The sequence below is a fragment of the Marmota marmota genome, unplaced genomic scaffold, assembly GCF_001458135.2.
Source record: "Marmota marmota marmota unplaced genomic scaffold, marMar, whole genome shotgun sequence".
Taxonomy (NCBI): domain Eukaryota; kingdom Metazoa; phylum Chordata; class Mammalia; order Rodentia; family Sciuridae; genus Marmota; species Marmota marmota.
The window spans coordinates 15,515,550-15,587,638 of record NW_026000196.1 but is presented as its reverse complement, the minus strand read 5'-3'; positions in this window follow the sequence as shown (position 1 = coordinate 15,587,638).

The following is a 72,089-nucleotide window of genomic DNA, read 5'->3' as shown; positions in this document are numbered from 1 at the left end:
AAAGCAGGAATCTGGACACAGATACATACAGAGGAAGACCATGTGAGGACCCATGTAAGGACACAGGGAGAAAAGAGTCATCTGTAAGCCTAGAAGAGAGGCCTTAGGAGTAACCAGCCCTTCTTGACACTTTTCAGCCTTCTGAAGTGTAAAATAGTAAGTTTCTCTGTATAAACCACCCTACTTGGGATACTTTGTATGGCAACCCTAGCAATTGAATACAGAATTTATCTTCAAATAAACTACTTGCCCTTGAACCTTTGTCTCAAGTTCTGCTAAAGTTGGGACCAAACCAGGGAGACAGGTTTTCTTTAATCCTCACTAAAAATTTGAAGGGTAGGTTTTCTAAAATTTTTATTAACAGGTAAGAAAAATGAAGCCCAGAAAGATAAAGCTGAGGAAGACTTTGAATTTTGTTCCATCTACATCAAGACCCATAATTTCCCCCCAACACTCCTCATGCCCCCTGTATGGTCTGAGGGCCATCTCTTGGGCTGTCTCATTCAACAGCACATTTTATTTCATCAGGATTCCTGAGCTAGAGCTGGCCCTGGCAGGACTTTAGCCTGGGGATGGATCTTCTGCCCACTTGAGTAGAACAAGAAGGCCTTGGTTTTGCCTCTCAGAGGGAGGATTTAGGAATGGCAATGCGCCAGCTCATACCAAGAGCTTCTCCGTCTGGGAATAAAGAGGAGTGGAAGACATTTTAAATTCTGCCATTTAGGTTTCTACTCACGAAGGGAGGTCAGAATCCTTTAAAAGGGAACAAAGTATATGAGCTTGGAAATCAACAAAATACTGGGAGAATAATGCTTGAGGAGAAGGAACTTGACCTTCCCAAATTGAAAAGGACTGTTACGTATGTTGATATCCTAAGGCAAGAGCATATGAGGGCAAATGATCCCTGGAGGATTCCGAGAAGAAAGGGACTGGGATGCTGGGGTCATGGGACACTGGGGACCTGCAGAGTGGCTGGGACCAAGAAGAGTGTCTCTGTGAGGAAAAGGAAGCCAGAAACAGACTATATGGGGAGAAAGCTCAGAATCCTGGCGTCCTAATGTTTCTGGGCCGGAAAGATTTATCATGGGCAAGTGGCTTGCGGTACTTGGAGACAGATGTGGTCCTCCTTCAGCAATGCAGCCAGATCATCTGTTTTGCTTTCTTCATAAATATGTCTCTCTGAATGTTGACAGGGAAAGATTTGGAAATAAAACAAAAAAACGTTTTCTGTGGGGCATGAAAGACGTAATTTACCACCAGACTTTTCACCAAATGAAAATAATTAGCTTTTTTTTTCAAAGACTGCTGAACAAATGTTTCAAAAAATGCAGTAGGTTATTGCAATGACTGTACCCACTTTTTAAAAATTCACCCACGGATGGACAGGTGTTTGGAAAATATTTTCCCACAATTGTCCCTGTGAAGATGGAACCTAAGGTGAGATGGCTGGGGAAGAGTTTTCACGAATGACGAGCCTGTTCAGGGAGGGGAATGGGCTCGTTCAACTTGCCTGGGTGCTGCCCTTCGGAGCTGTATCTGAGATGAGTTTTGTAGTGGGTGCTGTGAGGTTGCTGTGAAATGCTCACTGTGAGGCTGGTGTTCTTGTCCACTTCACCAAGACCATATTCTATTAGGATGCAGAGGAGAAACACTTCCCAGACCTCAGCATCAAGAACAGGCATGGTCTTGAGGGGTAGGATGTTGTGTTGTGGACAATGATTATATTTGCCTCTCATCACTGTGAATCTTAAGAGTCCAGTTTGTGACTCATGCTTAATACACATGTAACAATTTGGGGATAAGTTACAGTGTACTAAATGTGATTTTATTTTATTCCTCTTTTCTGACGTCGCTGCAGCTCTGACCTACTTCTGTAAGTATTTTCATCTTGTGGTATGGGATTTTGTAAGCTGCATCAAATTATTTTAGACTAAGATACTGCATGAGTGCCATGGTGTGTTGCCTGAATCTCCCTTTGAGACCTAGGAGCTCTTTGCCCATCTGCCAGGGGTGTTGTCTGCTGGTCATTCACAGCATGTCTCTTTCCACAGGTTGTCCTATAGGTTTTGGAACCTAACCACAGCCACCCCTCTTCCCCAGGGGCTGTTTGCATCTCAGGACTGGTTGATGGAGGGGTGCAAAGACCTGGTAACTTTGATTCTATTCAGGACAACTTAATGTCAGAGTTACCTCTGAGCTCCCTGTGAAATTCTTTGAGAACTCTTATAATAGCTCAATGTCCTCCTTTCCAAGACTTCTGTACCTGATGCTTCATTTCAAAGTCTGTTTCTTAAGAAATTTGACCAGTAGCAGTTGGTGCCTCCAGTGGACGAACAAAGCAAATTCTAAAATGGAATTTTAGAACTGGATCCCCACTAGCCAGCTGATACTGAAACCTCATCTCTAGTAGACGGAGTCCTGATTGCCCCAGAAATGGGGAAAATGTTATACAGTTAAAATTTTCACAGATGTGGGCTGGGCTGGAATGCTAGAGGAAGGAAATGATGATAGGCAAAATATCTAAGGCATTTAAAAGTTTGGTATAAGTTTAAAAGTTATTAATAATAAGGACTACGAAATTAGATGGCTATTAATAGGGATATCATGAAATGGGGAAAGATAATGAAAGGCTGAGTGTGATTAATTACCAATTCAAAGCTAAGTGTGAACACAAGAGGTCCTCTTCAGAAGCTTTTAGAAAGACCTATTTGCTCCAGCCAAGTGGCATAAAAAGCCCAGGATTATACCAGGAACTCACTCATAGGAGTAGGGGAGCCAATGGGAAGACAGGTCTGCAGTGCAAAGGCCAGGGTCCTGATTAGGTTAGGATGGGCCCTGAGACTTGGGATGAGGTCATCTGAACTGACGAACTCCAACTGAACAGGAACCTCTGGGCCTACAGTACAGACACATTCATCCTTGTTAAGGTCTAGCACTCCTTCTTACAAAGGATGCAGAAGTCCTTGTCCTGCAAGACAAAATGTTCCCCTACCCCCTGTCCCCAGGGTCTATCTCTACCTCCTGTCTTGGTCTCCAGACCAATGAGTAGGGTTCAGCAATAGTCTAAGGTGGTCCAGTGGGACAGGACCTGCAAGTGAGAAGGGAGCTATACCATAAGTGAGCTGTGGGATCTGGAAGATGTAAATGAGCAGGACTCAGGAAAGTACATAAGGGAGTGAGTCCTCAGATGTTGGATCAAGGGTGGTCATGGGAGAGCATAAAACTGGATAAGGGATGGCTTATTGACAGGGGAGCACTCTCTAATGATAGGGACTGGCATTCTGGCCAGGAATGTGTGAGATGCTAACATGCAGCTTGTTGAAAGCAAAGGCATAAACAAAGTAAAGTGGAGATGCTAGAATTATCATGTCAGGTCAAGACAAGCAGGGTCAAAAGGCTCAGAGCAGGTAAATTAGAGTAGGTATCCTACTATATAGTACATATGCCCCAAAGCATATGAGGCATTCAACTGTGTTCCATAGGAGGACCTGAAGGACATTCTGGCTACACTAAAGAGTGTCTTGGTAAGAGGGAGCAGCATTTTGGGGAAGCTTAATAGAAACTATTATCTATAGGCCATGCTGATGGTAGATTCTGTCTTAGAAGTGGGCTTCCAAATAGCAATGTTCCAGGTAATAGTGCTTAATAACCATCAGAATAAAAAGTGTACCCAATTCTTCTAATGACTAGCAGGGTCAGAGTAGAAATTGGGGATGGATGAACAAGGCAGGGACTGGAGAGGTGGTTAACAGAACATGGTATCTCATAGGCAAAGCTGGAGGGACAACCTATAAGGGCCTTGCTCCATCTGTATAATGGAGAGAAGTAATGCCAGGAGGCAAGAATGTTGCCCTCTAAAACTCAAGATGCCTTGCACATTTTAAAGACTTGAGCCAGTAATCTGACTAGAATCTTGGTGACTGCAGGAAGGGATGGGCCTCCAGGACAAATGTCTGTAACAATGGCACAGGGGGTGACAATTCCCACAGAGCTTCCCAAAGGCACATATAGCTGTTTTCTCAGGAACTAGACACCAAGGAAAGGAAAATAGTACCTTAATCTGTTGTGTGTTGCTGTAATAAAATACCTGAGCTGGGTAATACATTTTTAAAAAAAGATTTATTTAGCTCAAAAAATTGGAGACTGAAAGTCCAAGATTGGGCCGCTCCATCTGTTCAACATCTGATGAGAGCTGTGTCATCAAGTGGTAGAGGGTATCACGTGGGGAGACATGTGAGAGTGAGAAAGGAGTCACATGGTGAGTCAGGAAGCAAGAGAGGTTCAGGGGTCAGGCTTAATCCTTTTGTTCCAACTCACTCTCATGGGAACTAACCAGGGTCCTGTGAGAACTATAGTAATCCATTGTGAGGGCAGCACCTCCAAAGACCTACTTTTCACTAGGCCCCACCTGTAAACTGTTCTACTTTCTTAAGTGCCACATTAGAGACCAAGCCTCCAGCACATTTACTTTTGAGAGACCCTCAAACTATATCCAAACCATAGCACCTAGACATTCCAAGGGCTATTAGACAGTGGGTCTAATTGACTTTGACACCAAGAACCCCAACTCTCCCCAATCCCCCATGTATGAGCAGGGGCCAAGAAATAAATACCCTCTGTCCTTGATTTGGCTTACAGTGAGTTCACTGGACCCCTGGGCCCACAGATTGTTATCTTCTCCATTCTATTAATATATCATGGAAGTTAAGATACTTGGTAGTGGGAAGAGCCTCCACATACTTTGTCCTTGGTCTGTGGGGTAAGAGCATTCTTATGGAAGATGAATGGAAACCTTTGAGGTATCACCCCCAGCCAACATAGTGCACCAAAAACAATACTGCTGTGATTTGGATGTGGTTTGTCCCATATGTTCATGTGCTGGAGGCTTGGTCCTCATGGGGGTCTTGAGGTTGATGCAATCTTTAAAAGGTGGGACCTACTGCCAGGTAATTAGATCATTGGGATTTGAAAGGGTCCTTGGAAGGGATTAATATTATCTGTTGGAATAAGTTCTCTTTAGAGTGGATGAGGCCACCCCATATACTGGGCCCCTTCTGAAGGCAGCTGGCTCCCTTTCCATTCCTCTTCCATATTGTGATGCATTCAGGGAGGCCCTCATCTGAGGCCGAATGGATGGGGCTAAGTGATCTTGGACTTTCATCTTCCAAAAGTGTTAGATAAATAAACTGCTTGCTTAATACATTACCCAGCCTAAGATATTTTGTTATAACAACAGGAAACAAACTAATACAAACCCACATTTCATAGAGATGGAAGAAATTAGGGCTATGCAGGTTGGTAGTGATTTTTCCACTATATACTTACATAATCTACCCCTCTGTCCATATAATCCATAGATTATCAAACTCAATCAAATAGTCACCCACATTGTCCCTGCTGTGCCAACTATGGTATCTTTACTGAAGCAGAATTACAATGGTCTGAAGTACATGACATGAGGATATTGATTTGGCGAATGAAAACTTTCTCGTTTCTGTAAGGAATGAGGACATAAAGCAATCAAGAATGACAGTATTGCCTCAGAGCTGTGTTAACTCCCTCCCACTCTCTGTCTTGATGTATCTGAAGCATCTGAAACACAGAGAAGCACACTGATTTATAATACCAATAGCATCTTGTTAATTGAATAAAATGAGCAAAAAGGTGCATTGAAGTCCTGGTAAGGCAAGTGAACTCCAGAGGATAGAAGCAAATTGACCAAATTTAAGAACCTGCCAAACTGATAAAGTTTGAAAGGGTCTGGTGGTCCTATGCATTCTGTAATAGTCCCTTCAAAGTAAAGCACAAATTATTGCATCTTGTACTTCTTGCTACTAAGAAGAAAGAAGCAAAATACCTAGAGAAAGCATATCCTACACTTGGAAGTACTGACTAATTCACTTACTGAGTTACATTGGAGGTTGTCAGTTTTGACTGGAGCTCAGAGCATGTTGAGGCCATTATTCAAACCTCTTCATAGCCCTACTATTAACTGTAGTAGAGGAGATACTTCATAGTGTAGGCAACCTAGCAGGAGAATCATAATGTAGACGCCTAGGATTCCAGAGTAAGTTCAGCTCTTCCACATCAGAAGATTATAGATCATTTAAATATAACTCCTAACATATACCTGGCCCTTGTATGGATAGGGCAGCTATCATTGGAACCCAGGTCTCCAGGCTTCTAGAACTTCCCATATTGATCTGGATTCTCTCTGGCCCAGTGAGTCATACAGTAGAAGTGGTGCATCTGGTCAGTACATGTAAGCCCAGAGGGCATAGAAAGTTGCATAGGCAGGTGGCCTAGGTTCCTATGTAATCCACCATCATCACAACCCTGAATCTCCTTGAGCTCACACCCATGATTATGCATGGGTTCTCCAGGACCCATTGGAAGAGGCAGAATGCTAACTTGGTTCTCAGATGGGTTGGTTTACTATGTTTACTATGCAGATACAAGAGGAAAATGGATTGCTGAGGTAGTATTATGCTCCACATAGGACTAAACTTGAAAGACAGTTGGGTGGGAAACATCCATCCAGTGTGCCAGTCTTGAGCAGTATAGTGAAGCTGATCTCCAAATTGGAGGATTTTTATGTAAATCTCATGTAGAAATAGATTGCATGTAGCTTCTAATTACATGGCAGGTTGGGAGCTTGGCTGTCTGACAAAGGGCAAAGGCATTGACATCCTGGCTCATTCCGTGAGTAGTGTGCAATACAAAGCCAGAGTTCTCCTAGAAGCAGGAAGGGGGAATAACTGCTAGGTAGGCAAACACCAGCATCTGTTGCAGAGGCACTCATGGATTGCTGGAGGAATGGATGAGAATTATTTTGCAGGGAAGGTCTGCCCTTCTTTTCTGCTGCGTCCAAACTTCCTGATTTCACTGTCAGTCAATATAGCATTATTTACAATGCAGTATTAGTGTGTTACTAACACCGTTTGTTTTAGTCACTTTTGCATCACTGAGATCAAAAGATCTGACATTAACAACTTACAGGAGGAAACATTTATTATGGCTTATGGTTTCAGAGGCTCTGTCTATGGCTGGCTGACTCCATAGCCCTGGGTCTGAGTGAGACAGGACTTCATGGTGGAAGGGCATGGCAGAGGAAAGCAGGTCAGGTTATGGCAACCAGGAAGGAAAGAGAAGGTTCAGCTCACCAAAGACACAATATAAACGGCATGTCCCCCATTACCTACTTCTTCCTACCATGCTCTACCTATCTATAGTTACCTCCCAGTTAATTCATATCAGTGATTAATCCACTGATTAGGTTATACTGCTCATTATACAATCATTTTACCTCTGAATATTCTTGTGTTGTCTGACATATGAGCTTTGGGAGACCCTTAAATAGTCATTGCATTATTGGGTTCTTATCTTTGGTAGTGACAGCAAAGCCTAAGAGATTGCAGCTGTGTGTACGTATGTATTATCAGTTTCATGAAGCCTTCATCATGGCTAATTACTCAAAAGGCATATATTGATGCTCTTATTGATTAACCCTCATATGTGTGGAACAGAAGAGAAAAATGATCATGGATGAGATTATCCTGCCTACAGTTTTCTCCTGCTCAGTATAATTTTCATCAATGCCTCTGGATTTCCCTTTCCCCAGGGCTCCTTGCTTTCTCCAAGTAGAAGCAGTCCTCGCCTACTTTATGACCTACATTCCCATGACTGGCATCTTTAGTAGGTCCCTGCTATCTATAACCTGGTATGCTTACTACTACAGTGAGCCTTGAACTCAGAATTAAAAGACCACTTTTGGAGAACTTCATTGCTTTTCTGTAGGCCAAATCATTTCACCTCTCTGGAGCCTGATGGAACTCTGAAAAACAAAGCATAAGGATGAGGAGGATATGGAATCTCTGTGATGCCTCAGAACGTGTCTATTAATATCTCTGCCCATTTCTCTTCCAGAGGATCGTAATTGCTCAGAGTCACATTGCTTGTTACCTCAGGAGCATACCCACAGTCTCATGGGAGGTGATCCTCAGTAAGTGCTCACTTATTGATCACTATGACATTTGTTTCTCTTTATGTAGCTAAGAGGAGAAAATAATTTAAATGGATTATATGAGATATTTTAAGAACTGCTTTCTCAAAATTTTCCTGGCTATCTTGCTATGGCACGTGACTCTGGCGTTTCATTCCCTACTCACTGACTGTACATCGTGGTTGGGTAGGGAGCTTACCTTCGAAGAGCTCGTAGTGAGGGGTGGATACCTCATTGAACTGGATGAGTGCCTCGTTACCCAGAAGGCATTTGTGCTCCTCAGCCTTGCACTATTGGCACCATGCCTGGATTCCTACTCGACTCTTCCATGTTGTTGAGCTTACTTGGAATGACTTGAGGATAGGCACTGGAATAGTTTTCCATTACTGTAACCACTACCCAGCTTATAAAAAGGAAAGGTTTATTTTGGCTCACAGTTTTGGAGGTTTAAGTTGTAGGCAATTGACCCCACTTATCTGGGCCTGTATGAAGGCAGCATATCATGGTGGAAGTCAGTGGTGAAGCAAAACTGCTTACTTCATGGCCAGAAAGCCAAAAGCCAAAGGAGAGTAAGGAGAAGGCCAAGATCCCACTATTCCCTTTAAGGGCACACCCCCAAAGACATAATGACTTTCCACCAGGCCCCACCTCTTAAAGGTTCTATCGCCTCCCAGTAGCACCATCTTGGGGACCAAGGCTTTAACTTATGGGACATTCCATGACATTTCAGATCAAAACCATAGCAGGCACAGCTCATCCACTAAAGTTGACTCACAAAATCATCTGACTTCTTTCACCTTCTTCGCTTCTTTTTCTTGTGCCTTTCTGAAGGATGTTCTCTAAATTTTCTGGGAATTCTAATGTCTCCTTCATTCTCTTTTTATTTCAAAATTTAGACTTGGTGAGTCTCTGTGTTAATTTTAGGATAAAACCCCAAATTGCTGGGCAACACCTGGCAGAGATACCTTTCCAGAGGCAAATGTTTGTGTGCTTGATTTAAACTCAGGCTGGATTAACTCAACACAGCTGGATGAAATTAAAAAATAAACTTTAAAAGACATTGTTTCAGAATGCCTTTACTTTAGGTTTCATTGGCTGCAGCTAAGCAAGCTTTTTGGGTTCAGATGCTTCTGACCTTTTGTTCAGGCAAAGGTCATGGTTAGGTCACTTGTAGCCTTGTCTTCTCTAGTCTCTCATTCTCTACTCACCTTTTCTAAGACCTCTTTCCCTGCCCTTTTATCATTTTTATTGCTTTCCTCTGGACCGTCTCCAGGTCTTGACATCTCTCTTAAAATGTAGAGGCCACAAACTGGGTAAAGAACACTAATGAGGAAGGGAACAATATGGAGCCCATTAGGAGGATTAATTCCTAGCCCCTGCATATGCTGCTAATTCATCCCAGCTTTTAAAGTCGCATCCAGGAAGCTCCCTAGCGATGCGAGCATGGTCATCAAAGACCTGTGTGCTTTCACTGCTGCGCTGCTCACAGGCCTCTTGTTCCACAGATCAGCCCTCTTTGGGTTGATTTTGTTTCTGATCAGGCTTCCAGGTCATGTATTCGTCTGCTTCTGGTGAAACTTTTTTAGTTTTAAGATTTTCCTGGGATTTAGTCTTACTTTAACAATTTACAAACTTCAATGGCTTCATCAATGTCAGCAGTGAAAGTACTCTAGGAAACTCCACGCCTATTGCTGAGGGGGGAGCCAGCAAAGAGGGGGCCAGGAGTTGCTTGGTCTGTCCGGGATGTACAATCACTGGGCAGACCCAATACTGTGTTAGCCAACAGCTGCTGAAGGATGATGTTCACCAATACGGGCAGATCACACAGTAGTTTCCATGACCTTAGTGGCTGGTCAGTGGTCATTGTAAGAAACAAATGGAACAAAGACTGCACTTTGCACTTTCATAGTTTAACATTCAATGAAAGCAGAAAGCTTGGTTTAAACTATGGTTAGGGTAAGAGATTAGGGAGAGAAGTTAGGGAGGTTAGCTTCATTTACTCCTGTATAAACTTGTCTGCTAAGTAAACTAATGCTGCTTGGAAAATTCAGATGCTAGTTGAGTATGTTGCCTCAGGAGCTGGGGAACAGTGGGATCAAGGTTGAGCCTACCTCGCTTCTCTTGGATGTTGAGATTGAATGTGGGCTTCAGGCCAGAAGTCCTAGTTCTTACAAATCCCTTTGGCCTCATGCCAGTGTGGAACTTACAGCTATTTATTTGCTGCTGAAGAAAGGATTTTGCATGCATATCTCTCAAGTTTGTTGTGAGGATCAGATAAGACAGTAGGTGTTCTAGGGCTTTGTACATGATAAAAGATTCTATGAAAGGCAAGGCTCAAATACTAACTCAAATTAGGTTTGGTGGCACATAAGAGAACAAGACCCTAAACCAAAAAGTGTCAATCACAATATAAATGTTTCTGAATATGCAAAAAAAGAGCAGAGGCATGAGGTCCCAGACAGGTGTAGCTGGTCCATGAAGTCATCAGCTTGCCAGGTTGCTTCTAGCTTTGCAACTTGTAGTTTCATTTTCATGGCCCAAGATAGCTTCTAGGGTCCAGCCATCGCATCCCAGTACCAAACAACAGGATGACAGAAAGGGAGAAAGGAGAGTGTGTGCCTTTCTTGTGAGGCAATTTCCTGGAATTTGCACAAAATACCTCCACTTTGGGCTGGGGATGTGGCTCAAGCGGTAGCATGCTCGCCTGGCATGCGTGCGGCCTGGGTTCGATTCTCAGCACCACATACAAACAAAGATGTTGTGTCCGCCGAAAACTAAAAAATAAATATTAAAAAATTCTCTCTCTCTCTAAAAAAACAACAACAACAAAAAAATCCCTCCATTTTCATCTTGTCGACTAGGACTTAGACCCTCACCATACCCGTGCGGAGGGTGACTGGAAAGTGGAGTATTTGGTCTGGATAGCATTATGTTAACCAGTGACTGAGGTCAGCAGCTGTGGGAAAAGGGAGAGTAGGTACTATGGGGAAAGCTAACAGTGTCTCTCTTAGATTATATCCTATTAATCTAAGTAAAAATCTAACAGGTGCCATGCCTAGGCCTCACAGGGCCATTTTGCCTCCGTGGTGCAAAGCACTGAGCCCTACTCCGACTTGTTTGTTTCTTCTCTGTTTTACTTTGCTATAAGGTGGTTGCTCCTGTAAGGCCTCTGTGTGGCCGTGTGCACGGCCATGGTATAAAACTCCTCACCAATGCCAATGTCTCTATGCCCGTGTGTACTCAGCCCATTTTGTACCATTTGAGTTTCCCTTTAAGCTTTTGCTTATTTTAAAAGGAAACTTTATACCATGCTCATAATTGGAAAACTAGTTTTGCTTTCTATGAAGAGAAGGCAAGTACACACACACACACACACACACACATACTCACATGTGTAAAATAAAAACTAAAATTTCTTATTGAATTATTACATTTTGGACAGATACTAGACAGAGTTATTTGCAAGGCTCAGAGCCTCAGGCCCTCTCCCTAATTATTTAAGAGGAAGATTAGTGCATGGGTGTTAGAGAAACTGTATCACCAAACCAGAATTTTCTTCTTGTAAGATTGAACATTTTCTCACTGTGTAATTTAATTTCTTCTAAATTTAATTGACCTAATTTTGCATCACTGTCAGTTGAAATTGTCTCACAGACCACAGTGATATAAGCTTCACCTACTGTGATTTCTACATTTCCTTTTTCTGTTCTATGAGTTTTAAAGTCACAGATTTTCTCTAGGGATGTGTCTTTAAGTGATTTTGTTCCAAATACTGCTGTGCAGCGTCAGGCCCTTTTCCAAGGGAACTCAGCCTTTGGGGCCACGTATGGTACAAAGTCCTTGCAGTTCCTTCAGGTTGATGGAGCATTCAGTGCTGGAGAGCAGGTAAAAGAACTCAGATCAGCGAGAGGGGCAGCGAGGCATGGGGACGTCACACTGGCAGGATGACATGTTTCCATCAGAGTTGCTGGTAAGAAGGAAAACATCCCAGTGCCAGACGGCTTCTCCTAAAGGTTAAAGAAACCCCTGGACTTCGTTGGTGCGATAAGGTGCCCTCCAGCCCCTGTGCATCTGCCCCTCACCCAGCTGCTCCTGTGCATTGTCCCCTACAGATGTCTCTTGACTTTCAGAAAAATATCAGTAAAGATGGGAGATAACTAAAGGAAGATGACTCTGCATATTTCATGGAACATTCTAAAGAACCCAGGATCTGGAGACAGGGCTTATGAGGAGTCTGTCTGGATATTGCATCCTGATTTTTATCCTCTCTGGCTAATTCTTCTACACTACTCAAGGGGGTGGCATGGCCTGGTCTTTTCTAGTAGTTAAAAGTAGCAGTTGGTTTCCCTAGCAAATTCAGTAGGAAGCAGGGTTCCAGAACACTTGTGTCCTGCAGAGATACAATTTCTCCAACATGCCCCACACAAATCTTTCTCTTCAACAATTATGGCTGGTGCCTGTGGTTTTGAGCTATGAACAGGGATCTATATTTGGACATAATTCAATAATACTTTCTTGTTTTTATTTTCAATAAAAGAAAAAAAAAGTCCATTGTTCAGTTAAAACTTGAGCTACCAGTAAACTCAGATTCAGATCTGCAAATATTTTAGGTCTAGGAACTGGCTTAATTCCGCAGTTGGGGGAAAAATCTCACTGGGGGGCTGTGGCTCAGTGGTAGAGTGCTTTCCTAGCATGTGTGAAACACTGGATTTGATTCTTAGAACCATATATAAATAAATGAATAAAATAAAAGGTCCATAAATATCTAAAAAAAATTAAAAATAAATCTCACTGGGCCTCCAGGGGAGTGTGTGTGTATGTGTGTGTGTGTGTGTGTGTGTGTGTGTGTGTGGTGGAGGGCTATAGGAGAGGGCACTGGGGCAGGTTGTGTTACATGCTGAAAACATAGGGTGGAGTGTGCATATGGGAGCTGCTGGGATACATCAGAGGCAGGAGTGATGGGCCTTGTTTGATGACAGGAGGATGGATGGGCTGAGAGGTGGAAGTTCCCAGCCAAGGATAGTGGCATATGGTGCCTGAGAGATGATATTCAAATGCCATGAAGCAGGTCTGGGTTTGGGAATATGCATGTGATAGATGCTGCACCGTGGAAGGGAGGTCAGAAATATGAGAGAGAAGATGGAGGGTAGTGAGGAGGAGTCCAGGAATAATGTCTTGTCCATTTTGTCCAAGCACCTAACTTGTGCTTTTGAAGAGCACAGAGTTGAGTTTGATATGCCACCTGCTCTGTGTAGTCACATCCTCTGGAGCTGGGGTCAACACGCTGGGAAGGCTGGGTTTGACAACATTGTTTACTATGGCTCTTTGCAGGCCATGCCTACTTAAGAGCTTCCTAGTTCTCCAAGAAATGGCACATATAGCCTTAACCACAGAATTGGTGCTTCTCTTCTTCTGAGATACCTAACTATTAAAGACAATTGAGATAAAATATTTTCTGACCTGTAAAAAGACCCCATTTATCATAAATTTATTCAAATACTTGCTGAGTACCAACTTGGTGTCAGCAGTGGGGATAAGAAAAAAGTTGTTAAAAGATCTCATTTAAATGGAAGAAATAGACTCTTAAGCCTATGGCTTACACAAAGTGACCATGCATAACAGGAAAAACCACAAAAAATTCCAAGTGCATTCCAGGGCAGTTGAGAGGAAGCAGGTCAGCTCTGCTTGGGGCACTGGCTAGAAATTCAGCAGAGGTCCTCCAAGGAGTGGGTTTGGAGTTCATCTGGGAGGTAAGAGGGAATGTCAGGAGATGGGCATGGCCATGGCCATGGGAGCAGGAAGCCACGTGGAACCTTAAAGGAGCATCAGGTAACAAGAGTGTGGATGAGGCTCCTGGTGAGAAAGGGTGAGGGAGGCAATGCTGGGTAACTACACAGAGCACCTCCAGCAGATATCAAGTGCCATGCAAGGGGTCAGACATTGACAGTATGATTCAACCTGCACCCTGCAGTGCAATAAGATATTTGAGGGAACAAAGTCTCCTGTGGAGAGATGCACTTGAGGAAAGCAGAGGTCTGCAGATTCAGGCAGGTGTTTTTCCAGTGTACACTCACACTATCAGGATGCTGATGTATTGTTTGGGTCTCCAAGGAATGCAGTGCTATTAAGTTCATCGTTTGTAGAATGCCGGGTATTGGAACACTTCTTGGGGAATACTGCTGAGGGCCATGAAGAGCCATAGACAGTTGCCAGCAGCAGAATGGCTAGATCAGATTTGAGAAGGGTCACTTTGGTACGGATTGTGAAGGATGCCAGAGAGGGGGCTCAAATAGGAGAAAAGGACATCATCACACACTGAAGCTGCCCACCTTCCAGACCTGCCCTGTGTTCCCTTCTGTAGCCCCTTCCCAGTGCCTCCCTCAGGAGCCAGCATTTCCCCCGCATATGTACTGCTGGGGAATTTATTTAAATGACTTCATGGATAGCTGCATTATCTCCTGTGCTAGAGAGTAAAATAACCAAAGGTGAACCTTTCATCAGTTGATACATTTTGAGCTTCATGGATCCTGATATTCTTTGCATAGAGGATCTTCATTCATTCCTTTGAATAAATTGTGACTGAGAGAATGCAAGGTAAAGCTACATGTATGATCAGAGCTCAGAATGCCCAGCTATGAGTGGACTACTTCCCAAGAAATACTTTACAGAACTGGTTGCACTTGGACGGGACTTGAACAAAGTGTACATTTTAGATGGAAAGAAGGGAGAGAGACAAACATCATGATCAACTGCTGTTGGTACGATAGGCATATGCTTTTGGAACCAGCCAAACCAGAGCTGTTGTCAATGCGATAAGGGTTAGGAACATAGGGCTGTCTGAGCAGTTGAGCCCGGATTATAAAAGGTTTTAAAGGCAAGTCAGAGGAGGATGTTTTGTGTGATAGTTTTGTCCGCAGTTGTGTACCTGCTGAATGGGTAGTGACTCACATATTGATTCTTTGAGATGTTTTGCTTGCAAAATTCAATACAGAAATTTGTGACAGAAATGTCTGTTCACCAAAATCTACATCCTCTTGATTCTGGGCACTAAAGTAGACTATTTCTGAGCATCTCTTCAAAATAGTTGTGCCATGTAATAAAGGCCTCTGCAGGGGAAAACTGAGCAGAAGAATTCTTGGTACTTTTTGGCCTCAATCATGATTGAGTTTGGACAATGCAGACAGGGCAATGCCCTTGGGCTTGGTAGAAGAAAAGGGAAAGATTCTAGACTCCTGCACCCTGCATGACTATGAGGGTCATCATGTCCACCTTGTATGAAGGCCATGAATCTAATATCAGGTGAGAAACTGTATGGCATGAAATTTTGGAAGTTGTAGAACACTATATAAATGTAAAATATTTATTTGATTTTAGGAATACATTTTTAAAAATTGAGATATACTTCACACACCATCAAGTTGACCATTAGAAAGCAGAGGTTTTCAGTATAGTCATGACGCTGTGCAACCATGACCACAATCTAATTCCAGAATCTTTTCATTACCCCAAAAGAAACCCTGTACCCACATAAGCAGTTGCTCCCCATTTGTTCTCCCTGGAAAAAAACCAATAATCTACTTTATGTCTCTGGATTTGCCTAGTCTGGACTTCTCATATAAGTAGAATTATACAACATATGGCCATTTGCTTCTATTAGCATACATAGTATTTTATTCCTCTTTATGGATGAATAAAATTGATCATATGGATATATCACATTTTGTTTATTTATTATTTCATGGGTTTTGAGTGGTTTCTACTTTTTGACTATTATGACTACTATATTCTTATAACACATATTTTCACAGATTATGTCTTTGTTGAGTACATAGTTAGGAGAGGAATTACTGGGGCACATAGTAACTCTTGTTTTAACATTTTGTGCTACTACCAGAGAGGTGTTTTATGTTTTTGTTTGTGTGTTTGTTTTTTGTAATGGTGACAACTGAACCCAAAGCCATCAACCACGGAGCCACAGTCCCAGCCGACTACAAGAGTACTTGCTAAAGTGGCTGTGCCCTTTTTCATTCCCATAGAAATGAGTGAGAGTGAAAATTTCTCTATATCCTCACCAGCACTAGCTATTGTCAATTTTTATTTTAAAATCAAAATTATTCTATACATTCCAGCAAATATGAAGTGGTATTCTGTGGTGGTTTTAATTTGCAATACCCTAATTATTAATGACATGGAGCACCTTTTCATGACCTTGTTTTTCTTTAGAGAAATGTCTATTTGAATCTTTTGCCCATTTTTAATTGGATTCTTTGTCTTGATACTTATGGGGTCAGAGTTTAAAAGTGTTGTATACACACACACACACACACACACACACACATCTGATAGACACCAGAGCTTTATCAGATAGATGATTTGCAAATATTTTCTCCCATTCTGCAGCTTGTTTTGTCATTTTCTTGATAGTGTCCTTTGATTCAAGAAGTACTAAATTTTGAGGCAGTTCAATTTATCTATTGCTTATCTTGAGGTCACAAAGATTTTCATCTATGTTTTATCCTATGATGCTTATAGTTTTAGCTGTTATACTTACAATTTTGATTACTTTGAATTAGTTTTTGTATATGGTATGAGGTGGGGGTCCCAGTTGATTCTCCCTTAGATGGATATACAGTTGTCTAAAGACCTTTGTTGGAAAGACTGATTTTCCTCATTGAATGGTCTTGACATCCTTGTCAAAAATCATTTGACCAAGAAAGGATAGGTTTATATCTGGATTTTCAGTTCTATTCCATTGATCTGCATGTTTATCCTTAGACAATACCACACTGTCTTGATTTTTTTTGGCTTTATAGAATGTTTTGAAATTGGGAAGCATGATCTTCCAATTTTGTTGTTCTTTTGCAAGATTCTACTGGTTATTTGGGGTCCTTTTCATTTCCACACTCATTTTAGATCTTGTTGTCAGTTTATTGAAAAAAGGCAGCTGGAATTTTGATAGAGATTGCATTTTGTCTGTAAATCAATTTGGGGAGAAATTGTCACCCTAAAAATTATAACTCCTCCAATCAATCAATCAATCAATGAATCAATCAATGTGTGTGTGTGTGTGTGTGTATCTTCCCTACAGTCTCTTTGCCCCTCTCTCTCTATATATATATAATCTTTTCATTATTTAGTTTTTCACTTTAACAATGTTTTGTATTTTTCAGTACACAAATCTTTTACTTTCTTTTAGATTTGTTCCTAAATATTTCTGCTATTGTAAAATTGTTTTGTTAATTGTATTTAGGATTGTTTACTGTAGTATACAGAAATACAATTGATTTTTTGCACTTTAATATTATATCTTGCAACCTTATAGAATGTGTTGATTATCTAATATTTTTGTGGATTCCTTAAGATTTTTTTTTATATTCAAAATCATGTCATTTGTTAGTAGAAATAGCTGTGCACCTTTCTTTTCAATTAAAACTCCTTTTATTTCAGGTTATTTTCTAAATAGACCTAGCTAGAGCCTCCAGTTTTCTGTTGAACAAAAGTGATAAAACCAAAAGTCCTTGTATTGGTCCTAATCAAAATCTTTCAGTCTTTCACAATTGAATAATATTAGTAGGAGTTTTCATGTATCAATTTGAGGAAGTTCACTTCTAGTCCTAGTTTGTTCATTTTTTTCTTTCTCTCTCTCTCTCCTTCCTTTCCTCCTTTCCTTCTTCCTTCCTTCTTTCTTCCTTCTATGAAAGAATCTGTATTTTGTCAAATATTTTCCTCCCCATATCTATTCAGATGCTCAGGTGGTCTTTGTTTTTTATTCTAGTAATGCAGTTTATTACAGTGAATAATTTTTGCATATTGAACCACCTTGTATTCATGGGATAAAGCCTGCTTGTTCCTAGTATACAATCCTTTTTGTATGTTGCTGGATTTTGCTTGCTCATATTTTGTTAAGATTTTAGCATTCATTTTCTAAGAGATAATAGTCTGATGTTCATTACTCATGGTGACTTTGCATTTGGTATCAGGGTATTATTGAACTTGTAGAATAAGCTTGAGAATGTTCTCTTCTCTTTTCTCTTTTGAAAGAGTCTGTGGAGGATTTGTATTAATTCCTCCTTAAATATTTGGCAGATCTCACCTGTGAAACCATCTTGTCCTCTGCTTTTCTTCATGGGAAACTTTTTGGCCAGTCATTCAATCTCTTTCATTGCCATATGCCTATTCATATTTTTTAAAAATTCTTCTTGAGTTCGTTTTTGTAGTTTGACTTTTTGGGAATGTATCCATTTCATCTAGGTTGTCTAATTTGTTGACATACAACTTTTCAGAGTATTCGCTCTGATCCATTTTTTTTTTTTATTTCTGGGAGAATGGAAGCAATGTTTTCTTTTCTGTTTATATAACTTGATTCTTCTCTCATATTTCCCTTGGGCAGTGTAACTTAAATTTTGTCAAGTTTGTAGTGTTTTTAAAGAAACAACTTTTGGTTTTATTGATTTTCTATATTGTCTTTTCATTATCTATTCATTTCTGCTGTAATATTTATTTTGTTCCTTCTTCTTTCTTTGGGTTTACTTTGATCTTTGTTTTGTTGCTGTTAAAGTAGGTATTTAGATGGTTGATCACTTAGTTTTAAGTCCATTCTGCCGAGCTCTGCATTTTAATTGGTGTTTTAGTCGGCTTTTTCATCTCTGAGACGAAAACACCAAACAAAAATGACTGACAGGAAGAAAAGTTTATTTGTGTCTCATGGTTTCAAAGGTCTCAGTCTACGGTCAGCTAACTCCATTGCTCTGAGCCGAAGGTGAGGGAAGGGCCCAACAAAGGACAGCTGCTAATCTCATGGTGAGATAAGGAAGCAGAGAGAGGGAGAGGGGCAAAGGGACTGTAGGGAAGATGTATCTTTTAAGAGTGCACCTCAGTGACCCACCTCCTCTAGGCACACCCCACCCACCTACAGTACCACCCAGAGCATTCAAACTAGGATGGGCTAATTAGGTTACAGTGGCCATAACCTAATCATTTCACCTCTAAAAATTCCTGAATTAACTGTAACTTTTGGGGGACACCTTAAATCAAAACCAAAATGATTGGAAAGATTATTTATGTCTGATATATAAGATTAAATTAATCATTTTCTATTGTATTCTACATATACTATATATTTTTGTTGCCTTTAGTGCCTTCTTTTGTATTAAATATGTATTTTCTAGTGACTTATTTTAATTCCCTCAGTGTGTCTTTTATTTTATATGTTTTAGTTATTTTCTTAGTGATGCCTTTGGATCTGATTAACCTAATAACTTATTACAATTTAACTTATACTAATACCAACTTTGATTAAAATATACCAAAACTCTGCTAATATGTATCTCCATGCTCTCCTTCTTTCTTTTTGTTGTTATCCTGGAAATTATACATTTGCATATTGTACATCTATCAACACAGATTTATAATTATTGCTTGATGCCTACACTTTAAAATCATATAGGAAAAAAAGAATTATAAACAAAAGTACATTTATACTCTGCTTTTGTTTTCCCATATAGTTCATGTTTTGGTACTCTTTATTTCTTCATTTGAACTTGAATTATTGCCCTTTCATGTCAGTCTAAAAGACTTTTAGGGGAGATCTAACTAGATTCTTTCAGTTTTGGTCTCTAAGAAAGTTTTAATTTTCTTAGAAGGATATTTTGAAGGATAATATTGTTGGATACAGAACTTTTTGGTGACAGTTCTTTTTTCTTCTGTTCTGTTAGCACTTTATGTCACTCAGTATCTTATGTTCTTCATGGTTTCTGGGGCAAAATTGGTTGTTAATCTTATTGTGGAGTTTTTTTCTTTTTTTGTTGCTTGTTTGTTTGTCTTGTTTTTTTGTATACGGAATTGAACCTAAGGGCACTAAACCTCTCAGCCACATTCCCAGCCCTTTCTGTGTTTTATTTTGAGACAGAGTCTCACTAAGTTGCTTAGGGCCTCACTAAGATTCTGAAGTTGGCTTTCAACTTGTGATCCTCTTGCTTCAGTCTCCAGAGCTGCTGGGATTACAGACATGTGCCACCTGGCTTATTGAGAATTTTTATATGTGACTTGTTTGCTCTCATGATCTTAAAATTGTCTTTCAATAATTTGTTTATGGTATGCTTGGCTATACATCTCTTTGAGTTTACCCTACTTGGACTTTGTTGAGCTTCTCAAATGTGTTGATGGATGTCTTCCGTCAAATTTGAGAAATTTTTATTTATTATTTATTTGAATATTCCATCATTTTCTCTTCCCTTTCTGAGACTTTCCTTATGCATATGTTTTTTGCTTATGATAGCCTAAAGGCCCCTATAGCCATGTTTATTTTATTCATTCCTTTATGTTCTTTAGATTGCACATCACTTGAACTATCTCCAAGTTTGCTGGTACTTCCCTATGCTTATTTAAATTTGCAGCAGAACCTTGATAGCAAATTTTAAAATTTTTATTGTACTTTTAAATTTTTTTATTTATTTATTTTAATTTGTTATATTCTAATCATGATGGTTTCAAGTCTACTCCAGGAAATGGGTGGCTATTTTTAAAGAATATTTCAGAACTAATGAGTTAGTGATGGGGCTAAGGCAGTTAAAATATCATAAGGCTCTTACCAATATTTGGCTGTTTTCCTTAAATATATGCTGAATTATTGCAAGTTCCTGATTGACTCCTGGAGTTCTTGAAAAAGTTGATTCTGACAATTTTTTTCAAATTTTACATAGTTTTTGTGGAGGAGAAAAATTTTAACTGTCTTTACTATTAATGATATTTTTTTAAAAAAAAATTTAATTGTCAGTAAATAGTGAAATGATGATAGTGCCCTGGAACCTGATTCTGAGGCTCAGGTTCTGGCTCTGTCCCTTACTAGCTTTTAACTAGCTATAAAACTTCTCTGTTATCAGCTTTGTTTTATGAACTAGGAATATTAATAACATTCACCTTATAGTTTGGTTGTTGTGTTAGTTAGTCCACTTTTTGTCACTGTGACCAAAATATCTAACAAGAACAACTTTGAGGAGGAAAAGTTCATTTCAGTTTATGGTTTCAGAGGTTCAATCCATGGTGGGTCAACTTCATTGCTCTCGATGGGGTGGTGGAGGAAAGCTGCTGGCCTTAGGGCAGCCAGAAAGCAGAGAGAGGGAGAAACCAGGGGGACAAGATACAATTCCCTAGGGCATGCCCTCAGGGATCTACTTCTTTCAGTCATGCCCCACCTGCCTGTGGTTACTACTCCATCCAGTAGTGTCAGGCTAATCTTTGAAGGAGAATTTCCTTCTAGTCCCTGACCCCTTCATTCCTCCCCATCTAGGTTCGCTGCCCACGTTGATGTGTCCTGCCGGACGGGACACAGTAGTTTATTTATTTTTTTTCCTAATTATTAATCCACTGAATGTTTCAGTCCACTGATTAGGTCACAGTTTTCATAATCTAATCATTTAAGATTTGAACATTCCTGCATTGTCCATCACATGAGCTTATTTGGGAATACCTCATATCCAAATCATAACTGTTGTGATTCATAAGATGAAGTAATATGAGGATACTTAGTCCAGTATAAGCATTGGTGAATCTTACCCATTGCTATTGTTACTTTGAATTCTTACTACAATCCTGCATAGTTGACAGTTGCTAAACTGAGTTAATGAAATTATTTACTAAAGTCACAAAGGTAATGAGTGATTGATTCAACCAACTAGCAGAGTCATTATGAGGTATATGTAAATTGTTCAGCTCATGCCAAAAAGGTGTTCACTAAGCAGAAACTGCTCCTGAAAAATTATGGCTCTGGTATATTCCCCATAATGGGTAGACAGTACAAACTCTTGAATATTTTATTTAAACTTTATAGATGAGAATGTGTGATTGGATTGAAGTGTGTCTTGCAGTTGCAGAAGAGTTATGATAAAACTTTTCTCCTATCTGATAACTGGGTTTTGGCAGAGTTCAAAGTCTTCGAAGTAAGAACTGGCCATGATGGACTTCTGGGTGTAGTTATGGCTTCAAGAACAAGCAAGGTTGGCCCAGTGTTTGGGCTCAGCACATTCTGGAACCTATTGTCAGTCCTATGGACCTTTATAAGAGAAGGAGGCAAGCAAAAGATCTTGCAAACCACAGTGAATGTGGTAAAAGCAGTTGATCAGAAACAGCTAAAAATGGAGCAGGTGGCCTACATAAATACCAGCTGTGCATGATGGCCAGTTTTATTGCCATTTTATAATGTTGTCCATGGCGATTTTACAATAGTTTTCTTTATTTCTGACATCCTTGTAAATCTTGCTGTAAAATTGCTCTAATGCAGCAGAAAGGCTGTGAAATGAAACGGGAACTTCAAGGATCAGTCAATTATAGCAGGATGGAAAGGAAGTTGAGGATACCCACAGAAAAAATAAAGGAGCCATGGGGGAAAATTAGTGGGCTGAATGTCTCATTATGTATTACAATTTGTCCTCTCCAATCAATTTAATTGTGAGCAGGAGGAGAGAGCATTTTTAGGATGAATCCACTAGGTGGCACTATCAAAAATGTTTCTTATAAGACTCCCTAATTTCTTAAAAGCTATGTTAGTAAACCTGTTATTTTTAGGGGTGACAACAATACTTGTTCACTTTTGGAAGGAGAGTACATGCACACTTATCATATGATCTCTGTACTTTTTGTATTTGTGTGTGTGTGTGTGTGTGTGTGTTGTAGTTTTAACCCCTTTCTCAAGGAATACAGTTTCCACTTGTCTAGATTTTATCAGAGTGAAGTTTGAACTAAGAATCCTAGATGCCAATGCGCCTGGTTTATTTTGCTATTTTCTGATTAATATTAATATATTTTCTGTTCTATTCTATTTTCTTAGGCTGAGTCTATGTAAGCCTTTATATAAGCTTTCTAATTTTCTTTTCTTACCATACTTGCCAAGAGATAAGGGAGATTACCAAATAGCCCCTATTCACTTACTCCCAGAAGCTGACCAGTGCCTTCCAGGGTGTGATTCTGAAACCTAGAATCCCTTGTGGGCAGGTCCCCAGGATTCTTAAAATCATACACCAAGACTGAGCACAGAACTAGAATCTAAGGTAGCTGGGTTCCTGACCCATTCTGCTTCTTACTGACACTCAATATGATAAAGGGTTATCACAAAAGTTTTAAAAAAATATGTGCAATATGTGCTTAGCATATGACCTGGCACATGCTAGGTACTCAGTAAATGTAAAAAAAGAAAAACAACTTACCTTTAGTTAACCCTTATCTTTTTATCACAAGCCCCATAGAAACTTCTCATCTGTCAGCTTTATTTCTAACCCTTCTAGGAATAAAGAAAGATAAAAGAAACCAGAAACTAAGATTCAGTGTTAATCTTTGCTCCTAGTGCCAGAGGTGGGCCTTGACTATCAGCCATGACATAGAGTGGCATTTTTGAAATTGAATTTTTAAAAATAGTGCCCAGCATTCTCTGAGATGAGTCTAAAGGCTGGAATGTGGAAGTATTTGGCAACAGAGGCCGGCCAAGTTCCTGTTTCCCACCTGAAAAGGGCAGGACAATTTGTAGAACCAGCCCCGGGAGGACAGAGCTCACACCCACACATCCAGTTCAACTGCAAAGGTGAATTGGAGATGCCAGGGCAGCTTTAATTTTCACTGTCCATTTATCTATAATCATTTCTGTAAGGAAGATTGATGGATGCAGGGCAGGGTGGGAGAAGGTACCACTGAGTAGTGATGCATAGAAATTGACATTTTATCAAAAGAAAGCTCTTGATGGTTGTTTTCCTGGCAAGCTGGAGCTGATGGACAGTATTTACTGAGTTGTTTATCCATATTGTCAGGTATGTACTGCAAAAGAGAACTGCTTAATATACTGGAGGCCCCGTGTCCTAAGTGCCTCACCAGCTCCAGTGTGTGCATGACACCTTGGCGAATCATAGCAGGGCCTGATGGGTGCTGTTTGGAAATGTGCTAGTGAGGAGCTCCTTGTGTAGCCTGCCACTGGAGCTGCCTTCAGTTCAACTTCCACAGGGGCAGCAGGACAGCCCAGCTGGGTCATCTATAGGGCAAAGAGTCCTAGAAACCAAAGCAAATGGTCTGAAAGTCTGAAGGTGTGGTGAGGATATGGTGTTTGTGTTCTGTCTGGCCGCAGCACACCAAGTTCTTGAGACCTCAAGTGGCATATCTGCAATTTTGAGTACAGGACTGCATCACTTAATGACTGGGCTAAGCCCTGAGAAACGTGTTGTTAGGCAATCCCATTGTTGAAGGAACCCTTGGGGAGTGGATTTACAGAAACCTAGGTGGTGGAAGGCAAGCACTGCATGTGGTCTCTTCATGCAATCAAGGGAGAAAGTAAACACAAGATGTGTGAGGCTGCTTCTAGAGGAACATGGCAGACTGTTTCACAGGAAGCTTTTATTTTTTGTAAGTAGAAATATAATCTAAAATAACAATTAAAAAGTACAGTATTGTAAATACAGAAATCAGTAACATAGTTGTTCACTATGATTATCGAGTATTATGTCATGTACATAATTCTATATGCTAGACTTTTCTACAAGTGGTAGTGAAATAGGCTTGTTTACACCAGCATCCCCACAAACACATGGGTAGCGCATTGTGCTATGGTATTAGAACAGCTATAATGTCACTATGCATGGGAATGTCTGGATTGTTATAATCTTATGAGACACCATCATCTATTGTTGAAGTGTCTGTTATTGGTCTACTGTTGAAGTGTCTGTATGTGGTATCTGACTGTATTTTCTGAGCCCTGGCTGTTAACAGTAATACTCCAAGTGGCCCAAGATCCAGAGTACAGAGTGGTGACTACCTGGGAGCTTCTTTAAATGGAAAGACACAAACTGCTGTGAAACAAAACTCACCCTCCGGCCCCAGACTTTCCCTCTTATGTGTGGACTCCTTGTGCCCTATTCACAGCATCCAGAAGCCATGTTCCCATCTCTCCTAACTCACGGCATTCTACTAACTTGGGGGGATGGGGTGGGTACACTTCCTGTTTTATTTGAGAAATTCCTCTCTCATGGGAAACAGATGAAATTCCTAGACTCTCCTTGACTGTTTGTAAGTGCAGTGACCCAAAGTTCCTGGCCTCCTTCCTGAAGAAGGAGGAGGGTGGGGGAGGTGAACTATCAGATCTATTTCTTACCCCAAGTGGGGCAGTGCCTAGGTGTCTTCTGAGCCCACTTCTGGCTTCATGAAATCGGTGGAAGGGGTCAGATCAGGCCCACCCAACCCCATGCTTGATTTGCTTATGTCTCCTGAGAAGGACTGGGTGGTGGCCACCTTTGTGGTCTCTTCCACTGCTCTGTGAGAGATGTCCACTTGGAGGCCACAGGAGATTCAGAAAACTGAAGATTCTCACAGTTAGGTAACAGGCAGGGAGAAGATCCCAGTGCTGTGGGGCCTTGATTTAAGATTCTCAAATTGGAGGGTTCTTTTTAAGAATAGGAATATAAAATTATGAAATAATACAACTAAGTATGAAAGAGAATATGTGGAATAGAAAATAAATCACAAGTTAAACAATGCTATAAACATTACAAAAAAAACAGTATTTTAATCATCAGTTTGGATACGCTATGATACTATTTTCTAGATGTTTTGGTTGTATCCACTTTGATAGCAATTTGGTGATATTGCTTTTTTATAATTTAGTCTTCACTCTGCCATGGTTAATTAAACTTTTTTGATTTCTTGATATTGGCAGTTTGAGAAATTTCTTTTAGCTTCCCAACTTGTTACTTAAAGGACAAAGATAAAAATCCCTGGCAATATCAAGTAAAGGTTTATGATTATTGCCAAATATTGGAAAACCTGTGCCAAGTTTATTTCATGTGTTGTATATGAGCAATGAGATTTGAAAGAATATTCCAAACACCAGCTTCTGACTTGGTTACTTTTTCTTCTCCTGCACTAATCACAGGCTTCTGGTATCAAAGATAGTAGCATGGGACATTATTAGCATCTGGCTTCTGGCCCTGCATCTTGGTGTCACAATGTTGAGTGAGTCTATGTCATGCATGGTAGATGTATCCCTGGAAGCCATTCCTGTACTGGGACAGCCATCATTCCCTCAACTCTTCAAGGAGGTCACTGAGAACCATATGCACACCTTCTACTAAAGCCAAAGTGAATGTATTCTGAGCTCGACTTGCTGTTAGCTGGATCCCAGAAGTACTTATGTGACACCTGACATGATGGTAGACAAGATGGGGGGACATCAGTGGAAAGGGACTCAGCCTTAACTGATTGTATTGAAATATTAGTTCTGAAAATTTAACAAACATACTTGGCCACGTACTTGCCCTGCCAGAGCTTCTCCCCAGGCAATGGGAAGGGACTCCTGCAAGTGAGAGGCCCTGAAGCTTAAGTCTGATCAGCCTCTTGGTAGCTTTACCTCTGGGCTCAGAGAAGGGCCAGATATTGCTTGGCATCACATCAGAGAGAATAAAGAGACGTGGCCTTCAGGCTAGTCTCTTAGTGCTGAGTATTTTCCAATTTGTATGATATAAAAATATGTTGAAATCAGGTTATAGTACAGAAGTAAAAGCATTCCTATTTTTACCAGGCCCTGGAACATAATTCAATCAATATTTGTGAATTGATTGAACTGGATGAATAATTAAAATCTAATGGAAAGAGATATATCTGATAAACAAAGGAAGTTTCCATTATTCACTATACTATTCATTTGTGTATATATACATATATATATATATATAATATATATATATATTTGTATATATATTCATTTGTATATATATGCTTGTTCCACTATTGTAGGTGTGAAAAAGGATGCTTATTCCGTTCCATGCTCATTTTGCATAAAATAATTATTGAATGAATAGGAAAGTGAATTATAAGTTAACTGATCAGTTTTTTAGTTACTTAAGAGTTCTTTAGAAGACATTATATAAAAGGAAAGAAAGATACATTCAAAACTTTGAAATGTCATCATAACATGTACTCCTGAAAAAGGATTAGTATTCATTGTATATAGAGAACTATTTTAAATCCATAGAAACAACCAACCCAATAGAAAAAAATGGATAAAAGATACTATAGGCATTTCACATAGGTAGACACATGAATAGCCAATAAATCTTTGAGAATAGCTTAGCCTTTTCTTTCAAATTATAGACATTGAATAGGGAATGTATGCATTTATTTTGTTATACATTAAAATTATTATGAGATGTATGATTTTTTTTAAATTTTAATTTTGTTCCACATTTTTTATTGTGTACTACGATTGTACGTAATGATGGGATTTATTGTTATATATTCATACATGCCCACAGTATAACAATATAATTTTATCAATATTGCTGCTCAGCACTTTCCCCCCTCCCTCCTCACCTGTCACCCCTTGGTGCCTTTTCTTTATTGATCTCCTTTTGATTTTTATGAGATCCACTGTTACCTTTCTTTTCCTTTTTTGTCTCTAGCTTCTGCATCTGAAAGAAAACATATAACCCTTGACCTTCTGATTTTGACTTAATTCACTTACCATGATGATTTCTAGTTCCATCTATTTTCCTACAAACAACATAATTTCATTCCTATTTATGGCTGAATAAAATTACACTGTATATATATAAAGGTGTTGTCATATATTACATTTGCTTTATCCCTTTATCTACTGATGGACATCTAGGCTGGTTCCATAGTTTGGCTATTGTGAATTATGCTGCTATAAACATGAGAATGTACATATCACTGTAGTAAGATGACTTGAATTCTTTAGGATAAATATTGAGGGGTGGTAAAGTTGGGTCACATAGTGGTTTGATGCCTAGTCTTTTGAGGAACCTCCATACTGATTTCCATAGTGGTTGTACTAATTTACAGTCCCACCAATAGTATAAAACTGTGAGGATAGCTTAACCTATGGATAATCAAGAAAATAAAAATTAAGACTACTGTCAAATACTCATTGACTTAAAAACTTAGGAAATTTAACATAATCAATAGTCAAAACAGCAAACAACAGGAACACAAACACTGTTGGCATGAGTGTTAAGTTCCTACAAGCACTTCGAAAAACATCCTTTTATAGACTTGAACTTGAGTAAATACTTTGACCTATGATTACTCTATATACCCTACAGAAACTCTTGCCCATGGGACTAAAAACGCATGTACAAGAAAATGTTTTCATCAGTCTGCACGGAAGCCGTGAATAACTTAAATGTCCATCCATAGCAAAGTGGGTAAATAAAAGTTCAAGGATCCCACATTGAACTATTGTGGAAGTTAATGACCCCAGACTGCCCATCAATGTGATGGACAAAATGAGTCTCAGAACTTCAGTGGTTTGAGGCCACTTTACAAGCTAAAAAGGAAGCTGTTCAGAAATATGTACTTATCTTGTAAAATTATTTTTTTAAGGAAAGCAAGAGAAGAAGCAGCACAAATACTGTAATAGTGGTTCCCTCTGGAGCAGAGGCAGCAGAGGGGGATCAGAGCACTATAGGGAGTTCCACCAACGTTGGTCATGATCTCTTTCTAAAGCTTGGTGGTGGAATCAGGAGGACTCATTTTATGATTATACTCCATAATCCTGATACACATTGTATCCATACATGACAACACCTTTAACAAGTATTCACCAAAACAGAATAAAAGTCAAATACTGCAAAAAGCTTTCTGGGGGAGAGAATTCCATCTGTCAGTCTTTTCTGTTGCCTGACTGCCTTTGCATGATGGTGTACAAGTGGGGGACAGCAACCTGTAGGGGAAGGAATGGAGCCTTGCCACCATTCCCTGATTCCTTGTTCCGGCTCTTTGCCTTCCACTGTTGGAGCCATTTCCCTGAGCCATGGATCTCTTTGTTTCAGATTTTTTTCCAGAATGATCTCTCAGGTCCTATAGGAATTGGAGATTATCAGTCTTTGGGTGGTGTTGGATGGTGTACCTAGGTCAACAATTTCTCCATTTCAGGCTCAAACACACACCTCCTGTTTGTAGGCCCTCTTACCCTCATACCTTAGTAAGCCAGGTGTGTTTACTTCCTTAGACCTCAGGAAATGTCGGAGAGGATAACGCTGTACTTCTGCATCCCCACCAAACTGGGTACCTGGACTTCTGTCCAAGTTCCTAGGGCTCTGCTGGGCCAAGATTTCTCCTTCCATCTGCCTTCTAGATTTTACAATTTGATTGCCCTTTTTCCTCCCATTCTTTGTCCATGTCATTTTTTTTCCCCTTAAAAATTTCTTTTCTGTCATTTCAGTGCCTTTTGGGAAGAAAGTCCTCTCGGCTCATTCCACCAGTCTCATTGGTGAAGAGTAGCTTGTTTACTTGAAATTTGCCTTTAAAAAATAATAATAAATGAAAATAAAGGAAGGATGCTCTGGTTAGCTGGATCATTCAGGAGGCTGAGTTCCATTTGTGGAGGTTTAGGAGAGAATAAAGCGTTTCCTACTCTGGCAGGCACAGTCCCTGCCTTTGCTGTCTCTGTAAGATTGCTGGGTTCAGAGGAAGCATTTCTGAAATAGCCATGACATTGTGATTTTCACCGCCAACTTCTTCTATTTTTATTTTTACAATTCTTAACATTAAGTTGTTAATAATCAGTGTTAAATTGGCTCTCTGATTTCACAGTCATGGGGCAGATGAAATATGCTTAAGGGATTACTTTTGTACTTTATGTTCTAATTTATCTCTTTCCGGGTGGAATGTATTCATTTACCCTGTCTTAAAAGATTAAATTATTTTTTTTTCCTTTACATCACAAGGGGTGACACCTGCCTTCTCATGACAATGGCCCCTAATCAAGCAGACCTTGTGCTTACGCCCGCTACCTCCTCAGGTACCTTGCACATGGCTTGAACCTTATAGGCTGGGCTTGAATTAATTTAGAAAATACCATGCATAACCTGCCCATTCTTTTCCTAACCTCAAAAAGTCAAGAAGCAATCCAGAAACATGTTATTTCAGCTGACAGATTAATGAAGCCAACAGCTAAGAGGTGCCAGTAACTCAGCACGGTTGAAGAAAAAGCAGAGTGTTTGAATAGGTTTGAGTATGTTCCTATTTTTTAAATGAACATTCTTCAGATGGATTGTTTTTGTAATACACTACGAATCCACTGGAAAGTCAAAATACAAATGTCCTTAAAAGCATAATTGTCAATGCAATGAACAAAGGCATCAAAACCTCATTCTATATCTACACCAATGCTGTTTTTCAAGTGACTGACTTGAATCATATTCTCTTATCTCATTGGGAGGTTGGTGAAACCCTCTTCATAACTCAGTTGGAAGAGGACCTTCTAATTATGATCATGTTCATACTTGAAATCTCTCTGCCCAGGGGGAATAGATGGAATCATCACTCTGTTTGGGTAGATAATGATACTAAATGCTTTCCCCCATAGGCAATGTAGTGAACCAGGGCTCTGTCCTGAATTTGTAGAGACTTTAGCCTCTTTGTAGGGAGATGCCCAGGCATCTTCCCAGGAATAAATAGTAAAGTTAATCTAAATTTTTCATAAACCTTTGTCCTAGTCTCAGAAAACAGAGTTTACATAACCAGCCATGCTGCCTACTGTAAGTCTGAGACATCAGTTTTTTGAGGAATAACTTACATATGGTAAAATTTACTCCTTTTAGTGTTTGATTCTGTGCATTTTTATAAACATGCATAATTGTGTGACAAACCACCTTATCACACTAAAAAGTCCCCTTTTGATCTTTTGAAGTCAGTTCCCTTCTTTCTTTCCCTGTCTCTGGTAAACACTGTTTTGCTTTCTGTTCCTCCAAACTTTGCCTTTTCTGGAAGGCTGTCCAGTCACATGCCATATAGCCATGTTTTGATCAAAGAGGGGCCACATGTACCACAGCAGTCCCATAATAGTATACTACCTAGTGACATGGTAGCAAGTACACTTGTTTGTGCAAATATACTCTATGATGTGTGCACAGTAACAAGCTCAGCCTTTATCCCTGTCATTAAGCCACACAGACAGTACAAATGGCATCACACAGTATATAACCTTTTCTAACTGGTTGCCTCTACTTTGCTTAATGCTTTTAAGCTTCTTCCCTGTAGTTTCAGTATTATTATTTTTGTTTGAGTAGCATTTTATTGTTTGAGTATACTAAAGTTTGTTGGTATATTCACTAGTTGAAGGACATTGGGATTGGACATGCCTTTGTGTAGTTGTATGTTCTCACTTCTCTAGAGAGAATAAGTACCCAGGAGTGGGATTGGGGGTGGTCATAAAGTACATGGAGGTGTGTTTTATAAGAAAACACCAAACTGTTTTAGAAATGGCATCATTCTGCCTCCCCAGAAGAACTCAGTGCTTTCTAGGGGAAAAAGCACAGAGTTTTTGCTCCGTATCCTTACCCCTGCTCAAGTGCTCTTGTTTCAAAAATTTAGCTGTTCTACCTAGGGTAATGATGTCCATCTAATAAGTGTGTAGTGGGAGCTTATTGTGGTTTAAACTACCATTTTATAATAATTTGAACATCTTTTTTAGATGCTTATTTGCCAAATTTATTTCTTCTTCTTTGGAGGGTCTGTTCATATAATATATTTTTTTAGCCATGTAAAAAGTATACCTTGTTTTGTTTTCCTATTGCTGAATTTTGACATGGGTTTATATATTTTTGGACCTGAGTACTTTATCATTTTTGTGCTTTGCAAATATTTTCTCCCAGTCTATGCTTTTTTAATATATTTGAAGACTAATTTAATTTCTTTTCCTACAACTGATAATAAAAGGTCATAGATTGAAAGGCATAAGAAAAATAGAGTCAATAGTAAGTCTCTTTCCCATGAGTATTAGCATTCAAATTGCTCTTCCCAAAGCAAGCACTATTACTAGTTTGTGAGAAGGAGGGAAGCAAAAAGAATACTCTCTAAAAATACTTTATACAAGTATAAAAATGTTCTCTTTTTGCCTTAATACGTGATAGTATATTATGCACACTGTTATTTGTCTTGCTTTCTTCAACATAGTTCATTATAATATTCTTGCTATATCATTGTATAGAGAAGAATCTACTAATTGTTTTTAAATGCTGGATAGTGTTCCAATGTTTGTATTTGCCATTATTTATGTACTTTTTCTCCTACTCATTTTCAATATTTTCCTATTACAAACAATGCAACAAGAAATATGTTTGCATAGTAATAGCTACCATTGGATTTCCTGAATTTTAGAGAATATACACTTAATTTTGGAAGTTATTGCTTAATTTCTTTCATAGGGGTTGAGCCAATATAAACTTTCACCTGTGATACATGAAAATTTCTGTTTCTCCACACAATTTCCAACATGTTTAAATTAAAAAAAAATTGTCAATCTTACAGTGAAATGCCTTACAGCCTTAAGTTATACTATTTTTATTATAAATCAGTTACCTACAATATCTACTGTAGTTCTTGTTCGTAAGCTATCTATTGATATCCTTTATTCATTTTAGGTTGAAGTTTTATCATTTTCCTTATTGACTTAGAGTTCTATGTAGATAAGAAATTATCACTTGTGTCATGACTTGAAAAAAGGTATTCATAGCTTTTTTGTGATTTTATTTATAGTTATTTTTCCTTGAGAGAAATTTTCCTTTGTTTAACTTTTTAAAAATATTTTTTTAGTTGTAGATGGACATAATACCTTTATTTTGTTTATTTAGTTTGCCCATGTGATGCTGGGGATCAAACCCAGTGCCTCACGTGTGCTAAGCAAGCGCTCTACCACTGAGGCTCAACCCCAATACCTCATTTGTTTAATTGAGCTGATCCTAACTAAAATATGTGATAATGACAAAGTAAAGTGATCACTAAAAATCATTAAAGATAAGTAGAGGGCTCTTGCATGCTGGTGTGTCTCTAACTACTGAGCTGGTGCCACTTGTAAGTTATTATCAATAAGTGAGAGGAGAAGCTCGCTATAAGTGTAAATGATTTGCTGATCGAAAGTTTGGTTAAAGATTACGTATGAAATGATTTATTGTAAGGGCCATGCTTCCATGAATAAGGGGGAAAGATACATAATGTATCTTGCTTGTTTTCTGTACTTGCAGCTACACGTGTGAGAGTGTTAGTGCACAGGAGCCTCATCCAGTGTGTTACTGAGAACATGGGAGAACTCGCGTGAGAGTGTTAGTGCACAGGAGCCTCATCCAGTGTGTTACTGAGAACATGGGAGAACTCCTGGCTTGGTTCCAATGCAGCAACAGGTCCTGAGTAAGTCACTGTAAGAGAATCACAAGGAAGCCTGCCTTTAAGAAGTAATTTAGAGGGGGGACTAGAGCCAGGATGGAGATTCCCTCAGGGGCCTCAGGGTGGAAAGGGTACAGGGAGAGGAGTGGCAGGGCCTGAACACGCTTCATATTGGGAGCTGAATGGGCTCTGGCATTGTGGGAGGATTCTGTCAGGTAGAGAGGCCAGGTATGCATCTTTCAGAGAGTGGAGAGCAAGAAAGAGAACTTCCAAGTGAAGATCCTTTTTAAGAAATGTCTTCCCAAAGGTCGTTTATGGAAAATCAGCCTAATATTTTTAGAGTGAGTTGCAAGTTGTTTTTTTGTCAACTGCTATTACCCAGATCACGTGCCTCCTCGGTGTGTACCAGATTTAATTCTAAATGGGCCTCAGACTCTGGAGGAAGCTTCAAACCACTTTGAGTAGGGTCAGCATCACTTGCCAAAGCATGTGTCTTGCTAGCTGAGGAGGCAGTTTTCATGTCCACGACACATGACAAAAAGAGTCCCATAGTCCTACTCAGTAACTCCTAGCCAGCTTTTTCTCACCACAAAATATAGGTGAGGGGTGTTTCATCACATTTTGGAAAATAGGAAGTTAGATTTTTCTAGAAAGGAACTGTGGCCCATACAGTGACTTTCCTACAGGTTTTGGGGTCATATTACATTATGTTCCCCAAAGTAAGGAAAATTTCCTGTTCTCACTCAAAGAACCCTTCAGAAAGAGGGGAATTGTCCTATCTTCAAATCTGTACAGGTTGTGGGCAGGGGCAGCTACTAGGAGGTGATGCTCATGAAGAACTGGTAGGACCACAGGCAGAACATCAAAAAGTTGAATCTCAGAAACACCTCCAGTCGAGAGTGGGGAGCTGCTGAACTGGAAGCTCAGCTCTTATCTTAGCTGAAGCTCCTCAACATTGCCACCCACAAAGAGTCTCAGAAGGGAGGAGATGGTCTGCTGTACATTGTCATGGGCTTCTCTGAAGGAGGTGATCTGTAGCTGAAGTGCAAGGAATAGAAAGGGCAACTTTTGCATGAGAGTCAAGAGGTAGGGTGGTTTGTATAGATTGCCATGGCTTTGCAGGATTTACATGAGCGACTTCCCTCATTGAGATCTAAAAACTCTCTAGTAATTACAGAAATGCAAATTAAAACCACACTGAGATTTCATCTTCCTCCTGTCAGAATGGCAATTATCAAGAATACAAGCAACAATAAGTGCTGGCGAGGATGTAGGGAAAAGAGTACACTCATACATTGTCAGTGGGACTGAAAATTGGTGCAACCACTCTGGAAAGCAGTATGAAGAGTCCTCAGAAAACTAGGCGTGGAGCCACCATTTGACCCAGTCATCCCACTCCTCGGCTTATATCTAAAGGACTTAAAATCAGCACACCACAGTGACGCAGCCACGTCAAGTTTTAGAGCAGCCCAATTCATAATAGCTAAGTTATAGAACTGGCCTAGGTGCCCTTCTACAAACAAATGGATAAAGAAAATGTAGTATAAATACAGAATGGAATATTTCTCAGCCATAGGAAGAATGACTTTATGACATTTGCAGCCAGCTCCAAAAACAAAAGGTAAAATGTTTTCTCTGATATGTGGAAGCTAACTCACAATAAGGTGGCGGGATAAGAAATAGAAGTTCCATGGAGTAGACAAAGGAGAATGAAGGGAAGAGAAGGAAGGCAAAGGAAAGACAGTGGAATGAGTCTGACATAACTTTTCTATGCACATATATGCACATACCACAGTGAATCTCAAAATCCTGTACATCCACAAGACATTAATTAAAAAAATAACTATGGTTAATTGGCAGAAAGATCAATAGAGCAGAGGGAAGAGAGCAGAGAGTGGGAAGGAGAGGAGAAGGAGAGTTACTGGGGACTGAAATAGAACAAGATATATTCTGTGCTTTCATAATTATGTCAAATTGGATTCTACTGTCATGTGTAACTACAAAGAACAAACAAATAAACAAATGAATAAACAAATAAGAAAAAAAGAAAACTCAATGTCTTTCTGACAAGAACAAACACCATCCAAGTGGGGGACCTAGCAATTGCCGAGTGTTAGAGAACCACTGTGACAGAGTGAGGACCCTCATCGGCTCCCCTGTTACAGGAGCCCTGAATTGTTTTCAAACAGACCCTACAACCCTAGGCTGATGTTTGGGCTTTGTGATGCTGTGCCTATGAAATGACCACCCTGAAGCATGCTCTCAATGTAAGACATATGGGTTCTTTATTTTACAGGATTGTTGAAATAGAGCAGTCACCAATACTGAGAAGTTAGAGCCCACAGTTGGGAGAACGGACAAGAACAAAGCCGTGCAAAGGCTTGAAGACAGATCCTCTGTGAGGCACATCCTGAGGCAGCTTTATACCAAACACCAAATCTTTGTTTTGGGAGGCCACACACACAAAAAAAATCCTCCAAAATTACATTAAAAGTGGGTCTGCGACAGTTCCACTGGTTCATCCCCTTCCCCACTGCCATGATGAGAGGACCATGAGGGAATCAGGCTTCCAGGCTGAGCCCTGGACTCAGTGTCATTCCACAGACTCCTCCTTCACTTGAGAAATACTGCAATCCTTGCCGGTTAGAGTGCCCTAAGTGCCTTGGTCGATTCTTCTGAACTAAGGCATTGTTCATTGAATCCCTCCTTTTGGCAGGTGAGATGTCAGTTTTTATCCTATTGAAGGTGGGCAGTGACTCTGCAGTATTGCTCATGTCTGGTTTGCCAGTGTGGCCTTTCCTACTAGCAGGTGATTTCCAGGGACCAAGGACCATCAGTTTCCCCTGGGACAAATACTTATTTTCACTCATTATACATGTCTTGGAATCCTGAGTAGAATGTGTTTTGGGTTGGATACTTCACAATTTGATTCTGCCTTTCTGGAAACTATGGTACCAACAGGGAGGACTTGCCATTATTTAAAAAAAAAAAATCAATTCACACTCCAGGGGATAGATTTAAAGAATATGAAGTTCTATGCAGCATTTGAGCAATTGGATCCCATTTAACACTGATGGATGTTTAATGTTTTAGATTCATTTAATATGAGCCTCATTTAGGGTATACAATAATTGAGTCTACAGTATTTTAGCTTTGTAAATCATTATGTTTTCACATACTAGTTTTGTTAGATTTATTTCTCCTCAGTGAAAACATCTCCCAAATACTAATTCCTTTTCCAATTAAGCAAAGTCCAGGTCTTTTTTATTAAAAAAAAAAAGAAGAAGAAATATTTTGTCAGATCAATGAATATATTGCAGCTTGGAATAAAAATTTGTGTGATGATATAATTTACAGATTTATAAGTTTATATTTTAAACAACTTAGGAAGGAAGTTGACATCTCTGGGAAGCAGCATGTGGTACTAAACTCAGATTCTAGGGGTGCTGGAGAAATGGATGTTGAATCATGTGAACAAGATGAATAAAATTCTATTATGAAATATTTGGAGAGCAAAAAATCAAATTTTTAAAAAATAATCTTGAGGATGAGGTGTAGCTCAGTGATTGAACAAGGGCTTAACATGCATGAAGACCCTGAGTTAAATTCTCACCATCTCCCTACAGAATCTTACCTGTGGTATATAAATTTGTATTCTCTGTGTACAACTAAATTGTTTGAGTATATAATCTGAGATATTATAAGTTTATTGTACTAGTTAAGGGTGTTATATTAGCCAGGCATGGTGACGCACACCTGTAATCCCAGCAGCTTGGAAGACTGAGGCAGAAGGATCACAAGTTCAAAGCCAGCCTCAGCAACAGTGAGGCATTAAGCAACTTAGTGAGACACTGTCTCTAAATAAAAAACAAAATAGAGCTAGGGATGTGGCTCAGTAAGCGAGTGCCCCTGTGTTCAATCCCCAGTCCCTCCTCCCCAAAGAATGCTGTATTAAAATTTTCACATTGGGAAAATGAAGGAAGTCCTCATATTTAGAAATTTTCGGTGAAAGGAAATAGTAACGTGTTTTACCTTGTGTGTCTACAGGGTCTCGAGGGAGGAGTAGAATCAAGAGGGAAATGTAATTGGGCTCATTATCTACAATCAGCAAAATGAAGCAACTATGCCTTGCTGGGGGAGAGAAGCTTTCATTATGCTGCCCAGAATACACCGAGTACTTAGTACATGTTCAATATACTGTGTTGTTACTCTTAGTGTATATGAGCTTACTAAGATTTTTAAGTTCAATAATATTTTTATGATTATGAAAATAATACTTTTGATTCTCATTATTTGTGGTTTCTGTACTTGTGAATTCACCTGCTTGCCAAAATTTGTTTGTGACCTCCAAATCTAAATTTATGGCACTTTTGTGGCCATTTGCAGATATGTAGAGTAGCAAAAATATTTCAGTTGTCTGTGTGTTCTGTAAACAAGTAACCTTTCTTTTTCTTCCCAAGTTCTGGGGATTGAATCCAGGGGTGCTCTACCATTGATCTACATCCCTAGTCCTTTCTATTCTTTGAGACAGGGTTTTGAGTTGCTGAGGGTGGACTTGAACTTGTGATCCTCTGCCTCAGCCTCCTGAGTCACTGGGATTCTGGATGTATACCATACCACATATTTTTCATGATCTATTTAGTGTCATTTAAAAAAAAATTTTTGTTGGTGATTTCGCTTTTTTAAATGGCCCTCAAATGTTGGCTGAAGTTTTCGTACACAAGAAGACTTTGATGAGAAAATAAGCTTCCTTTCAGCTTCAGCTGTGGTGCTTTTGGTTATGAGTTCAAGATTAATGGATCAACTATTAATGTCTTTAAACAGAAATATGCATAAAACAAAGTTATCCATTGATTAACAGACAAAAATGGGACCAATGGCTCTCAGGAACCTACCCTTCATCTTCTTTGAAGCAGTGGTTTGCTATTCACTAATTTATTGTGTGTTGTGACTTTATAAAGCTCAACTCCTACAGTGCAGACTTCAGTGTAGATGTGAAACATTCTGTTTGGTGCTTTGCATTTTACTTATTGCTATATCATACACACTTTTCTAGCTTACTAAAAAGTCCTAAGGTTAATTTCTAAAACTCAATTCATGTGATCATTTACTATATGAAACTGAGGAACGGATTTAAATTTGTACTTCCAGTCAAAATAGTGAAGAAATTAATGAGACAAAATGTGGCTTCCTGTGTGTGAGAACAAGAATCTGTTTTTTGAGCTGTGAAATGAAGGGAGCCAAACAAGGTTTTCACTTTTCATGCAGATGTTTGACAGGATGCTGATACTGGCCTCTCCTTAGGGTCAAATACATGTGCTTACCAGAGTGACACCTTTTGTCAATTTATTTATATGAGAAGGAAAGGAAGTATAGAATCTGGAGAGAGGACAAAGTCTACCCTCTTAAGTACTTTTTAATAAGTAATATGCAGGAAATGAGTTCCACAGAGTATGTGTAGGTGTTATTCCTAGGATGGAGTTTGCATTTGCAATAACTATGGGACTCAAGCACACAAAAAGTCTTAGTACTCTGTGTCCCCAAATCAAATTAAATCTGACTCTGAACACCCATGCATATGAAAGGGAGGAATTTCAACACAATTATATAAGGGGCATTTTCCTCCAAACCACTCACTATGGGAAGGTGTCAAGGAACTCACACATACCAGAACAATTGGAAAGCCTGCTTGTGACTGTTGAACACGAAATCCCACTGACAGGCTCAGTTTCCAAACCAGTGTGGCGACTATGGTGGTGGTGGGGAATAGCTTGCCCATTTAATTCTTGCCTGAGACTTGGCTTCAGGAGCACAGGGCTCAATCTTAAATGATCATGATTCTCTCACTGAGGGCCTGCCTCTTCTCAGGAAAGAAACTCTCAACCACAGTCCACTTCCTGTTTAGAATCTTTTTTCCCCAGGGCCTAATTTTCACTTCTCTCACCTTCAAGGTCTAAGACCACATTCTACTTTTTGAACCCATTAATGTCTTAAATTAAAAAAAAAAAAAAAAAAAAAAAAAAAAGAAGAAGAAGGAGAAATTGAACTTGACCTTAAACAGAATGGAAGTCTCAAGTCTGCAAAACAAAGACCTAGGAGGGAATTGCACAGGAACAAGTCTCTTTTATTTGACCCTTACATAAGCACAAAAACATACCCCCCCCAAAAAAAAAACAAAAAACATACCCCATTCTCTCAATAAACCATCTCACCGTTCTTCACAAAATAGGTGAGGGAAACTCCAGTCAAAACAGTTTTGTGAGAGTCGATTTACTTACTTAGTGACTTCTTAGAGCCTTTGCAGTGCTTGTATGCACTGTGAATCTTCAAGAGGGCTTGATCTTGAACTGAATCACAGAAACTTTTGGAAGTAGAGTACCTCTGGAGATGGTTACTTGGTTTGAGAGCACTTGGATACTAAATAGTTCTTAAGTGCCTGGTGACTGTTTTCCTTGACTTGGACATATTTTCCTAGCAGATTCAATAATTTATTACAGATTTTCTTTGTAGATTTGTTTGAGAAGAATGCCATCCTCTTTGGTGTGCTCTGTTAGTCTCCGTTCAGGAAGCCTGGGCCATTCTATGATTCTAGTTTCCAGGTTATACTTACAAGGGTTGAGGTTCTGGGGACATGCTTAAAGCTTAGGGTTATGGGACAAGGAAAGTCTTCTACTTATATAACATTGGCCTTGAGTCACAGTGTCCCCTGTGACCCTCTGGTCTGCTCTTCAGGACCTCTGGGAATTTAGAGATTTCCCTTGTGATATGATTGATGCAAATATATTTAATTTCTCTGCAGAGCCTTCCTTGACCAGGGCTCAGTGGTGCTGCCCTTTGCAGTGAATGGGTAAGGGCAGTACTCCCAGACAGTTTCAGACAGGGCTGTGACTTCTGCTTGAGAAAGGGGAGGCATTGGATGCATCAAAGAATCCACATATTCTCACCCACCACACCTAACGCAGATGGCGCATTGTCCAAGGAGACACCTCATTTATGTAACTTAGTGATCCACAGTCTTGGACTGTAGAGCAAAGAATTCTGATGCCCCAAGGACATTCCACTGGCATTTCCCGTATTAGCTGTGTGAACCCCCGTGGCAGCTTCAGACTCTGCTACCCATACCAGAGATCTGAACCTGCCTCTCATTCCAATGGCTGCGTTGAGAGTGTGCCATATCCTCCCCAAGGGGTTCTGAGGGACTTCCACTTGTGGGTGTACTGAGCTAATGTATAGCCACCCTTGAGGAAGTGTGTTTGCATCTTTAAAATGTAGGGTGCAATGAATTCCAGTGCCCCTCCTGTGAACTGCCTGCTCCCCCACTTCACATTCAGCAGCTTTGCTTTCATGGGTTATTGTACCCCTAGACATGAGAAAAGGCATGCGATTTTGATCATTTGAAGAGTGTAAGTAATGCTCCGCACTTACTTTGTGCTATATCTGCTCCAATCCCCCATTTCACTTTATTTCCTCTTATGTGGCATGAAATGGTTGTATTACAGCAATCATCTTGCACATCCTCTGCAGTTTATAAGACAGTTACTGCTGCATGCTCTACCTACAGATTATTCTGAGAGATTAAAATCAACTTTAGTTGTCCTTGTCTGTAAAACAAAACTTACCATAAACTGAACAAAATTCAAGCAAAAATTCATCTTGATGGGGTGTCTCAACTTCCCTCTCTGTATTTTTATGTACATCCATCTTTGACAGTTCTTACTATGCAGGTCCTCAACATAGTTACTGGGAGTAGACTTTCCCAAACCAACTTTCAGACTCACATTTTCCTTCTTTGTAACACACCACTTAACATATTGTATCGTCACGTAAATTACGGGGGGCGGGGGGGGGTCTGACAAGTCTATAAAATATACACTTGTGTCAGTGACCTTCCAGGGGTCTCTAGGAGGCTTGGTGTGAGATCTCAGTATTTGATGGGTAGCAGATATTGCTCTAGATTTGATTCTAGAAGCCCTGAGACTGGGACTCAATTCTGCTGATTACCTGTTTAATGACCTTGGGCCAGCATGCAGTATGGCTCTGAATTTCTGGAATCCCCCATAGCTCATGGTGTTTAGCCCTGATAGCTGCCTAATTAGTGCTGTTGAAAGTCTGTTGAAGCAAACTCCTCTTGATGGTTGTTAAAAGATAAACTGAGGCACATTATAATTTTAGAGTTTATTTGAGCAAACAGTGATTCATGATTATGGAACCACTAGATCTCAAGCAGTTTGAGGGCTTTGCTGAAGGGGCATGAGGTAAAGACTGGTACAGGGTGAATGTAGAAATAAATTGAAGGAAATATTTGATTTGTTAACGTTGTTATGATCTCCTAGATAAATAGATGACCCCCCCAATGCAATGCATTTAGAGGTGAAATGATTGGGTTATGAGAGCATTAATCTAATCAGTGCATTAATCCCCTGATAGGGATTAACTGGGTGGTGACTGTAGGCAGGTAGGGTGTGGCTGGAGAAGGTGTGTCATTGGGGGCATGCCTTTGGGGTGTATATTTTGTCCTTGTGGAGCAGAGCTCTGGCTCTTCCTAGTGCCATGTTCCCAGTTGCTTTCCTTCACCACCCCTTTCCACCATGATGTTCTGCCTCGGCTCAGGCCCTGAGGAAGAGTCAGCCAACTGTGGACTGAGACCTCTGAAATCGTGAGCCCCCCCAAATAAGGTTTTTCTTCCAATAATTGTTCTTGTCAGCTCTTTTGGTCACAGTGACGAAAAAGATGACTAAACAAACATGGAGCATTAGCCTTATTTTAGATCATCCGAGTGGAAAGTCCCTAGCTAGAGGGTTGGTTGGCAATTTCTGATCAGTTAAGCTTATGTTGAATCTCACCCTCTGAGTTGAGTCCAGAGGGCACTGGAACTGCATAGTTCTCCCAATTAAGAACAGATGTGTATCACTTAATGACAAAGCTGTGTTCTGATAAATGCCTAACACCTTTTCTCCTTGTGGAAGAGGGCGCTCACACACACCTCCATGGGCTAGCCCAGTTGCCTGGTGTAGCCTACCTGGGATACGGGAGGCTGCTGCGGACTTAACATGGCATTTTACTGTGGACTTAACATGGCATATTGCTTTATAATAAAAGTTTTAAAGTAAGTAGAAGGAGTACACTCTACAACAATAACAATGATAGCACGGTAAATACATATACCAGTAATGTCATCTATTGTCATTATCAAATATCATGTACTGCTTACAACGGTGTGCAGCATATTTTACTGGATTGGAAACACAATAGGTTTCTTTACACTGAACCCCACAAACCAGTAGTGATGTGCTGACATGAGGATGGCTGCGACATCAGGAGATGTTAGGAGTTGTTTAACTCCATTATAATCTCAGGGGACAGTGATTGTGGCCCATCATTAACCAAATTGTCATTATGTGGCCCAGGATGGTATTTAATGTTGTCAAAGGGCTGTTGACTGCTTTCCCCGGATGCTGAGAAGCTTGTGTAAGGCATCCCTTCTGGCTGTGGGCCCCTAGTCTCTCCTTTTTGAGTGAAAGGAGTTAAGGAAGTAGAAAAGCAACAGGTCTGCATGTGGTGCGGCAGACCTTTGTTTAGCCGTGGTCCTGTCTCCATGTGTAGAGGGCCTTATTTCCCATTCTTGGTGTCTGGTTCCTTGGTGCCCTCCCTCAAAGACATGGACAGAAAGGGAGATGGAATGGGGCCTTCAGTGCCCTCTGGACCTAAACTGGGAGGGTGTGGAGTAAGGAGTGAAAGCAAAACCAGTCCTTGTCACATCATCCCAGGGGAATTTGTCAAGACTAGGTGTTTAGACCTGACTGGCTATGAGTTGAGAAAATACCCTTTGCGCCTTAATTTCCCATATTTTAAGTGGAAATGGACACATTTTCCAGCATGCTTGTTCTTAGAATTGAAGTATATGCTGATGACATTGAAAGCCATTTTTGTGAACTCCAGAATGAGAACTTTGAACCTTATTGGTTTATCATCCACATCATCATCATCACCATGGACAGGCAGTGCTAGAGAATTAGACCCACCTTTTGTTTATCTGGATGAGACCCACAGCTATTTAAGGGACAAGAAAACCAGGTTGTGAGAGTAGTCCTTTCAAAGAAAGCTGCCAGTAGCTGACTAAACCCCACACAAAAAAATACAGTTCAGGATGCTATTCGCCAGGCACAGCATCTGGGGTCCTCCTGGCAGGAAGGTAGTGGGTGAAACCTCTACAGGGTCCAGAGAGGCTTATTCTGAATCAATGTTCTGGACACTGGGAGGAAGTAGCCTTCCACACCTGTGCAAGTCAGCAGACCACTGTGTTATTAACTCTAGCCAAGTCATCCCTCCACCTGGTACCTATATTCTTGTCTCTATGTAAGGAGAAATGGAGGAATCCCAGTGCCTGCAAAATGGTTCCATAAACTATGAAATCAAATTATAGCTGATATCAGAATGTGCCAAAAAAACAGAAAAACATGAGAAATTAAGTTGCACAGTATAGGTTTCATCAGACTAAATCAGAGGTAAGCAATACCTGCTTCTCTCAGAGAGCCTATGCTTAAAATAAAATGAATGCTTGCTGGGGTGTGTGGTTTCTTGTCGGCACACTCTGATGTGTGAGGTAGGAGAGGCCATGGGGTGAGCATCAGAATAGAAATGATAATTATTTTTTATAACAATGCCTTCTCGAGCTTCAAAGAAAGGGGCCTCTCTCCTTGCACATGCAAACATCAATTTGGGAGCTGAGGAAGGTAATTTTCACATGCAAATGCATATGAGTTGAAATGAGCAGAGGCAATGAGCAGACTGTTAAAGAGACACAGTCCTCTTTCTATTCTAGTGTGAAGGAGCAGGGGCTTAAGAGAAGCAGCTGATTCCTGAAGGAGGAGGAAAGGTAGCAACCTAGTAAGCTTTTTAAAAATTCTCTTCCTTTGAACATATCTTTGATTCTATGAGATCTCCCATAAATATTTTGTTAATCATTTATTTTGTCAGAAAATAGGAGCACACTGCAGTGATGAAGGGAATGTGTGGGCCTGGAGTCCAATTTGGTTGCAGATCCTTACACTGCTGCCCACTGGCCGTGGAACCTCAGCACAGGCATGTAGATTCTGAGAACTGACTTTGCTAGTCACAGGATGCTGTCAGGTCAATGGGAGTACATTGTGAAATCCCCAGGGGCATGAGCCGCTAGCCACAAACTAAGGGAGAAGTAACAAATACCCCTGCACTTTTTAAAATAGCAATTTCTATTCCAATCCCTCATTCAACTGTCCCTTTTAGGGCTATGCCTTCCCAAACTGCACCAATAACACAAAGCTCTTTGCCTCACACTTCTATAGAGCCCCTCCTAGCACAGAACCTCTATTCTTACAAGCCATCCTTCAGACTTTTCTCCAGGGTGCCTAGATCCTGTGTGCTTGATCTAACCCTCAATTATCTTTTCTCTTGTCTGTGCTGCTTAGAGAACAAAGGAAGTTCTGCCTCTTGTGCCCGCTTCTCTGTCCCTGGACCAGCTTCATGGGAATCCTTATGTTTCAGGTCTAGACTGCTATTTCTGAATCTCTCTCCAGTTCTCTTTAGAGAGCAAATGCCAAGAAGCAACACAGGAAGTTTCTGTCTTTGTTATGCACAGTTCCTCCTTGGGAGCTAAGAGCATAGTTATATGCTGGACTAGAGGAGGAATAGAAAGGCAAGAAGAAATTGTCACCTCACCATAACTGGGCAAAGAGTCACTACATACAGAACAAGGATAAATGTTATTGCTCTGTCTTGGTCTAGAAGTTGAAAGCATCTCCTCACCCCCTGCCTTGCCTCAACCCCTACTCTGGGATTCCCTTAATCTATAAAGAAAGAACAAATGATCTTTGCATCCTTTTTTGACCCTCCGAACACCCCACTTTGGGGAGCAGCAACTTGGCCTTTTCAAAAGTTTTGTCTTGCCATTTTGTTTGGATTAATGAAAGAAAGGATTTTATATGCTCACTGTAATAAGATGTCATGGTAATTTTTGGAAGGGCTATGAAGAAATAGACCGTTGCAACATTTCCCACATCTGCTTGTGGTTAGCTTAAAAATAAACAAAAGTTTTTTTCTAGAATATTGAAAACTGTGACTACAACAGAAAGAACAGAAATTGAGGAAAGTTTGTTTTGTCTCTCTGCAGGGCCAGAAAAGTCTCTTAACTTTTTGCCTTTGCCACCCACAACCACTAAAGTAATCACCAACTCCTTAGCATTGGTGGAGGCAAGCTGAAGCTATTTTATTTTTTCTTGCTCTATAGAAATAAACAACGGATTCCTTTTTTGCCTGCAAAGTTCTTTCAACCCATGACTCTTTGCAATAACACCTAAGGCTGGGTACAGACAGGCTGCTGCTTGGCTTGGCTACTCAGAGCTTGTCCCAGGGAGTCAAATGACTACACCTGACCTCAGAGGAGTTGCACAAGTCGTCATTGAGGTTTTGGTCACTTCATAGACGTGTGGTGGTGAAAGTTCCCCTCCCTGTGTGATGATAGAATACTGGTTAAACATTGGGTCACTTGGCTTCTTGCTTAGGTTCCAGCAAGGAATAGCTGTGTAACTGGGATAAACCTATTTTTTTCTTACATAAGACAGAGTGAGTTTGCACAGGTGTCAAAAGTCCCTCAGGTTTCCCTTTCAATGATTTTCAATCAAAAGAACATGGCACTGGAAAAGATAGAATGGATGTCTTGTTCTTATTCCTTCAGTAGCTATGCTACATATCTTGGATGTTATATGTAAAATAAACATAAGACGATTCTAAAGGTGGAAAAAAAGATAGAAGAACTAAGAATGTTAGCACTTAAAGAATAATATACTGGTGAGTTCCCTGGATTTTCTTTTTGCATTAGGTATTAGGTACTTGGAGCTGAAGAGAGCAATAACCTGGGAATAGCAATTGGCATAGACAAAATATTCCGTGCCCCCCAAGTCCATTCCTTTTTAGCCAGAGGACCAGAAACAACGCAACTAACAAGACAGAAAGCTCTTAGATGATGACACTCTACTCTGACCACAAACCACAGAATAAATTATGGCTTCACTTCTAATCATATCAGCAAAACCTAGGTGAGGAGCTTAGACTTTTCATCCTCATGGCACTATAAAAAGATAATGCAAGAGCTCCTCCATGAAAATGCCAGAAAAAGCCAAATAGAGAGCCAGGACTCTCATCCCCATTGGTAATTGGCTCCCATGCAACTACAGGATCTATGAAGATTATGAGGGAGGTAGAATTCCCACTCCACCCAGTGCTAGTGAGGACCCCTTTCTACATGGAGTGTCATGGAGATCAAATGGAGAAACTGTACTTTTACTCCCCACTGGTAGTAACAAGGTGGTACTAATCCTTTCCTGAACACAGTACTGTCAAAGAAAGTTAAGATAGAAGACCCCAATAAATCCCAGCATCTGAGAACAAAATGCCTAGGTTTCAAGAGAAAAACCACATACCATCCCAAGAACCAGAAGTATTTTAAACTAAATGATAAAAGATAATCAACAGATACCATGGATGAATTATCTGACAATTATTTTTAAGCAGCCTTGATTTCAATGAGAAATTGTGAATCTGCTTGTAACAAATAGAAAAAAAAAATAGAAAGCCTTGGTGAAGAAATAGAAGACAAAGAAGAACCAAATGAAAATGTTAGCACTGAAAAATGCAATAACTGAAATGTTTTAGTTAGCTTTTTTATTGCTGTGACCAAAAGACATGCCAAGAACAATTTTAAAGGAGGTAAAGTTTATTTGGTGCTCACAATTTCAGAGGTCTCAGTTAATAGAAGGCTGACTCCATTGTTCTATGCCTGGTATGGCAGAACATCAGGGAAGAAGGGCATCACAGAGGAAATCAGCTCAGGACATGGAAATTAGTAAGCAGAGAGAGAGAATAGAGCTCCTCTCACCAGAGACAAAATATATATCCCAAAGGCACACCTCCAGTGACCTACCTCTTCCAGCCACATCTTATCTGCCTACAGTTCCCACCCAGTTAATCCATTCAAGTGGATTGATGCACTGATTAGCTTAAACTTCTGGTATCCTAATCATTTCACCTCTAAACTTTCTTGCATTGGCTCACCCATGAGATTTTGGGGGATACCACATGTCTAGACCAAAACATGAAATAAAAACCTCAGTCGATGGACTCAATAGCAGAATGGAGAGGACAGAAAAATCAGTGAAGTGAAAAATATAATAATCAAAGTTATCCAGGAGAGAGAAAAGAGGCTAAAAAAATGAACAGAGCCTCTGGGACCTGTGGGATTTAAGCAAAAGATCGAATGTTTGTATTACGGAAGTCCAGGAAAGAAGAAAGAAAGAAGGTGAATCTGAAAAAGTACTCTAAGAGACACTGTCTGAAAACTCTTTGAATTTGGCAATAAATATAAATCTAGAGATCTAAAAAGCTAAAACAAACAAAAAAAAATGCAAAAGAACATGACAACTTCCTCTGATAAATTCACAAGATGAATAATAATTAAATTTCTGAAGACTAAAGCCAAAGGAAAATCTTGAAAGCAGTCACAGAAAAACAATGTCTTACATATAGTAGAAAGGTAATTAGAATGACAATGAATTTCTCATCAGAAGCCATGGAGGCCAGAAGTAAGTGTCAGGATATATTTCAGATGCTGAAAGAAAACAATTGTCAACCTGAAGTCTTATACCCTGTTGAGCTATATTTTAGGAATGAGGGGAAAATCAAGACATTCTTAGAATAAAAAAACAAAGAGAAGTTACCATGAGCATGTTTATTTTAAATGAATGACTAAAATAAATTCTCTAAACAGAATGGAAATGATAAAAGAAGAAACCTTGAAACACCAGGAAGGGGAGAAAATGCAATAAGCAAACATAGAAAAACACCATAAGCTTTCCCTCTCTTGAGTTTTGTAAGTTGTATATAATAGTTGAAAAAAAAATCATATATTGTGGGCTAGGGTTTTAGCTCAGTGGTAGAGACCTTGCCTAGCAAGTGTGAGGCACTCAGTTTGATCCTTAGCACCACCTAATAAATAAATAAATAAATAAATAAAGATATGGTGTCCATCTACAACTAAAAAAAAAAAAACCAAAACAAACAAACAATCAAAAAAAAAAAAGAGATTGGCAGAAAGGATTTGAAAACCCAACTATATGCTATCTATAATAAATTAATATAGAATGTAATGACATATGAAAACTGAAGGTAAAAAAATGGAAAAAATGTATCATATAAACAGTCAAAGGAAAGAAGAAATGGCTATACCAAAAGGAGCAGACATAGAGAAAAGAAAATCACTAATGACTAGAGGTAGAGAGGAATATTCTGGAATGGCAAGAAAGCCAAGTCACTAAGAATACATAGTAATTCTAGTCATGTATGCATAAAACAACAGAACTAAAAAAATATGTGAAACAAAAGCTAATGGAGAAGTCAACACATCTTTTTCAAGAGTCCCTAGAACTTGTTTCAAGTTTGGACATATCCTGGGCCATAAAAATCTCAATAAATTTTGAAAGACTTGAAATTATATAATGTGTATTTTCTGATCACCGTGAAATCAAACTAGAAATTCATAATAGAAATATAAGAGGAAAATAGCTAAATGATTGGAGGCTAAGCAACACACTTCCAAGTAATGCATGAGTCAGTGAGACAGTTTCAAGGGAATTAAGAAAATACATTGAATGGAAGAAAAATGAAAATACAGCACATCAAGATTTGTGCAACCCCCCAAAAAACAGGGAAGTAAGAAAAATTTATAGCACTAACCAAATGCATACATTCCAAAATAGGAAGTTTCTAATGAAATAAATGATGCTCTTAGCTCAGGAATATAGAAAAGAAAGAACAAAATAAACCCAAAGAAATCAGAAGAAAAAAATTATAATAACAAATGTAACAATGAGAGGAATAGAAGTTAATAAAATTGAAAACAGGAAAACGACAGAGAAATTCAATAAAACATAGAGCAAGTTCTTTGAAGAGTTCACTAAAATTGAGAGACCAATAAAGATGAGAAAGAGAAGGTGAAATTCATCAAATTCAGAATTGAAATAGGGAATATTGCTATAGGAAGAGCCTATAAGAGTTAAAAAATAATAAAGAAAACATACACACAACTCTGTGTCTAAATTTGACAATTTAGGTGGAATGGATAATTCCTTAAAAAACAAAACACCATAGCTCATCCAATATTAAATGGACAATTTGAGTCACCCTGTAACTATTAAGGAATTGAATTGTCAATTTAACACTATCCTCCTCACATCTCCTGGCACAGTTTCAATGGGGAATCTTACCAAACATTTACAAAGGTGACACCAATCTTACATGATCTCTTTCTAATCCATTTTACCAAGCTAGTGCTCTCCTGCTTCTAAATTAGGGTAGCACTAGACAAAGTACCAAACAAACACACGAACAAATAGACCACACACACAAAAACACTCACAGCAAACCCAAACCAAATCTAAGAACTGCACACTATATCCCTCCTGAATACAAATCCAAAAATTCTTACCACAATATTACTAGTATTAAGTTAAACAATATAATCAGCAACATAGTCATCAAAAAAGACATCAATGGCAAATGAACATATGAAAATTATTCAAATATTAACTATTAGGAAATTGAAATTCCAAACTATCAGGGGCTATCATGCTGGTCCTATAACAATGGCTGAAATAAAGAAAAATAGTGATGATGCTAAATTCCATAGATGATGTGAAGAAACTGAAATCAGTGTTATATTATTGATAAAAATGCAAAATCACACAGATACCCTGGAAACCACTTTGGCGGTTTCTTATAAAGTGAACTATGCAACCACCATATGACCCAGGGATTGTATTCCTGGACTTTTGTTCTAGAGAAATGAAGATTTATGTTTGCACAGAAACCTGCACATGAATATTTACAAAAGCTTTATTGGTAGTGGCTCAAAACTGGAAACAATCCAGTTGCCTTCACTGTATGAATGGTTAAGCAAATTGTGGCAAATTCATAACCACATAATTTTAATCAGAAATAAAAAGAAATGAGTACAACAACCTGAATGAATTGCTGAAGAATTATACTGAGTTTTTTAAAAAAAGCTGATCCAAAAGGTTTTCATGCTATATGATTCCATTTCTGTACATTCCTAACTAAAATTATAGAAAATGGGAATACATTAGTGGGTTAAGGATGGGTTATGGTCTGGAAGGAAGTGGTGTGGGTACAGAAGGGTAACTTAGAGAAGCTTGTGAAGGGGAAATGTTGTATTGAATGTGTCACTGTCAATGTCCTGGTTATGATATATCTTTTTAGTTTTATAAGATGTTACCATTGGGGAAAGTGGGGGAAGTGGTATTGGATGTTTCTCTGTATTATTTCTTAGAAATATATGAATCTATAAATATCTTGAGCTATTAAGTTTGATTATGGAGTTTTCAAAAAAACAATAGGAAGCATAATAATCAACATTTATAAAATCAGTGAGTTCTGAATTTGTATTAGTTTACTATCAAAATCCCTGAAGTTTCCACCAAGAAGTTCTTTATCTCTGCAGCCTTGTGAGTACCACCTCTCCCTCTTCCCTGCCTTTCTTCAACTCTGTAGTTTGCACTAGAATTTTTATTCCTTGCATATGCAATGCTTTCTTCTGCCAACAGCCTGTTTTTCCTTCCTTCCCTTCTTCATTTGCTCAGTTTCTACTTATTCTTTAGTTCACCTGTACCAGATGAATTCCCTGTCTTTTGGCATCCCGTGTTTCCTACGTAGCAGCTGTCCTGCTCATTTCATTTAATCTCTGGTTTGATTTGCCTAAGATCTTCCTTCCTCCTTCCCTGATTTGTAAACTCAATGAATGTGGGGCTGACCAGGTTGGCTCTGGAGTGAATGAAAGGATGCATGAGAAGATAATTTGCTTTCCATTCTTAAGCTGGCAATATCTTCATCAGTGTTCAGAACCCAGGTTGGCCACTGTCTCTGTTCAGTGTGACCTGCCATCCCAGGAAGAAACATACATTGCTTCTTTGACCTCTCTGTGGTCTCCTATTGCTCCTTCCTACCCAGGGGGAACTGGGCAAGCCATGATCCTGGCCTGGTTATATTAGAGACTGGGAGTGAGAACACATGGGGGTGGGGAGAGAAAACCTGGGCAGGGAAAGGCTGAGTCCAGCATGTGTGCATGCTAGCCTTCCCCATGGGAAGGGGTTTTGCCCTACAGAAGCTGTTTACCTTGGTAACTCTCCAGTGATTAGTAAGTGTGGGATTTGTTACAGTTGAGCACTATGGTACATCTTGGGGGAAATGGAGGAATCGTTCCTCTAAGACTGTGATAACGAAAGAATAAAATACCTAGTGTCTACCTTTTCAATGTCATGCTGTTGGCCTCCAGCCCAACCAGCCTTTGCCCTGTTTTGGGGTGGCTTTACATCCTGAGATCACAGATGGTGGAGAGTAGGTAACTGGATCAGGGACATCCTAAAGTAGGAAGCAAATGGGCCACCTTGTGTCCCCACAGCCACCAGATCATTCGCACCACAGCCCTTACCATCCTATCTCCATATCTATTTGCTTTAGTAGAGTCTAAACTCTATCTGAGGGAACGGGATTTGTCTCATTTCCTACTGTCTTCTCTCTGTGCCCATGCATAGTAGGTGCTAAATAAATGTTAGTTATGTGACAAAAAAAAGGGGGGGGGGACTTTTACCATCTCTTCCCTGGTCTCCTTGTCAGGTCTTTGTACTTGGCCTGAAACCTGGATCTCTACTGTATCTGTCTCATTCATCTCCTATTTCCTCCCACATCTGACCCACCATGTCCTCATCACATACCGCATTTAAGGTAAAAGCATCCTAACCAGAATTGCCTTCAGAGTGAATCATGTCCAGTTTAGAAGTTGAAAGTTGGTCTTCTCGTTAGGCAAATGAAAGTGTTAAAATAAGATTTGGGCAAATGAAAATTTTTGTACCCTCTTGGTGGGTTGGATGTCATGCTCTATATACACTGTCTTGTCTCTCACTCTGGAACAGGTATTTTTTATTTCCATTTTCATGGAGAAGGGAATCTACATTTTCAATGACAAGCTCTTTCCCCAAGGTCACACAGCAAGACAGCAGGGACCAAGGATCTGAGTTAAGATCTATCTCATTCCTAAACTCTTTCCTACAAAGGCTGGGATATCTCCTGTATTTTTTCTGACAATAATTTTGGCTTTAGGAGAAAGACTAGACACTTTTTTTTGACCTTTCCAATTATCTAACAAGACCAGTGTTGATCAGCTGAGTCAGAATTGATGACATCAGGATGGCTTTAGCCCCAAACCATCTTCTGATGAAATGATAAAATAAAACTGCTAGGCTAATTAACAAATCTAAAAACATGTGAGTTCCAGGGATGCCTTTGCTTCTGGCCCATCCAATACCTTCCCAAATAAGAAAACAACTAATTTGTAAAACTCTTGCTTCTGTGAAGCACCTGAGGAAGTCTCTGACATAAATGATTAGCACAAAATTAATTCCTATTGGGGAAGCATTATTACCACCCCTAATGAGGATTAGGAAGTTATTAGTACTATGTGAAGTGAGGATTTCAATACAGGAATTTTGAGGGGATACTTTCAGTTATCTTGTATAAGAAAGGCTGTTTTCCTTGGTGATTTGAGACTTAAAGTAATATATGACAGGGTAAATGGAGTTTTGTGGTGTGTTTCCATGATTTCCTTTCATGAAAAATTCTGTGCAAGTGACAATTATGATAATTTTAACACTTTGAATGTCCTTTAACTGAGTTGAACTTTCTTTTTGTTTTAAATATTTTTTAGTTGTCAATGGATTTTTTAAATTTTATTTATTTATTTATGTGTGGTGATGAGGTTTGAACCCAGGGCCTCACACACTCCAGGCAAGTGCTCTACCACTGAGCCACTACTTCAGCCCCTGAGCTAAACTTTTATTTTAACAAAGTTAAACTTTTGTTCCATTCATAAATTTAAATGAAAGAGAAGAAGAAAAGTGACATATGATGAAGAGAATTCATATATTCAATTACAGAAAAATAACCACCCATAACTTTTTTATCTATAGATAATAAGGTTAACTGAGTCACACATTTATTTTTTCTATGCTTTTTCTATGCTTACAGCTTTGTTACTTAGACAAAAAACACATAATCTTTTCAAAGTGCATTTTATTTTTCCTATTTATAGTTTTTTCTTACTAACAATTCTTCATAAACATCATTTTACAACTCATACATGCATTGTATGGTGGTACTGTAATTTACCTGACCGTTGCCTAAATGTCAGGATTTTATGTTTCTTTCTTTCTAATTTTCACTATTGCATATAATAATGCCATGCATATCTTTGTATGCATTTCCTTATGTGCATTTTAACTTATTTCTACTTATTTGCTAAAAGTGGGGTCACTTAGTCAAGGCAAGTTTTGGATAAATTTTAGGCTCCAGATAAACATTGCTGAATAATTTTAAAAATGTAATTCCCAGCCTAGAAATCTACCCAGGGAATACTTTCTTTAAAGACAAAGGAAAAATGAGAACATTTTCAGAAAAACAAAATCAAAACAATTATTGCCTTCAGGTGTACACTAAAAGACATATTAAGGCATTTTTCTGTGATAAGATAGCTGTATCAGATGAAAATGTGGAAATGCAAGAAGAAAGAAAGAAAAATGGAAAATATCAATATGCAAATAAATCTAAATGAATGTTGACTACATACAGCAATAACAATTTAAAATACATGAAAGGTAAGTACATAGAACCACACAGAAAAAGACAGAAGCAAAGTAATGGAATTAAAATTTGTAAGATTCTTTCCTTACATGGGAAATGAGCACAGTAACAATGTAAATTTTTATCAAAACCTAATACATCCAAGAGGCTTGCTATTCTCACTGCATAGCCATTAAAGGAAAATAAAAGAAATGATAACAAACAAGATAAGATATAAGGAATTAGAAAATATTTTTAAAATGTTTTGTTTTAAGGATATGCAAGAAAGGCACATGAAGGTATCCAGGAACAGGTGTGACAAGTATTAGATTGTAGATAAAACCCCCAAGTTACCAGAAATTCTGCTAAATGTAAATGAACTAAGTATTCCAAATAAAAAACAAACAGAATAAAAAAACTAAACCAAAAAAATACCTTAGATATGAGGATACAACAGATCTGAAAGTACAATTACTATTAAAAAGGAAACTGGCATAGTTATATAAGATAAAAGAGACTTTAAGGGAAAGATATTTCTGGAGATGAAAAGGGATATTTCTTAGTGATAAAAGACTGATGTGTCACTATAGTATGCTGATTTTAAGTCTTTTGGATATAAAACCATTAGTAAGACAACTAGGCTGAATGATGGTTCCATTCCAAGTTTTCTGAGGAATCTTCACACTGTTTTCCATAGTGGTTGTACAAATTTGCAAGCCCACCAGCAATATATGAGTGTGACTTTTCCCCCTCATCCTTGCCGACACTTATTGTTGCTTGTATTCTTGATAATTGTCATTCTGACTGCAGTGAGATGAAATCTTAGTGTAGTTTTGATTTGGATTTCTTTAATTGCTAGAGATGATGAAAATTTTTTCATATTTGTTGATGGATTATATTTCTTCTGTGAAGTGTCTGTTTCATTCCTTATCCCATTTATTGATTTTTTTTTTTGGTGTTAAGTTTTTTGAGTTCTTTATATATCCTGGAGATTAATGCTGTATCTGAGGTGCATGTGATAAAGATTTTCTCCCATTCTGTATGCTCTCTCTTCATGTTTCCTTTGCTGTGAAGAAGCTTTTTAGTTTGAATCCATCTCATTTATTGATTCTTGATTTTACTTCTTGTGCTTTAGGAGTCTTGTTAAGAAAGTCAGATCCTAAGTCAGATCCTAAGCCAACATGATTAAGATTGGGGTCTACTTTTGCTTGTATTAGGTGCAGAGTCTTTGTTCTAGTGCCCAAGTCTTTGAGATGCAGCCACATAAATGTTTATAGCAGCTCAACTCACAATAGCTAAACTATGGAACCAAATTAGGTACCCTTCAACAGATGAATGGATAAAGAAAATGGGGTGTGGTATGTATACACACGCACACAAGCACACAATGAAGTATATTACTCAGCCTTAAGGAAGAATGAAATTATGGCATTTGCAGGTAAATGGATGGAGCTGGAGAATACCATTCTAAGCAAAATAAGCCAATCCCAAAAAACCAAAGGTCAAATGTTTTCTCTGATATGCAGATGGTAATTCACAATGAGGCTGGAGAGGGAAGAATAGAGGTACTTTGGACTAGGCAGAATGGAGTGAAGGGAGGGGAGGGAGTATAGAGGATAAGAAGGACAGTAGAATGAATCAGACATTATTATCCTATGTGCATACATGACTATACAATAGATGTGTTTCTACATCATATACAACCAGAAGAATGAGAAGTTATACTCTATTTATATATGATGTGTCAAAATGCATTCTACCATCATGTATAATTAATTAGAACAAACAAAAAATTAAACAAAAAGAAAAAAAAACTGATGTAGAAATAGCATAACATCAAAATATATAAAGCATAAATGGTAGATTTAAAAGAAGAAACAGGTAAATTCATAGCCCTAGTGACTCATTTTAACAGGTTTTGGTAACTGATAGGCAAGTAGACAGAATCATTTTAGGGTACATAAACTTTGAACAAAAGACTTAAGGCCTATGCAACTAAATCCAGAATTCATATTATTTGGGGGAGCACTTGGAATATTTAGCAAACTTAGTCATATACTGAACCATAAATTAAATCTTAACAGAATTCCATGAAATTATACATACAATGAAATTATACAATGAAATAGAGCTAACAACAATAATAAAAATTTACTAGAAAACTACCAAATGTTGTACATTAAGCAATATATTTCTAATCCATGTACAAAATTAAACTGTAATGGAAATTTGAAAATATTTTGATTATATGAAAATTAAAATATGACACATTAAAAAGTGTGGAAAGCGGTTAAAGTCATGCTTGAAAAGATATATTCATATATCTGATAAGAAGACATGCTGAAAAGTAATCATCTAATGATTTTCTTGATTGCATTCATAGCAGGGGGTTAAAAGAAAGTAGAAAGGTTATTATTATCAGAAGCTAGGGAGGAGGGAAGGTTGGGGAAAGGACAAGTGTTGATAAAAGGATATGAAATTTTAGTTGAAATGGAGGAATAAATTCTGGTGTTCTGTTGTATTGCATAGTGACCATGGTTAATACATTATATATTTCAAAATTGCTGAGAGTAGATTTTTAAAGTTCTTAACTACAAAACGAAAAATAAGTTAATGAGGTAATGGATAAGTTAACCAACTTTTGAATCTTTCTATAATGTATATATATATATATAAATCAAAACATCACAACATATCCCACAAATATATGCAATTATTATGTCATAAATTATTTTAATTTAAAAGAAAAAAAAATTCCCTCAGCTCTGAACATGCCCAAATAATGTAGAAGGCCCTCTGAGTATTGATTTTGGGGTTACCAAAAGATTTTCACAAGTAGGTGAATTTACAAACATAGAATTCATGAATAATGAGGATCTACTGTAAGAAATATTAAGCATGTTGATTACAAAATGAAATTGGAGAACATTATGCTAAGTAAAATTAGAGAGAGAAAGACAATTACCACACGCTTTCAGTTATATGTGAAATCTGCAACAAAAAACTCAAGAGGCAGAAAGTAGAATGGTGGTAACAACTTGGGGTGGGGTGGGATGGGATAATCAGATGGGATAGTCAAAGAGTACATAGCTTCAGTTAAGAGAAATAAGGTTTTATTTTCTTTGAGAAATGTTTCACAGTATCATGAGTATAGTAAAAAATATTATATTATACATGTCAAAATCACTAAGAAATTTTTAAATATTCTTACCACAAAATGATACATATTTGAGGTAATGAATATGTTGATTAGCTTGATTTAATTATTTCCTGTTGTATTCATATGTCATAAAATCACTCTGTTCTCCATAAATAAGTACAACTATAATTTGCCAATTTTCAATATAAATACAAATTTAAGTTAAACCAAAAGGAACAAAGTAGATAATATTTTCTTGATAGCAGGAATGAGTCAAATGTAGAATAAGTGTACAATTCAAATGAAGTGACAAAGATCAAACTTGGTTCTTTGGAAAACTAAAGTCTCAGAAAACATATTAAGAGAAAGCAAATGGATACCTATTGCCAATGTCAGAATGCAAATGAAATATTATCACAGATCCTTCAGACATTAAAGGGAATAATGAAAGGATATTGTGAACACTATTTTAATACATTTTAAAATATAAGTGAAATAGGAATTTCTTTAAAAATTACAACTTACTAAAATAGAAACAAGAAGGAAATTTGTAAATTCTAAGTAGTTCTATTTTTTTCTGCTAAATAAATTGAATATGTAATTAATAGAGTACTTATTAAAAAATTTCCAGGTACAGGTTCTTTCATTTGTAAATTCTTCCAAATATTTAAAGAATAGCAATAACTTATACAAACTCCTCCAGAAACACAAAAACAACAAACAAATGAAACTAGAGAACATGTATATTTTTGTTTTTTATGGCCAGCATTATCCTGAAAACAAGACAAGAATATTTACACAAAAGGAAAATGGTAGGCCAATTTCAAGGAAATAAATCAGCTTATCAAAGGTGATTCTAACCTTATGTAAAAAGAATTACATGCCACTTTCAATGTAGGTCCATTTCAGGAATATAAGATTCACTTAACATAGGAAAATTGGTCAATATACTTTATCATATTGACAGAATAGAAACAAAATGCTATGGTGATCTCAATAGTCAACATTTGCTAAAATCTACTATCCATTGTTGATAGAAGGACTCAGAAAATAACAAATAGCAAAAACAAAGCAAAACAAAAGCAAAAAATGAAAAATCTTTCTTAAAATAAAAAGGAACAGCTCAAAAAGTCACAACAAATATTCTATACTTTATGATACAATGCAAGATGCATATACTTAAAGATTGGAAATGAGACCTGTTTTATTTCTATCATTCCCATTCATTATTATACTGGTTTCCTAGTAATGTAATAAGACAAGAAAAAAACTAAGAATTTTAAAATGACAAAATAACATTACTTCTGGGTCAGATGGTCATGAAATAGAAAATTCTAAAAAAATTTACAAATAAACTATCATAATTCAATCATCAATATACCAACAAGCTGGTATATAAACATAAAGTCAAATCAATAGAAAATGGCATTAAATAATACCAATTATAAGAGCATCAAAAACATCAAATACCTAAAAATAAAACCAAAAGATGGGTATAAACTCACAGTAAACATTGAAAAACATATTGAGAGAAAGACACAAACAAATAAAAGGTAATCAATTATTATGGGCCGATTTGTGCATCTCCCTCTCCAAATTAATGTTAAAGTACTAACACTCAGTACCTCAGACTGTGACCATATTTGCAGATGACTCTTTATAGAGGTAATTCAGTTAACTTGAGATCCTTAAGGTGGATCCTAATCCAATATAACTGATGTCCTTATAAGGAATTTGGACATAAAAGTATTTATTAAACTCTGTGTTCTATTAGGTGTAATACTGTGATTGATTCACTATCTTGGTCTTCACTCTGATACCTCCTGTCTTGCAGGTTTAAGGCCCAAAGTGGGGATTCAGCCAACTATCAAGTATGTCTGTTATAATTGTGGTTTGGGGAACTGGGGAAACGACATTTGGGTGGATGTTTATACCCAGTAGGCAGCATAAGTTGGACTTTGGCTAGGATTCCAATTGTTACCTGACTGCAAATAAATCTTCACTCTAACTGGAAGCCACAATAATACTCCATTTCTCTGGGAATCAGTGTCAACCTGGGCCTTTGTTTAGTAGTCCTCAGAATGTATGAGTGCTCCACTTGTCCCATGTACTTCCATTCAAATAAAAGAAGAAAGTCTGGGGAATATTACACAGTGGATATATGTTATGGTATTATATAAAACTTAGCCAACTCTTCAGAGAACAGGTGTCAGATATAAAAACTAGCTCAGTTATAGAAGTTGGGTAAAAGATGGTGACTTCTTGTTGGGGTAACTGTTCTCAGCCTCCTGTTCATTCATTCTCACTCTCTTTTGATAGCTATCCAAGAAAAGCATGATGACCTTGGCTCAAGAGCTAAAGTGGATCTCAAAGGAGCTAGAAGCACTCAGCTCACCTCTGTCCATGCTAGTTGGCAAGTTTTTCTTAAAGGAAGATTTAAGTTGTGCATCTTCATACCTGCCAAAACCTAGAGGCATAAGTTGTCATAAATTATGCATGTTCCAGATAAGTTAATAGAGGTAGGCATAGGGTTTGATAGGGACAGAAAGGCCAGATTAGCTAAAAATTCAGGAAAAGGGTGCCTGAGATGAGCAGAAAGGAAGATCTACAGCCAAGGGGTGGGTTAGGGGGTTAGTATGAGTGAGGCTCCTGGTTCTTTACCAAACGACAGGGAGATAAGGAGCTCTGTTTTTACCAAGGTGTGTAATCCCAAATAGATACCCAAGTGTCAGTGCCCTGCTCCCTTCTTGGTTTGGTGGTGAGAATGCCACATCTCCAGATCTACCTTTTGGCAACAGGAAAATTAGTAGATGGAAAGTGAGCCATCATAGACCTCTTTGTGAGCCAGTGAACCTTCCTCCAACTTATTCTCTCCCAACTCTCCACTCTGGCATTTAGAAGTCTTCAGCTGTAAGTCAAAATACCAGCTTGGACATTTGGACCAATATATAAATTTCATGGTTCCATGTTCCCTGTGTAAACTGGGGATACTAATGCAGATATCAAATGTTGCCATGAAGGTCAAATAAATAGTGCAATGGCCCACTTAGCATAGCATGTAGCCTTTTCATGGTCCATAAATGTTGTATACGTTCTCAGCAGTGGTCTGAAACTTAATTAGCTTGAAAAGCCTTAACAAAATACCAAGACTGCATGGTTTCAATGAGAGAAATGTATTTTCTCATAGTTCTAGAGGCTGAGAAGTCCAAGATCAAGATTCCTGCCAATTTGTTTTCAGGGTGTACTTGACTTGCACCTTTTCATTATGTCTTCACGTGGTGGAAAGAGATCACAAACAAACTGTTATCTCTGTTCTTTTTGTAAGGATATTAATCCTTATTGGATTAGGGCTACATCCGTATGACTTCACTTAACTTTAATCAATTTCATATTCAATATACAGACACCTTGGGGGTTACGTTGCAACATGAGAATTTAGGGGAGCACAATTCAGTGTATAGCAGTACCTTTCCTTTGGTCCAGCATCTGCTTCTGATTCACATCTGTGAAGCTCATGCAGGTAGTTCTACCTATTAAAAGTTGAGTAAGCAAACAGAAGTTCTCTCAAATTATCAAAATGCATGGTCTTGCTTAACTTGATTGTTTTTAAGTAAAAAGTTATATAAATACATTTACCCAGGTATTCTGCTAGTATGGGATAAAAATCCCTCAGGGATTTAATTATGTGAAGGACCAGGCAGCCTCCAGAGAAAGAACAATGTAGCAAGAGAGCAGGTACACAGGCTGACTGACTTGATGCCATTTGACTCAAGATTCAGGGTACATAGGAAGAAAAGAGGGAATTTGAGCTGGGGGAATACACCTTCTACATCTGGGGGCTAAAAATGAGGGAGGGGTTTATGGCTATATGAAAGAGAGAAGTCCAAAGAAGGAGTTTTACCCAGTATCTAACACCCTGGGAGCAAACAGGAGCTTGACTGTGGCACATGCTCCAGAGAGAAGAGAAAAAATGGGATACAGGGTGAATTCCTAATTTGCATTCAGTGTTTAGCCCAAGGGACATTTTGGGCCTGCTGCTAGGGAACATCCCTATGTCTGGCCTGCCTGCCTGGTTCCTTAGGAAATGCCAGCACTAGGCTCATTCCAGTAATAAGCCTGAGGAGGTGCAAGGGTGAGCTTACCCCTGATAGATGCCTCCAGGTACCCCAGAACTGGCTGGGGAGGAATTTGAAGTTGTAGAAAGTCTTGTAGTAGTAGCTGGGTCAAAGGCAGGAAAATACTATGATCTGCCTGTTACTCTATTTCTTGGCCCTAGGCTGCTGTGCCCTGAAAGGTGGAAGTACAGGTAAACCCTGTCCATCCTCTCTTCTGCACTACTTTGGTCTAGATGAATAGTTCCTGTGACAGCAGCGTTGCTATGGTGATCCCAGATGTCCTTGGAATATTTTCCTTGTTGTATTTTTTTTTCTAGTGAAATTGGTAAGATTTATCTTGTTCCCACATAAGCATTGACAATATAAACTTAAGGCGAGACTCTGGGCCCTTCTGTGACATCTGCAATGGTAGAGGACAACAACTGCAAGTGTGGTCAGCATCATGAAGTTTATATGGATAAGTTCTCTCTCTGTTGTTCCTAGGGATTGCCAGCCTAGGATGGTGATGAGCTGTTCTCATGTCCTCTATGGATTAGACTGGATAGATTGGGATACCCTACTGGCTCCTGCAAGTCCCACTTTGTACTGAGTGGGTGTGTGCGTGTGTGCGTGTGTGCGTGTGTGCGTGTGTGTGTGTGTTTTGGGGGGAGGGGGGATGGTTCAGGAAATCAGAAAGATAGAGTCTCATGAATGAGCCAAGTGGAGGGCCACTGTGGGAGTCAGCAGGCTCCAGGAAGACCCCAAGGGAAGGCTCTCCCTGTTGCACTGTCTTTAGGCTCTTCCTGCCTTTGGCAGAGCCAGCACAGCCTCTATGCAGGCTCGGGACCCAGTGGGACTGATATATGCATGGGCCTCTTTTTTCTAACATCTCTTGCCTCCACCATAGATGCTGAGCCCCTTCCATGGGGATTTAGTGTCCATAATATTATCCACCTGTCTATTCTCAGGGTCCAGCACGGTGTGAGTGCATAGAAAATATTTGTTACATATTTAAGGGATACATAAGTAATAAAAATACGACTTTCTTATCACAACCCACCATAACCTCTATGATGAGCAAATGAATAAATATATATGAGTAAATAATTAGACTAATTCATTCTCTCACCCATTAGTTTGCTCATTTAATGAATATTTGTTTAGGGGATGATAATATTTGTACCTAATACAGTGTCTTGCAGATACAAACACTTGATAAATACCTTAATTGCTGGAAAATTCCAAATACAGCATAAAGCACAGCTCTCCTTCTCTGTGTGCTTGTAAATGTTCTTATCCACTGTCATGTGTATACACACACACACACACATATTTTGGAATCATTTCTTTCAGCTGGTGGAATGTCTTCAGAAAAATCCTATTTTATTACTTTAAAAAAATGGTTTGGTGCATTGTAATTGTACATAATAATGGGATTCATTTTGACATATTTTAAAGAAGCATATTTTAGTTTAGAAACTAAATGTATTCAATGCCTACCATGTACTGGTTTTGTACCAGAGGAAGACATATCTATAAAGAGTGTTGGTGGAAGCGCTGTTCAAGTGTCGCCACAGGAAGGTTAATTGAAGATCTGAAATGCAATAATGGTTCAGAAAAGCCCCAAGTCCAGGAGGGACAAGAGGCATGGTTCCAGCAAATACCTGTCCTGCAGAGGATGTCATAGAAGCCCCGAGGCTGTGATGGAAGTATGGAAGGTAAGGTACACAGTAGTGTGGAAACTGGGGAGGAAATCCATGTACACTTCAATTTTCTAGTCAAACCCATAGTCTGGCTCATAGAAAAAGACTGGTCTGTCCCATGGAGATACTGTTGGCTTCAAGAGCCGTGGAGGTAGGACATGGAAAGGTGACACCAAATAGAAGTGAGAGCAGACCATGTTAGCTGCTAAGCTCCCAGTGAGTGAGTACTCAAAGGGAAATCAGGAAGAGCTGAAAATTTTAGAGAATGCTGAGGTTTCAGAGCTCCATGACAGATGGAAGGTGGGTCCCATCTCAGAGATAGAGCAGTCAGGAGAATGGATGCATGGAAGCTAGGAAAAGGAGGGTATTTGTTCCATTGTGAACACATTGAATTCACAGTGGGGATGAGAATACAAGAAGGGAAGTGTCACAGGCAGATGAAGTAAGGTCAAGGCTGGGGTAGGGGTCCCCCTCCCAGAGATAGAGACTGAAGCTGGAGAGTTGAAGAGGTCATTGACCTTTAAAAAGAGAGTAATAACAAAGGGGCTTTAAGAGGGACTGAGAGTTGAAAATAAAACCTCAAGGCTAGGTAGTAGTGCATGCCTCTGTTCCCAGTGACTCAGGAGGCTGAGCCAAGAAGCTCTCAAGTTTGAGGGTAGTTGCAGCAAGTTAGTGAGACCCGCAGCAAGTTAGTGAGACCCGCAGCAACTTAGTGAGACTCACAGGAACTTAGTGAAACCCTGTCACAAACAGACAGTATTTTTCTATTTTATAATATTTTCTAAAAATAAATATTTTTACCAATGAGATGTAGCTCAATGGTAAAGAATTCCTGAGTTAGATCCCCAGTCCTAAAAAAGAAAAAGAAAAAGAAAAGGCAGATGACAGGAAGGTCAGGTCAGGGGTGATGATGACTTTGCCACTAGCTTAGTACAACTGGGGAGTCCTTTAGTGCTGACAACCTCAGTTTCCCCAACTGCTGAATCCTATTATGTAAAGAAATTGCTTATCCCAGTACATAGAAATTCATCAACATTAGCTGTCATTATTATTGGTCCAAAGTAAAAAGAGAAACTATTAAAAATGTAGAGACAGCCTGGGATGGTGGCATATACCTGTAACCCCAGAAACTTTGGAGGCTAAGGCAGGAGATTGCAAGGTCAAAGCCAGTCTCAGCAACTTAGTGAGGCCCTAAGCAACTTTGGAAGGCCCAGTTTCTAAGTAAAATATTTTGAAAAAGCTGTAAAGTGGCTTAGTGATTAAGCACCCATTGGTTCAATCCCCAATACAAAAAAAAAAGAAAAAGAAAAAGAAAAAAATGTGGAGACAGATCAGAAAATTGTAGTGTTAGTTATATTGACAGCATGCTTTTAAATTAAAGAAATGAATTTTATCACCAGCTCTGTCCTCAAAGGTGATGCAAACTTGGATACTACATCTCTAAAACTTTTGTTTCCCCTCTGAATAATGAAGGCTGTGGCTTTTCATTTTGACATTAGTAGGCAATAGAAGAGGGAATAACCCATTTCCAATCAAAGTGTTTCCATCACATACCTGGAGACAATCAGTCTCAACGTACTTTGGAGCTTCAATTGATCTCACTTCCCTTAAATTGATCTCACTTCCCTTAAATTTTCTCTGGCCTCAATCATATGGAACAGGTGCTGGGGCCATTGGGAGGGTCTGTACATGCAAAAGCAGTGGTTGATCTTAGCTACTAACTTAGAAATCCTGTATATCTTCATTTCAATTTAAATACATTATTAAAATTAAGAAGGGAAAAAAATCTCTTCATACCAGCCCATACCCATTGGGTATTGGTTTTATGATTTGCTCAGCTGTTGGAATCAGTTTCCCAAATGTTTTGGCTCTCATACCAAAGTCTACGTCAGGGCAACAGTGCCCTGTCCTATCGAGTTCTAGCCAAAGATGCCACTGGGAAATGAGCCGAACAACCTCTGGGACAGTTTCAATCCACATAATGGGCAGTTTTCAGAGCAGAAGGCTGAAAAAAAAAAACAAAACCCTGAAAGTACAGGAAGAATAAAATCAGATTTTAATTGAATTGCTGCAAAGTACTAGTAAGGCTAGTTAAGCATATAATTAATTGTTGTAACTATAGCAACAGAATTAGCTGGAACTATTAGGGTGGGCACCAGGGGTTCAATGAGAGACTCTTAAAAAGACAAGTGTTGGAGATGGTAGAAAATAATTCATTCTCCTCCAGTGGTTCTCTAGAGGGCCTCATACTCTTTTGCAATCCAAAATGAATCTATTTAATAATATTTTCTTAGATTCATGCAGCTTTTCTTATCCCAAAAGGCCCTGGGGTGCTTTGTAAGCCATGAACATAAATATAGATCTGGAATAATATATTGAGCCAGATTTTCTTAGTGCTTAAATAACTCTCCGGTGGTTTGTTCTGCACCTTTGGAAGCTCCATTACCTTCAGGATACATGCAATCAGTAATTTATTAAGTGGCATCCCCATAGACCCAGGACCTGAAGACTGGTGGGGAAAAGGCGGCTTCAGGGATAATACTTTTATTTATTTATGTCCTACCTCCTTCCAAGAGGATTCAAGCAGCCTCACAAAATACACAGAGTACATTAGGATAAAATAAATACACAAGGAAATCCAAGGCAGGGCATATCATAGGAAGAAACATCTAGATCTAAGGAAATATTAGTACTGGAAATGCAGATGACAAACTCCTACAGAGTTGCTGAAAGTGAGCAAAATTGCAGCTGTTCTTCCTCTTGTCTAAGACAGAGGTGGAAACAGAATTTGCTATAGGAATTTGTTATAGGAAAAAAACATATTTTCTTTTCTTATTCTTTTTTTATAGGACTGGGGATCTAACCTAGGAATTCTTTACCATTGAGCTACATCTCAGTGATAAAAATATATTTTTTTTTTCTGGTGCTGTGGCCTGGAAGAAGTCTTTCCTTCATCCTTTATACCCTACTCTTCAGAGTAGTGAATCTCCAGCTCCCTCTCATTTGGCAAAGGTGTAATAACTCATAAAATATGAAAAAAATTGAAAAACCCTCATCTCAAATAAAATTTTATGAGGACTATTCATCTATTAGTTATGTACTATTATATCAGCTAATTTTGTATTACTACTATCACAAAATACCTATGGAAATTAATTTATAAAGAGAAAAGGGTTATTTTAGCTCAGAGTTCTAGAAGTTTCAGTTGAGGATCAGATGTGCCTTTGCTTTTGGGCTCTCTTGAAGGTGAGAGCATGTGGCAAAAACAGTACTTACATCTTGAGCTAGAAAGCAAAGAGACAGATTGAGAGATCAGGGTCCCACAATTCCTTTAAGGGTACCTCCCATACTAGTCCTAAGTCTTTAAGTAAAGGTTCACAGCACCTTCCAATATTGCCACTCAAAAAACTAAGCCCTGTGGTGTGTGTGTGTGTGTGTGTGTGTGTTTTGAAACCTTGTACATGCTAGGTAAACACTCTACAATTGGGAAACCTGAGACAACATTTAACCCATGGATCTTTGTGGCATATTACAACTATCAATAACTGCAATCATAGATTTACACAGAAGAAATAAATTTTTCATTATATTGTTTGTTTTAGCCAGCTTTTTCACCACTGTGAACAAAAGACTTGATAAGAATAATTAAAAGAGAAAAAGTTTATTTTGAGGCTCACAGTTTCTAATGTCTCAGTCCATAGACAGCTGACTCCATTGTTCTGGGCCTGAGGTAAGGCAGAACATCATGGCAGAAGGGTATGATGGAGGAATACAGCTTAGGGCATGTGACCAGGAAGCCGAGAAAGAGTTCAATTCACCAAGAAAAAATATACAAGGGTATGTCTCCCAATGAACTATCTCCTCTAGCCACATCCTACCCTCCTGCAGTTACCCCCAGTCAATCCCTGATAAACACACTGATTAGGTTAAAACTCTCATAGCCTAATCATTTCTCCTATAATTTTTTTTTTTTTTGCATATTCTCACATGTGAGCTTTAGGGGGACACATATATAAACCATAACACAGTTATACATCCTTGTTTCTTTAATTCATCATTTCATGGATTTACCTCTGGCCTCTGTAGTCATTAAGAGACTAAGAATTCTATGAATTTCCAGTAACTTGTGTTTATAAAGCATCTTCTATGTAGATAGAGCAGCAGAGGATGAAAAATATATAGTATAACTTTTTCCTTTTTGTTATGGTTCAGATATGAGGTGTCCCCCAAAACTCACATGTAAGACAATGCAAGAATTATCAGAGGTTAAATAATTAAATTATAAGAGTTGTTACCTAATTGGTGGATTAATCCACTGATATGGATTAGCTGGACAGTAACTGTAGGCAGGTGAGGTGTAGTTGGAGAAGGTGGGGCTGTTTTTGAGGTTTATATTTTGTTCCTGATGAGCAGAGATTTCTCTGCTTCCTGATTTCCAATTCCTGAGCTGCCTTTCTCTACCACACCCTTCTGCCATGATTTTCGGCCTCATTGTAGGCCCAGAGCTAAGGAGTCAGCCATTTATGGACTGAGACCTCTGAAACCATGAAGCAAAATAAATTTCTCCTCTTCTATATTGTTCTTGTCAGGTCTTTGGTTACAGTGAAAAACTGTATATTTCATTTAAGAAAAAAATGGAAAATGAAACCAAAACTATAGTAAAACCTACATTTAAAAGATGGTGGATGCCTCATGTTTGAAGGTCATTTCTCTAATACTGCAACCAGATTATGGCCAAACACCAGTAAATAAATAGATAAGTAAAAATAAATTTAAAAAAACTTCTGACCACACCAGACTAAAAATATAGATGAAAAATCATAGGGAGCAATAATGAGAGCATAAACCCTTAAGAATTTACTCAGAACTTATTTACTCACACTTTTAAAATAATACTAATGAATTGTTCCTGTGTTGTCAATGTCAAGACAACATCGAAAGTACAGAATTTTAGAGGAGGCAAGAAATGAACACCTTCCTTCTCTGTAGGTAACGTGTCATAGATTGCATGTTCATCTCCCCAAAATGCATGTGTTGGAGTCCTAACCCCCAGTAGGACGGTGTTTGGAGGTGGAGCCTTTGGGAAGAGATTCAGTTAAAATGAGGTCATGGGTGGAGCCTCATTAGCATCAAGCATGTTCCAAGGTGAGGAAGAGAGTAAGGTTGTCTCTCTGCACATTGTGAGGATACAAGAGGAAGGCCATCTACAAACTAGGAATCAGGTCCTCATCACACACCAGATCAGCTCCACCTTGATCTTGGACTTCTGAGTCTCTAGAATTGTGAGAGGGAAAAAAAAAAAAGTTGTGTTGTTTTTAAGGCACTCTATGTGTGGTATCTTGTCACAGGAGCCTGAACTGAGACGAGTGTGAAGTGTCTTCACGGTGCAGGAGGAGAATGCAGAAAACAAGTGAAAGACAAAGCCTGTGAGCTGCGTGGTACGAGGTTGTATGTAGCCTTAGTGTCACTTAGGGCAGAAAAAATAACTACAATTAGCATTCATCAGAATAACTAGATTTAATTATTCCGCCGACCAAGGCAGGGAAGTTCAAAATAATTTTTAAAAGATTTTTTTGTGATTTTAAAAAAATGGAATTAAAATTGAAATTAAAAATAGATATTTATTTTTTAACTAGAAAGTTCTTGCAATGGAATTCTTCATTCCCATGTGATCAGCAGGTTCTGTTATATATAATTTAGAGGTAAACCAAGGGGTTGAGTCCAGAGGTACCTTCCATGCCCAGGCCTGCAAGCATGGTCAACTCCATGCTGTCTTGAAAGGGAAATGGAAAAAAGCATGCTTTGCAGTCCCATTGCTATAGTCCACAATGGCTGAGTAAATCAACTGGGCTATTCTTGACTCACATAAAGCTACATAGACTGTTTCCCCACAGAGTGACCTGTGAATAAGGTTTGAGCTCAGAGCACAATCTGTGGGGATTTAGGGTCTTGATTTCTGTGATTGAAAATGAGTTAAACAGAGATGAGAGGTGGGAGGGAAAGGGAGAGAAAAGGGAAATTGCATGGAAATGGAAGGAGACCCTCAGGGTTATACAAAAGAACATACAAGAGGAAATGAGGGGAAAGGGAAAAATAATACAAGGGGGAGTAATGAAGGTCAGTAGAGGGGGTAGAGAGAGAAGAGGGTGGGAGGGAGGGAGGGGGATANATGGGCTAAAAATGGGAGTTCATAACCCACTTGAAGCAAAGTGTGAAAGATGATATATCAAGAACTATGTAATGTTTTGAACAAACAACAATAAAAAAAAAATTAAAAAAAAAAAAAGAAAATGAGTTCATTGTCCTTTTTGAGCAATTACCAAAGGCAGTCACGTTCACTTAGCTTAAAGGCAAAGCACAAGGAATTTTCCTAAGAGGCAAGAAAGTAGGGAGATAAGCAGGCCTGAAATTAAAAAAAAGAAAAGAAAAGAAAAGAAAGCACTCTTAGAAGATGATATATGATATGAAATTTAAAAATTTAAATTAGTAAAAATTATATGAAATATAAGACCTTGACATTTTGTTGCCTTTATCAGTTTTTTTTAAGATTTATTTATTTATTTATTTTTATTGTGCTGAGGATTGAACCCAGGGCCTTGTGCATGCGAGGCAAGCACTCTACCAACTGAGCTATATCCCCAGTCCTTTATCAGTTTTTTTAAAAATTCCCATTATCTAGTAACACAAATGCTTATACAAATATGTGCCTGAATGTGTGCATGTGTGTGTGTTCATGTGAAATTCATATTGCAACTGTTTTTCTCTTTAGCAATACAACATAAGCATTCTTCCTTGCTATTAAATATTCTTTTGTATCATCATCTTGAAACACTATATAGCATCCTAATGTAAAGATGTATCAGGACTTATTTAACCAATCTTGTTTTATTGTACACTTGGCTATTTCCTCTTTCATTTTGTTTTGATTTTATTACTATTATAAACAACTCAATGGTAAGGAATTTGTGCTCATGGATGAATTGTGGCTTTATTCTTGCTCTTTCTCATATCTATCCAGACTTTTGCACAGGATGAGCTGTTGTCAATCATTTGTGGGTTGAAATTTCTTATTCTGGTGATCTACAAAGGTTGGTCTGCTCTGTTTCTTTATATATAAAGGTTAGAGGCAAAAAATAAAAAATAAAACTTGAGGAGTATTAAGAGGAGAGACTAGAAAGAGCTCCCCTGGGAGAATTTCATTGCTCTAAGAAACTGAACTGAACTAATAGCAGATCTGTTTAAGTTCAAAAAAGTCATATCAGGCAGGAAGACAAAACCTTTAATGGGTATTGGGGGGAGGTGTGAAAGATCCTTGAAGTATATACGAAAATAAGAAAAATTAAAGAAATTGTAAAGAAAAGGTGAAGGGACTGGATTGTAGGCTTCCAGAGATTCTATTAACCTTTCAACCCATGACACAGAAAGATGCCTGAGAGGTTCCCTGTATCCATGCAACACATGGCTCAAAGTCCCAGATACCAAAAAGATGATTCAGCATTGGTGAGTGTTGGGGAGGATCCTGGGGTGTGAAAGCAGAGGGGGTGCTGTGATGTGCCCCTGACCTTAGCACTGGAGTGCTCCCTTGATTTCTAATAACCATAGACACTTCTGCAGGTGTTAAATAGAGGCCAGCATCAGAAGGCCGCTCTGGAATTTGCTACTCCTGACATTTTAGTGATATTATCAAATTATTGCAGCAGATGCTTATGTTATGCTTCTCTACATGGGAAGAGCTGGTCAGTTTCTAACTCCAAAGTTACAGGCATTCTGCATGAGCAAGCCCATCTCTTGGAAAGGAAAACTGTAGCAGTGTGGGGAGTGAGGAGTCAGCCCATTCTGAAAACTTTGTGTCCTGTTTAAGTAAACAGTAAACATTGGTTCCAAAGCAAAATTACTGATTTGAAGCTTTTGCCCATTTCCTTGATGAACTCTCACGTTGCCCATTTCAGGTCCAGTCATGGATGGGAAGATGGGGAGATTTGTGTGTAGCTGGCTCTCGACAGCTGCTGTGAGCCCCCTCTAGCTCAGACTGATCTGGAGTAAGTGAGAAAAATGGGCTGAATCCTTGCCTTTGCCATCATTTCTGAGGACATCTTTGCCTCCCATTGCAGCACCTCACCAAGGGACACCCCTGTGGTCTCTTACCTCTCAAGCTGGACTTCAGAGAGCTGTACCTCCATTGCCCTCCTGCTCCTCCCCCTCAGCCTGCTCCATTGACACATCTCCCCACCTGGGAACCTGCCATGTGAAGAAGAGGGAGCTGGGACACTCTGGCTGCTCCTCATTCTACTTTTATTGCCTAAAAGATGAAACTGAGATATCATCTTCCTCAATACTTGCCTCCCAATTCTGCAAAGCTGTCTTCGATTGAACCAAACTGCCTGTATTTCTGAGTAATCTCAAAGCCACTGCCCCTGACCTTAGATCTGTTTTTTTTCTGTTTTCCTGACTGATTATATTCCTAATTCTCCTCCCAGGTATGGATTCATCTGCTATATTTCCTCATGCTTTTCTGTTGTAAAAGAAGAGGACGAAAGCATTGCGGAGCTCTTTCTCCTTGAATATTTAGTAAAAAAAAAAAAAATTCTCACTATTTACTTTCAAGTATGTTTACCTTCCTAAGCAGCAAGTTCCTAGAAGGAAGAACCCAGTCCTTCCTATCTTCAGTCCTTAATGCAGATTCTGGCATGTGGTCAGCCCTCTGTATATTTTTGTTAGATGAAGAAGTGAATAAGTGTATGAACCAAATTCAACATTAATATCAGAGACCAGAGTATTTGTAAGAACACTTTTAGCCTCAAGTTACTGAAGACGCAATTCAAAAAGATTTAAATAATAATGTGATTTATTGTTTGACAAAAGTAGTTAGAGGTGGAATAGTTCCAGATGTGAGTTCATTCAGCATCTCAGCAAGTTCTTAGGGAGTGAGGTCCATCCCACCTTCCTTTTGTGCCACACTTCATATCTTGACTTTTGTGGAGAAGCAGAAGAATGTCAAGTATAGCAAAATGGTTGCAGCAGCTCCAGGCATCATAGCCACATGTTCTAATATCCAATGACTGGAATAGTCTTTTTTTTAAATCTCAAAGGAAACTTTCTCAGAAATCTTTTCTCCTCTGCAAAAGCAGATTTTTCCTCACATAGTAAGGGAATGGAAGCACAAGGATTGACTTGGACTAGTGAATAAAACCAGGTTCTTAATGGTAGAGTGGGGAATGTCCATCTGATGGGCAACCAACAATTGGTACATCTGCAGTCAACAGAGGTGAGGTATTGAGCTG